Genomic DNA, 72089 nt, shown 5'->3' on the forward strand with positions numbered 1-72089 from the left:
CCCAACACCATGAATGGGAAGAATAAGGGTGAGCTGGTTTGAATGGAAGACCTACTTTACAGACGGATGATGTCTTGCGCTCTCTCTCTTTCTTATGGGGCTTATTGTCTGTCAAGGCCACTGGAGAGGAGATTGATTTTGGGATTAAACTCCAGGGCTGGCGGCATTAACCCGACAGATGAAGGAATATGCGCTTGTGTCTGTCTGAAGTCACGTCCATGTAAATGACTGTGCAAGAATTTGACTGCCATGTAAGCAGAGTGAAGCATGCAGCTTTGATAAAGTCGATATCAAACCACCAATTAAAATGTTTTGTCCCGATGGCCACTATGTGCGTGATGTAAAGAGTGAAGGCTTTGGGTGTCGACTAGGGGTTGGGGGACAAATATGTCCTTGTGAAAGTGGGGCATTAAATTAGGGTGTTTAAAACGTCAGAGAGATTAGATGTAGGCGGGGTCAGGGCACCAAATGATGAGGTTTTTGTTGCTCTGGGGCGATGCTGGCCTCTGATCCATGTGAATGAGAATAATGGCCATTTCAATCCCAACCAACAGCCATCATACTAAGGGAGACAGGCTTTGCTTCATCTGTCAGAGCAAATTTAAGACCTGGGAACATTGGTGTTTGTCTTTCAGTGGCCAGGGTTTGGGGCTAATGCTGTGTCAGCTTATCTTTTGAATGATGTAACCCTTTGGGTGGTACTTAAGATTTATAAATCTTTGTCTTATGTTCTTGTTTTTTTGGTTCCATCTCAAGCATGAAGTCTTGATTTTCTTGTTTCAGAATTAACAGACAAAAAGAATCCAAATACTAGAAAGATTTGTTTTAAAAGAAAATGTGAGTGGATGTAAAACTAGCTTCCAAGGTGTTGTTGTATGGTTGCTAGGGTGCTTTGAGTGGTGGCTAAGGTGTCCTGGGTGTTTTTTGTACATGAATATGTGTTTGGCAGGGAGTTGTGGGCGGTTTTGCGATGCTGCACAGCTGCAAGGGTGTATTGCGTGGTTTCTGTAGGTTACTATATGGTCACTAGGGTGTTCTGGGTGGTTTTTGCATGTTGCTATGTGCTATTTTTTATGGTGTTGGGGACTATTTTAGCATGTTACTATATGGTTGCTAGGGTGTTCTGGGTGGTTTTTGCATGTTGCTATGTGCTATTTTTTATGGTGTTGGGGACTATTTTAGCATGTTACTATATGGTTGCTAGGGTGTCTTGGGGGTTGCTAAGCCTTTACTAGGTGGTTGCCATGGAATTACGGATGGTTGCTAGGTGGTTGTTTACTGACTTAAGTAAAAAAAAAAAAAAAAACTCCTGCAAGTCTCATGATATTCAAGAAAAACTTGATTGTACACTTGGAAAAGTAAAAAATAAATATAAATAAATAAGTACTGCTCAATTGAGCCACACAGTTTGACAAATTATTCATGTTTGTGACACAAATGGCAGGGGACGTGTCATGCACCACAATGTAATAATGAAAAAACCCAACCCTAAGTATAAACAATAGTAATTATGCTTGTCTCAGCAAACATCCCTAACACAATAAAACCAGTGCCCCAGATTCTGATGGCAGTGTGCATGAGTATGCATTTTCTGGTGGTTCACTTCTGCAAAACTACCAGTTGTTAAACACGCAAGATAAATGATTCACACCTCAACTCTGTCACATGGCTGAGTAGCTGAGTCAGACCTGAAGGTCACATTTAAACACCCAAACCTAATAAAACCAGCTACCAGTTGTGACAGAGTGACAACAATTCCCGCGGGTGTTGAAATGTATCAATCCACAAAGAAATAAACACAAAACCAGTCAGTGAGATGATGGGAACAGAAAACCACTCACTCTGTGGTAACAAGAGAGCGTGAGAGACAGCTGTAAGGTGACAGGAACTACATAAACTACTTTTTCAACTTACATTAGCTCTGTTCCAAAACCAAGTAAGCTTTCTCGCTATCTGCTCCATACATGCAGTGACTCACTCATTAATGACTGCTTTGGAGTAGGCAGCACTTCCTTTTGCATATAAACAGGATTTTCAATAATTCCAATAGTTTTCCTTTAGCATATTGTTAAGCTAACAACGTGACATTTTAATAAGCATAAAAACACATAGCCTACAAATATGTTACAGGCTGCATAAGAGTTTGTAGTTAGCATGTTGCTAAGCTAAAAGTGTGATCCTGATTTGATGTCTTGCTGCCTTATTAGGCAATGACTCTGCAGGCAGCGTTTGCACACAAAGCTACCTCTTGAAACTAATTTTGGACAGACTTCTGAGGCAGGTTTAATGATCTACAAAAAAAAATAGAGAGAGTTTTGATAAAAAACTAAGCATGAAATTACTACAATACTATCTGCAGTTGATCTTTCACTAGAAATGACATCAAATATAAAAAAAGTTGGTCAAACCTACATTCACACAAAACCTGACCACCAACCGCTATTTTCAGATAATATCTTAATTTTTTAGCTCAACTGTCACTGAACTGAATGCACAGGATTGTGGGATATCAAAGGCCGAAAAGGATACATCTATGCTGCCTTCAAAAATCGATCAGATGAAGGCACCTGAGGAGACAGGAAGTGAAGCTTCGGACGTGCCTTAGGCATAAAAACACATAACGCACAAATGCAATGTATTTTTAGGCTTATTAAAGTGTCATGTAAGAGTTTGTTGTTGTAATAATGTGATACTTTAAACATAAAAATGTATTTTTATGTATTTTAGACTTATTAACACGTAAGAGTGAGAGTTTGTAGTTAGCATGTTGCTAAGCTAACAATGTGCTACTTTAAACATAAAATCACAGCACACATGCTCTTTTCTTTTTATAAAAACTGAGTTTGCAGCTAGCTAATTTTGCTAAGCTAATCACATGATACTTTATTATGCGTAAAAACACCTAGTATACAAATCTTAAGTGTAAAACTTTATCTTAAGTGTAAAAATACATAGCACCCATTAACATCAAACTCTACTTAATTTCAAGTAAAACTAAACTGCCACCTTCTTAGGCAGTTCATTAGGTTTTAAACAGCGATTGTGTCAGCCGTGTAGGTGTGATCACTGCCACTGTGTTTCTGTGATAAAATCTAATGCTTTGACTTACTCACCAGCTATACCATTAAAAACAAGTCCGTCACCATTCCTAGCCTCGATCGCTGATTAAAAGTCCCCACCTAAATGTGTTTGTCCTACTGTTAAAGGAAGTGATAGATGCATTCAACATTCACAACTTCCACAACATCCTAGCCTAAGGCAGTCATTAGATCCTTCGACCTGTCGCTCTCTCTTTAATCATCTCCTTTCCTTCCTTGTAATTTTCTGAGGAGGCCTCATGCTAACAGCTACGGCAACTTCTCACTGCTTCAAAGAGCCGAAGGCAGAAACCCGTTTACTCTTAGAAAGAGACCAGATGACAGAGAGACAGATGTCTCAACAGAGACAGGTGTCTGTGGCTGAGTGTCACGCAAATAATAACTGGTTATCTGGTTAAGACGGCAAACCACAACAGAGTGAGACAGATCGCACTGAGTGAAGGACCCCTCTTTAACACCAACCCCCTCTCTCTTTATCTTTCTGTCCCCCGTCCATTGTCACCAGCTGTCCCTCCTTGGTAACACAATGAGCTACAAAAGCCAAAGTGCAGTTGCGTGCTGCAGAGAGAGTGTGTAGTCGTGTCAGGAGGGTTTGGCATGCATATGGATGCACTTGCGTGAATAGAGGGTAAAAGGGACTGTATGTTGATTGCTTAGATGCAGGGAGGGGTCCAGTATACGACGCTATGATACTGTTTCTGAAGGGAAGGGTGAGGCTAGTTTAGCCATGATAACATGCAGGAAGTCCTTCTCCGTGTCTTGGAGGCTTCTGGACAAAACAAAGACCCCCTGAGGGACATTTGACCCAAACAAACAGGCTTCAGCAACCGAGGGCTCAAAAGTATTAGCAGGATTAATTATGAATCAATATTTGAAGAAAAGGTGCAAATTCTATTAGATTGTTTTCTTTAATGATTATATAAAAATCATTTAAAATAAAGGTGGTCCACTAACTTCTGTCATAAAAACTTGCAATTTATTAAGAATTATGTCAGGTATTCCTTTCACTAAATTATGAAAATATGTTGACATATCTTGATAGGAAATGCGAAAATACACAGTTTTTCTTTTTCTTTTTAAATAATCAACTTTTAAAGGATAATAGTTGGTTTTCTTTAATAACAATATCACAATTCATTGGCGTGTTTTTTCCTTCAGGTGCACAACTAACTTCTAACACGAAAACTGGCAATTTATTAATTGCTAATCAAAATGTTTTGACAGTTTATGACAAGACATACAAAAGTGCATAGCACACAAATATGCTGTGTTTTGTTGCTAGACATCGTGATGTTTCTAGCATAAAACAAGTATAAAAATACAAGTATTGTGTAAGAGTTTGTTGTTAGCATGTTGCTAAGCTAATAATAAGTATTATAACAAAGCACAAATATGCTATGTATTTGTAGACTAATTTTGGTATCAAATAAGAGTTTATAGTTAGCATGTAGTTAGCTTGTACACTGTAAAATTGTGACTATTTCAGATATTTCTTAATTTTTCTATTTGTTAATCAAAACATTTCACACAAGACAAGTTTACTTGGGAATATTGTTTAAACCGGTAATATTTTTACAGGCTTTTCCTGTGTTCCTGTGGCTTGGTGTCTTTTGTGATACTTTTCACCAACAATGGCAGTTCCTTAATGACCTCATCTTCCAAGAAGTGACATCAGCCCAAACGTCAGCGAGTATTAGCGATGGATTTCTATCAGTTCTGATGTTTCGTAGTTTGTCTTGCTTTAAATCATTCCATGCTGTTCAATAAAGTTCAGAAATTCATATAGGCCTAATGCCATCAAAAATTGTGATTAGCTACAGTGTTCAGATGTTACTGCATAACACGAATAACCTACGTATAACCTCATATGCTAAGGTGTTATTCAGCTAATTCCTGTAAATATTTCTCCCTCCCTGTTTACAGAGGTGGGTGAGGTTTTGAACATGATTAGACAAAAATCCATCAACACTCGATGAATAAAGGCCACACACAGCTGATTACACTTTAGACAAAGAAGGCCAGTTAAACAGCGCTAGCTTGTGCTAGTCTGCTAAGTAAATGCCTCTAGGGAGTCACTCACAGTTTACACTGATCACCATCATTACAGAACAACAGGGAAGCTAAGAGAATATTTGTAGTGGGGTTTTTATACTCAGAGGTCAGCTTTACAGTGTAAACACACGCCAACATGCGCATTCAAAACCCGAACGAGAAACACAGGGAGGGTCATCATCAGTAATTCACACTTAGCGGTGAAATGTAGCACCAAATGTGAGAAGACTCTGCGTCACTCTTAGTGCTGAGTATGGTATACAAGTTTCAGAAGCAACCGCATATCCTGTTTCATTTGACCAGCTATTACTTAAGACTGTGACTTACAGCTCGTACAGCAAATCGAATCTCGAATCTAGATTTCTAGAATGAAACAGCAATAGCAAGGTGACAGAATGGTGATTAAGTTCGGTGTAAATGAAATTCTGTCGAATGTGTACAAGAATTGACGAATAACGCAACTTTGCGATCACAAGGCAAGAAATTATGCATAGAAAACGGCCAATCGCAGTTCAGTATACAAATAGATGTAAACAGGAAGAGCAGTTGCAGTTTATATGCAGATATTCTCTGGTCTGCTGGAGCGCGGTCATGTGTTTTGGAGGAGGCGTGGCTTTGGAGAGTGATTTGCAGGGAGGGTGGGATCTTATGCTTTCAAACCTAGCTTGCTATTGCTAGCCTCTCCGAAACTGCCTACCCTACCTTTAACAAATACAGCCCATCTAGACTTAAAGTATCTACAAAACTAAGTTTAAATGAAGTGTGTACATTTAAAAGTTCTTGAAAAGGCCTGGAGCCACAATGCTACATTTTTTTGAATGATTGCTAAGATTTTAGCATATTGCTAAGAAGTTTTAGTTGGGTTGCTTACTATCGGTATGGTATTCTGATCAAATTAATTTAACCAATTTGTAGAGGTTACTAGTACAGCTTGTTTTTATTAATAAGGTAGTGCTTTAAGTTTTTAAGACGAATTAGGCTGAAATTTTGGGATTGTTTAGGATTTTTATGGTCATAGAGTTGACTACTTTAGCATTAGCTGACTTGCTAACCCTAAGTATACTCAATACTTATGTAATGTAAAGAAAAAGGATTTTAATAAAGTGCTAAAATGTCACTACTGAAATGTACAGTTGTATTGAGGCATTTTAAAACTCTTTTTGTCTCACACCTGTGATTTTGATGGAAGCAGCGGCTCGAAGCTAATTATCAAACGCTCACCCCCTAAAGTGAAGCTTTCCCTAGAGTGCCACAGATTGTTGGCATTTATTCTGAATGTCACAGAGTGAGCATGTAGGTGGAGAGACACCGTCAGTATGAAGACATCTGGGAGGAGCCTGCGATTATAGCAGTTCCATTTTGACAATATTAGCTACTTCTTCATCCGCAGTCTATTATCACAATTACATATTTATTTCCTCCAGGACCTGATGGCTTTGAGCACGAGAGCTCCTGGATTCCTCCGTGAAGAATTTCAAACATGTTGTTGGAGAATGTTTAAATGCTATTGTTGGGCCCCAGAGCTTCAGACTTGACTTCCACTTACAGTCACGGGTTATTGTTTCCAAACGTTGCCAGCCCAGTAAGAGGATACATTTTTAATCGGTTGTGGGAGTTGGAGCCGCGGGTCTTGTGAATGAGCGTGTTAAATATTTAAGCAGGTGGACGTGGTCTGGATGCCGGGAGCGGGGGATTGGCTGGTGCCTGTTGTCATGGCTCCCGGACACACTCGCGAGAATGACGACCCTAACGAGGTAGTCTGACCCCGGATAGCCTGCAGTGCAGGATGGTCATGTTGGCTTTAACTAAAGCGCTGATCCACTCATGGCTCCTCTTTAATTAAGGTCTCAAAGGGCTTTTTAAACGTGACTGATTGTAAAGAGCCATAGAAGTGCTGGGGGTTGTAAAATGCCATTAATAGCATCATACACATTTAAAACAAAGGAGTGAGAGGTTTGAGTGGGACTTGAGCAAAGGTCGCAACCTTTTTGGTCTTGTCCAAATACAAGGAATGCCCTCATACAGGGAGATCTCAGATCCATTTAGCTTTGAAAGACATTTAAATGTTACATAATACAACATCGCTGCTACCCAACAGAGAACAAGCGGTTCTGAATACTACACTTCAGTTCCTAAGCTTTATTCCTCAAAGAAAATAATCGTAATAATATTTCACAAAATTACTGTTTACATTTTATTTTTCATCAGCTAACTGCAGTTTGTTGAACATTAGAGACTTAAACCAACAAACAAGCATATAAAAACACAAAAAACTAACTTAAGAAAACCTGCAATAGTGTCTCAGTGAACTAAAATAACACTCAGACTAAAGGTGCAGTTCATGACTCACTGCTTCTGCAGACAACATCAAGGACTCGGTAACCTCGCTGATGTAATAGTTCAACTAAACAAGCCTTTTCAGCTCTGCTTGTCTCCCACAATGCCTTGCATCATCATCAGGTGTGTGAGTAGCAAGCACTGAAGGCCACGTTACCAATTTCTGTCCTTTTAGACGTAGAGCTCGCTGGCTTTCTTGTGCTTTCCACTTTCAAGTTTTCTGTGAACTTCACATCAAACGACTGAAGCCCTGTGCATGGCTTTGAAGTGCTGGGGAGAGCTGAGCTCTTGTGCCGGCACTGGGAAAAAGCTGCCTTGCTAAAAAAGTCAAAGACCGCAGGGAATGGACAGTGAACTCAAGCCTCTCCGCCCTCCCTGTGCTGCGAATGGTGTCTTTGAAACGTATTCCACTCTTCATAATGATGTTTTAGTGCTGCTGTCCGCCACCACTGAAGGCATGAGCATGTGTCAGGATTTGGACCTTTCAAGGTTTTGTTCAGCCAGAATCACTCATAACCTAAAAGATAGACTATATAGGCAGTGTGAATGGTCACTCATAAGAGGGTATTGAATATAACAGCTGCGGTCACACTATATTTTGAGCATGCAAATTTCTTCTGACACTGCAACGGATGACGAATAACATAACGCTATGTGGCGCCTTTATAAAAATCATAATTTCAACATATAACAAATAAATATAAAAATGTACAATCTACACTTTCCTGAAATGTTACAAACTTGTGGCTTTGAAGTTTATGTTCTTTGTATTCAGCTAGGCAGTGTGGTTTTATTATTGATTATGGCATTATAGTTTCTGTTAATATATTGAATTAGATTTATTTATTTTTCTATTTTCTGTCACTTTAGTTTTAGTTAATATTTAAGTAATTTTGTTGCGTGCTTTTGTCATTTGTATTAGTTTTACAAACTAAAAAAGCCAAAGTTCACCAAAACTGAAGCATCAAATTTTTTTTTTCCGCATGAACTCGCATTTCCAGTCTCCAGTCTCTGTATGCAAATGAATGGAATTCAATGGAACAAAAAAAAACTCAGTGACTGCTCCTTTAAACTGGGTGTGACAAAAAGTTTCACTGCTAATCAAACCAAAACCTGACATGTTGTCTGGGCTCTATAATGCTTAATAAAGTTAATGAGCCATAAAAAAGTCTTAAAATGTCTAAGTAAGGGACGATTGTGGACTAATTTCAGTTTGTAAGAGCCATATCACTGTGTTGCACACATAGCGTTGCATTATTTTTGTAGCTTAGCAATGCTTTGTATGTCTGGTAGTATGGCAGAATCCACAATTGCATATACACCTACTATATAACAGAAAAACAATATGTGATATTTCATATTGTTATTTCATAAGAGTTCCAGAATTACAGTACACACTTTACTATCCCATGAGTCCACAGGAGAGGACTTGTGAATGGCATGGAAGCGATGCAACCGACATCGTAGGTCACATGACACTGACAACACGACTGTAGTATGTCAGGATTACATTCATACTATATAAAACAAACTTTAATAGCAGTTACAAAGTAATTACTTATTCAATATATCAATATATAAAAGTCAATATATATTACTATTTGAATGTTCGTCCTACTCACTTTTAAGATGTTAGACCTCAGAAACTAGAGTAACCTTTGGTCAGGGTTTATTTGCTTACAAGAAAACTTGTAGGTCTATGTTTCTCTCAGTGTTAGTTGTTATATTACACGAACATTGTTTGAGGAAGGCACGGGCCCAGGTTGATGACGTCATTGTTTGGGGGGTTACGTCGTAGACGTGACAGCGAGCACGCGGCGGACACTAGGACCCGGGAATGCCGACTTGCTTTATCTCCTCATCCATTACATTGCCCTCATTTATTCAGTGGATCCAGTGAGCGCAGCGCAGCACAATAAGTCACATACAGTTTCATTTCCAGCCCTATTCAGCGCACGGGAACGAAAATGGTGAGGAGTGAGAGGCAACGAAGAGAGATGAAGGCCGAGGAGTTGTTTCTGGAGTCCGAAGCATCTCTAGATCAGCAAGATTTTGAGATGTCTACTTGCCCTTTCAATGACGTCTTCAGAGACTCTTCCGTGATAAACACTTTCCTGACAAATGTGCAGGTTTTACTGGAGGCTGCGCGTTACATCGAGAGCGCCGAGAGGAAGGATGGAAGTAAGTGAAATTAGCGTGCACTTCTGAGTGATTTCGACTCTTCTGCGTAATGCAGACAAACTGTTTCATTGTCGATAGACTCAGACAACAAAGGATCGAGTTCAACGAACAATCAGCCAAGTAACTAGACGAGGAACATGTGCAATGTGCCCCGATATGCGATGCACAGCCACGAAGCTTTTAAAGGATCAAGTTTCCAAAATGTAAAAGGAGACCTTTTTATATATATATTTTAACATTTTTAAAATGCACATGATGGAGAAACTTAAATTGCTTCATGGCTATTTTAACGGCACAAAGTCACATAACGCCACATTTCACATTTCTATGTTTCATTTCATGTGTCAGAGACACAAAAACAGGTCAATAATCCCCTCTGCAGCGCGCTATATGTCCCGAATCACAGGCTGACTGTCCCAAGCTGGCATGTACTGTCACACGGGGCAGTTCAGAGTCTGAGACATGCCAGGCTGCTTGCAACCTCCTCCTCTCGAGGAACATAAACAAGTATATAAATAAATAAATAATCAACATTTGCAATACACACGCTGACGTCACCTCTTACTGGGGTACACTGTAATTTGCACCCAAACCTATCCATTACGCACCTACGAGAAGAGAGTATGTATGATGATAAAACGATTATCGTATAAATAAAGGCATTTTATCATGTCAAGCTGTTTTTGTTTGAGCATTAAACTGTGTTTTGTCCAGGAAGGAAATCTATTTGGCACCCATGTTTTTTTTTTTTAAACTCATGTTAATGTATAAGACTGGTTGTGTATATTATTATGAAGAGAGGTTAATATAAAGCACTTCAGAAACAATAGATTTTTATCATGTTTTCGCCATTCGCTCTTAGTTTTCATTATTATTCATAGCGATTTAAAAGAAACCCGTGTCAAACCGGCTAAATCTGATTTTTTGTATGCAGACTGCATATATATCTACTTCTAAAGAGTTCTCCAAATTGCCTTCCTGTTTCTTAGGGGGTGTGTTCACATAACATCCACATGGAGCACTTTGCGCTGCTCTGATTGGTCAGTTTACTAGCTTACTAGGGCATCTGACCAATCACAGCGCTGCGGTGCGGTGATGTCATATGTTGCTGGGCCTGGTTTAAACCGCCTGGAAGCGAGGGATTGTGGGAGATGAAGTGCGCAGTATCAAAACGGGAAACAGAGCATTAAAACACTTTTTTTAATCGTTAACTATAACACATGTAACGCAAATTTTACTAAACACATTTCCGCTTGTTACATGACTACTTAATTAGCTTGGAGTGTACAGCTATGTAGGAAAACTGGGATTCTTAACGTTTGTTATTCATAAAAATAATGAATACAATAGTAAATTGTGTATATATATACATATATACATATATATATATATATATATATATATATATATATATATATATATATATATATTACTAGTCTAATTGACTATATATTGACTTAGTAGACTTATTCCTGTATAATGTACAATGAAACAGTCGCTAATAAACTACTATAAAAGATAGATTTAACTATCCAAGCAAGGTTATTATTTTAATATGTAATAGTGAATCAGCTTGTCCATTTCGAGTTAAAGGGCCAGTTGCGTGAAAGACTACATTTCCCATGATGCCCCGCGCGGAGGTCTCGATCCTCTCAGCTGTTAAAAACAGAAGGTAAACAAACTGGGGAGGAAGAAAGAGCGCAAGCAGCAGGGACTCCGCGGGCTGGGCTCTCGGGGACTCTTTTGTACCTGTTTCTATTCATTTTATACACTTTGTATCCGACTGTTTTCCTAAAGCACTTTTACTACTTTGATATTCAGGCACCGGATGTTTTATTTGAGTTTAATCTCCCGTAACATACCGCGAGTCTCGACGGTTCAGCAGAAATAGAAACAAAAACACACAAACGAGTGAATCGTCGGAGGATATTCAATGTCATCGTGATCCCAAATCAGAAACAGAAACGCGTCTAGATTTATCCAAACGATGACCGCTGTGCTGAATATCCAGAGGTTACTGGAAGCAGCCGAGTACATAGAGAGGAGAGAAAGAGGTACGCGGTATTGATATTTATAACATGCAAACTGTCCTCTCATGCAGCTCAAGGTGCGGATCGACTGTGTTTTGAAGCGCGTGAGGGTTTTAAAGGGACTTGGCTCGTTTCTGGCGAGCGATCAGATGTGTGACACATTTCTGCGGCGTCTTTTTCAGAGTCTGAACACGGATATGCCTCGACCTTTCCGTCTATTCAGCACTCCAGCTACCAGAGACAGAGGAAACTCCGAAATAAAAAGTGCAGCAACAATCTCAACAGGTAAGCACCCTATACTTCCACGACAGGGGGAAAAAAAACTGCTGGAGAAGAGCCAGAGAGAGACCACACTGCTGTGACATCTGTCACTGCTTACTAATGGCTTGAATAGCTAATTTTCTAGTCGCCTTTATGGATTGTTTTTGTAATGATAAAAGCAGTATAAACTTTTAAATGCATTATATGAGTAGAGCAAAGTCTATCAGATATATATGTTTAATGAATTAGGCAAGTCAGCGTTGAAAAGAAGGTGTATTGTTGTTATTTTCGTTGTTTTGGGGGAGGGGAGCTCTCATCAGCTGATTGTCAAACGGGACTGCTGCAGCGTTGAGGTTAGGGACCGTGTGAAAACTCACGTCCTGTTTTCGTCTTTGGGTTTCGTTTGCAGCGAAACTCTGCAGTGTCGATATTCTCGGTTTATTTGGACGCGTAGGCGGTTAATGTCTGCTAAACAGTCAGTATAAAAAAAAACAAACAAAAAAAAACAATCCAGTTTGCACTGTTGGTTCTCACGAGAGGAGTACTTTAATTTTCGCCCCTGTCCCTTGCACACACGGCTCTTATTTACAGCAACTGTTGTTTTCTGGCTGCCAAGGTGAACAGCCTGAGGCGTCTTTATTATATTAAATTTCCATGTTATTCTCCTTCTAAAACACGGTTTGGAAAATGATCGCCTGTCTTTTTCCGCTAAGTGTCGATTTCATAAAATAAACTAATCGAAAATACGATATCAGGCGTTTAATCTGTGTGTTTACAGGCGCTTTGTTAAATCACGAGAATGGTGCGCGCGGATATGATGCCAAACTATTTTATGTTGGTAGACAGTTCACTAGCTTTTGAGGTGGCCAAAAAATCATCCAGGTAGGCAGCTCACTGGGTTTTATGAAGCCCAGAATTGCCAGCTGGGTTAACAGTGTAATACCCTTGTGCAAATTTGCCATGGGTTTACTGCAAATGAAACCAAAAAACACGGTTATTATAGTTAAACCATGGTTTTGCTACACAAACCTTAGTTTAAACATGGTATTTGAAGTAAAGCTGTTGTTATACAAAATGTAATCAATCTGCAAAGGCAATGGTTCACTTCATGTTTACTATAATACAACCATGGATAATTTTCATAAGGGTAGGTTTATTCATGTTTAACATGCCATCTAGGTAGGTAACTTTTTTTTGTGTGTGTGGTGTCTAAAATGTCGTATGTTAAGGTAGTTCTCTAGGTTTCGAGATGCACAGAATCTCTGTTATTGTAGGCAATTTACCAGGTTTTGTTATGGCCAAAAAATGCCATCTAGTTACAGGTTTTACATTGACCAAAAATGCCATCTAGCTACAGAATTTGAGTTTATCAAAATGCCATCTAGCTACAGGTTTTATGTTGATAATAAATGCGATCTAGCTACAGGTTTTATGTTGTTGATAAATGCCGTCTAGCTACAGGTTTTATGTTGATAATAAATGCGATCTAGCTACAGGTTTTATGTTGTTGATAAATGCCGTCTAGCTACAGGTTTTATGTTGATGATAAATGCCGTCTAGCTACAGGTTTTATGTTGTTGATAAATGCCGTCTAGCTACAGGTTTTATGTTGATGATAAATGCCGTCTAGCTACAGGTTTTATGTTGATGATAAATGCCGTCTAGCTACAGGTTTTATGTTGATGATAAATGCCGTCTAGCTACAGGTTTTATGTTGATGATAAATGCCGTCTAGCTACAGGTTTTATATTGATGATAAATGCCGTCTAGCTACAGGTTTTAAGTTGACAATAAATGCCTTATAGCCACAGGTTTTAAATTGACCAAAAATGGTGTCTATCAACAGGTTTCGAGTTGACCAAAATGCCGTCTAGCTACAGAATTTGAGTTTATCAAAATGCCATCTAGCTACAGGTTTTGCATTGACCAAAAATGCCATTCAGGTGAGCAGCTCATAAGAGGGTTTTTTTCTTCTGACAGTGTGCGTGTGACTATGTTTAGTGTTGTGTGAGTTGTCTCCGTTTTGTTTCATTGCATTTCTAAGTAACAGACATCTTGATGACTGATCTCAGGTCTGTGTTACTGTACACAAAGCGAGCACTGATGGAGGGAATGTAAAGAAAACACTATCTGATCATCTGGCATGCCTGTGTGTGTCTCCTGAGGGGAGTTCATTCAGGCCGCTTCGGTTAAAATGGAGATGGTGGAAAGATTGTAGGGAAAAATACTTTTCCACATATGTTTAATAACATATGTGGGCAACCCAAGTTTTTGAGCATTAAAACACAAGATTTCCGCACTTATGCTGTGAATAATAACTACAGAATACACCGGTGTAATGAAAAATGTACTAGCAATTTTCTGCCAGTACATTATCAGTTACATTAACAAACATTTCCTTTAACCCTAAAACACAATGCAATGTGTAATTCAAACTACAGGTAAAAAAAAAAAACACTTGACAAATCAATTCATGGTCCCATTTGAATGGACTTTTCCTAGAGTGTATATCTTTTGACACTACTCATCCTGTCAAACAAAACTGTGTAAACACAGCCATACTGTTAGTTTTTTTCACCTGTTTTTTCCTCCCTCGCTCCATTCCTCCTCCCCCCTGAGCTTGCAAGCATCCTTCTGTGCAGAAGTGGCAATACCATAAGGTCAGCTACAGGATGTTTGAAAACACGGTCTTGGTATTAATAGTTACCAATAAAGGGAAGTGGTCACATGACCCACGGAGAATAGGCCCTCACTGCAGCCACATCTTTCTGCCCCTGCAACGGCATTGCCATGCACCGGTTTGGCCGGCCATTTAGAGCTTTGGAAAAGCTTTCAGCATGTTGCCACACAAAGAGCCTCTTAGGGGGACGGCTGATTCACTTTACATTATCAACATAACACTGACTCGTGCTCTCAGAGAGGGCGAGAGAGAGAGAGAGAGAAGCGCATCCACTGGCACTCACTCCTTGTATGTAGAGGAGAGCTCTCTCACGTGCTCGCATATAGGCTGGTCATTGTGCTCGCTTTCTCTGCTCTGCACACTTCATTTCTCGGTCTTTTCGTTGCAAACAAAGAGTTGCAGTGACATGTGGGTCATTTAGAGGAGCCTTTATAATTCCCTCTGGAGCCACTGGATTGGTTGTGGCTTGTTCAACCCCCCAATAAAGATTAATTAGTAAATCCATTGGAACCCTTAATGATGCATAGCCTTGTGCTTTATGAGCGGCCAGGCTTTTTTTCATGTACATTTTCTCTGATCTTACTATGAGAGCTGACGTTTAATTAAGGAGATAAGTGCTCAAGAAATGAGCTTATTCTTATGATGAGGGTTATGAAAAAACCTTGCACTTAATTTACCATAGGCTCACAAGCAGGTTGATGTTTGCTCATGTATTGCTTCTGCTTTGTTTTATAGGTCCACACACAATGAGCTAGAGAAAAACCGGTAAGTACGATTTATAAATTATTTTTTACCCTATTACAGTGTAATACTGAGAAAACTGGCAATGATAGGAAGTGTCACAAGCCAATATCACTTAACTTGCAACAACCACATAAGAACTTGGACATGTGCACTAAAAGTCATGACTACAAATAGTTAAGATTTTAAGAAAAACAACAACAACAAAAAAAGGTGGAAATTGGAAAGGAGTCCCAATATGTGAGCATTGCTTTAGTTTTTTGTTTAGTTTATTTTGGTTGAAAACAGTGATGTATTGCAGTCTTTTACTCACAATCAAAATTGGAAGTTGGTGCTTTGCAGTTTGGTTGCTGTATTTCCTGCATGTTTTTTTGTAGAGCATGGGCATGCAAGTATCAGTAAAAGCAATGTGAGGGAATAGCTGACATTTGTCATAGCAGGAAAAGACTTGCAGTCAACATTGTAAAGATCTGTAAACACTGTACACACTGTAAAGTTATGCAATGGTGGTCTTAAGTTATAAAAAGTTACAAAAACAAAATTAAGTATCATGAGGAATAATATTACAGTGCTTTGATGTATTATTTTCCCCTTCACCTCAAGTGTTGAAGCTACTTTTCAAAATTGCTAAAATTTGAAAAAATAAAAATGGCATTACAAGGGGCGAACAGGAAGTTTGAAACACAGGAGGATTGTCCTCAGCTTGTCCCTGGAGCAACAGGTAACTAAAAGTGAGAGTAAGAGGTGACCCAATTCTGCTAATATAAGGGCATTCCCACTCCTCAAGGCTCACCCGTCCCATGGTTCTGCACAACTACTGCAGCCTTAGTTTCAGATTACTACCCAGAGTCCAGGGAGACGACAGAAACCAGAGACACACTCATATGTCCTTTCTTTCACAATGTCTTTTGCATAATAGGAAGTCCACAGAATGAAACCAGTAATTACTGTAGGTGTACATTATTAGCAGAATACAAGTGTGATTTCTTTGAAATTCCCCAGACTCATGGGTGGTGTTTTTCTTTTAAATCACTACCCGTGTGTGGACTAACCATAATGCGCGAGTGTTTACAGATGATGGACTGTATGTTCTGGTCTCACGAGTACTTATCTGATAGGCATTAGACTCCAACCGTGCGGGGCCTGCTGTTTAGGCTCTGTGCACGCAAATACTGGAGGCTCCACTTCAAAGACTGAAAATAACTCTTGTCTAGACTAACAGGAACTCCTTTGTGACCCTCTATATGAAGACCTGGAGCTCTATTAACTTTTCTTAAGCACAGCCTAGTCATGGAGTGTCACATCTATTTGCTTGCCGGTCATTTCGGATGGGACATGGGTGAGACTTTTCCGGGGTTGAATCATTGGTGGACCAAAGCACACAGTTTTACTTGAGTAGTTTTAAATGCACCATATGTATGTGTGCATGCAAGTAGACTCATCTCCTCCCAGACCAGCTGGGTTTCTCAGATAATGTCTACAAATGTGAAGGGTTGTCAGTGCGCCGGCGTGGGGTTGTATGGGTTTGGTACAGATAAAGAGGACAGGGCTTGTTGGACAGCCTTTAGTGTCAGCACAAACAAATGTTACACAACACAATATGACGAAGGTACAGTCAGTAGCCACACCCAACACCAAACCATATTATTCCTAACTCCATATGAATTTTAGAGTTCTGGAAAATAGGACACCTTTTGTACCTAACATCCCTTCCAGCTCAAAGTTGTAATACACCCCTTTCAACCCCCAGTTGTGCCTTGAGTGGCCTGACTGGAACACAAGGGGACAGTTTCCTGCTCACCAAAGCCTTACTGCAGTTCCAGGTGGTAAGCGGTGACCATTTTGTGTCAGTTTCTGTTCGATGAAGATGTAAGAGAGCTCACAGCGTTTTTGCATGTGAGAAAGGAAGAGGAAGGAGATGAAAGCCGTGACCGCATTCCGGCCTCTCACAAACCACCACACATATAGAGATAACACACGTGTGTTCATGCAAGCATGCCGCCGTTTCATCTTATGATGCCTTTGAACATATGTGGTGAGCCTCAACATCCTGAACTTGGGTTTGGTTGCACAGTTCGGATGTCAGAATGGAAGATGTCGAATTAAAAGGAAATCACTGATTTCATTTCCAAGTATGGGCATGTGTTTGTTAATTATCGGGTATATATGAAAGCGAAGGTGTTTGGTTGTGTGTTAAGCACGTTGTCGTAGATGTGTGGGCCATGGTGTGTTTGACAGTCAGAATGCAAAGGCTCAGGAATAAAGCTGCCAAGCTGGCTTACTGAAAATAGACCAGAGGCCCTAAAAAAAAAAGATCTTTTCAGAACGTAGAGGAGCTCGGGCTGATTGGCTACAACACACTTACACTCACAATCATTAGGAATAAAGTGTGTTTAGAAGATACAATGTCATCCATTGCCAAAGTGTGTTCCTCAAGAACTCGCTGCCGATTACCTTCCATGTTGTCCTCCCTGTTTTCTACGGCAGTACAGAGAAAGCTGGAGTCAGAACATTCCGCTTCCCCTGGGAATTCCGGAAACCCCTGGAAGGGAAGCCAGTACTGGCTGTTCTCCTTGACCTGATGCCTTGTAAGCTTTTCTTGGCCAACAAAAGCAGCTTAGGAAGCGTGATCTTTGGTCAAGTAAGCAATGCAGACTTGCACACGTGCCAGGACATGTTTGCAATGCACGCATAGATGTACACTCATGCTATGGAAGGTTGACAAAGCTTTGGGTGTTTTGGATGAGTCAGGAAGGACACACACCCCTGTAGCAGTCTTTGGGCTATGTCTGAAGAGTATAGCAGAGGACATTTGAGATTCAGAGGCCACTAGTGCTCTGCATTGCCCCACATTTACTGTGCTCTGTAAAAGAACACCACGTTTCATTGCACAGAGAGACCCAATCTCACTTCAAATGTAACACGCATGGTTACTAGTGTATAAGGTTACAGAAACAACACACAAACAGACCCACATCCATGATGGCCTCATTAACCTTGCTATACATCCACACCCAATATTTTAAGACTCCTCCTTACTAGTGTAACCAAATTATTGAATCTAGATCTAGGAAGCACGTAACATTCCTTAATGATACAGTCAGTTGAGTGTCACCAGCAACACCCTTAAAACCTGATAATGAAATTTTGTATGGTTTTTTTTGTTTCTACATTGTGTCAAAATATGAGAGTTTGCAGGCCTGGCAAGGTTGCAACCAAAAATTCAAGATTGGCGCAAGGACCAGATATAATTGCTTAACGATTGGACATTGAAAAAACCCATCAACCACTGCGGTCGAAATATTGGGATGACATGTACTCTTCAATGTTTGTGGTGGTTACGGCCCTGAGGCCTATCACAGAGTGGCATATATTGAGTTATACTTGGCCTAGGGAATCATCATGGCAGGCGGGACAAAGCTATACTATCCAGCCATCCAGTCAAAGCCCCTGAAGATCGTCCAATCATAGCCAGCCACATTGATCTGCACCTATGTTCCTTTGCTTTGTGTGTCATGGCCTTTGATCTGATTACAGAAGTGTCCTATGGCTGTTTGCCCTTCCACCACCACTGTGTGTGTATTTTTTTGTGTGTTCGGATTAGGCGTCCTTCCAGGGAAGGAAAGTAAAGTGGATTGAGTGGATTTTCTGAGAGAGAGTGGTGTGATCCAAACATCTGGTGACGTTTCTGTTTTCTGATTTAGTGCCGTTTGTTTTTGGGATCACCTCACGTTTATTAGATTATCTGAATTGTCCACAACCTTCTAGCCAATTGAAAGAGAAAAGAGAGCCGTACAATAGAGAATCTGTGTTTTCCATGCACACAGCCATCTGCAGGAGCTTTAGGGTTGGGGGCAGCAATCACATGACCACACACACATAAACTCTATGGGCATGTGAGTGGGGTCTGCTGGTCTGGGCAGTGTGGAGCAGATTACAGCTCAGCACGTGTGAACTAATCCAAGAGTTACTGATGAGCCAGAGTGGGCCTTGCTCCACCACAGTTTGTATATGCTCCTTTATGTCCCTGTGGATTGTAGCCATTGCTCTGCCAGTAGTGCGTGTGTAGCCAGGGGTACAGCAAAGGTATATCCTCGGCCCGATATAGGTCTCAATCTGTGTCCCCCTACTATGGATGGGTCCCAACTTTTGACTACAACAATTGACTGTACAATTGGACAATAGACTACTTCATCCACATTTTTTTATTTGTTTGCCTGTAGGTTATTTATTTATTTATTTATATATATATATATATATATATGTTTTTAGGCATCCCACTATGAAAATTCCATTTAAGATGTGGATCAAGTTAAACGTAGTCCAAGTAGCCCATTTTATTACTTTATGCTCTGTTGATTTTAAACGAGACTAGTCAGTTGACTAGCTATATGCAGGCAACCCACGCACTGGTCGATTTTGAAAATATGTATTTTCCACATCCACCATGCTTTGTGTGTAGTACAGTAAGATGTCATTGGTTTGCCATGCATGGCTCAAAAGCTTCTTTGTTTGCAAGCATGTTTATGTAGAGTGCCATCATAGTTTCTGTCTGTACTCTCTTTCCATTGGTATCTTTCTCTTCCTCCTACCTCTTTATTCATCTCCCTTTCATTCCCTCGATCCTGACTACCCCCACCCTTTAACTTTACATCTGCAGCCATCTCTCCCTCCTTCTCCCTCCCTTATTCTCTGCCCATATTTGAAGGTTGCCTTCATTCCCAGTGTGAATGTATGTTGCTTTTAGGTTGGTACATCTCTCTAATGTCATGCTAGCATTGCTTTTCATCCAGTTTTTTGACAAGATTACATTAAAATGGAGGACTAGCCCCAATAATGACCTCCCATCTGTGTGTGTTTACGTGGTGGGGGAGGATACCGCTCTCGTTTAATCTGAGAGCTGTTCAAGAGCTCGGGACTGATACTGATATGATAGGGACACGTCTGTGCGCTCACCCAGAAATTACGTGGCCAAACCTTTAAATAAAACAAGCTGGTAACCCAGATGAAGCTGTCAGTCCTGCTGTATTGATCAGATCCCGAACTAGAGCTTGAGAACCCAGAGTCTGTTCTCGCTCTGTAATCTGTGTAGTGGTGTGCAATAACCCAGACGTGTGACACGACGCTTCACACGCATCATGTGAGGCAATGGAGAAAACAATACTACAGGGAATCTGTGAAAAACAAACAAACAAAAAAAATAACATGAATGCACATTATATATTTCAATTGTTTGTTTGATAATTAAATGTAATCCAACCAATTCACGATCATGACAGCCCTGACTATGAGCGTGAGTGTTTATTTTTATGAGTCATTTAAAGGAATTGTGAAGATGTCTTGTGATAATAAAATTCTTGCTCAGGGTGTAAAAGAGAGCAGGTCTGAACACGCTCAAACGTAAGAGGCACGTTTGATTTGAGTTATTATTAAACCGAGTTGTAGAGTTCTCTTAATGACTCATGCAGAGGAGTATAAAACTTGGCATCTTCTGCCAGTGCCAGATCTTGACCAGAAGAATAGACTCAATTTGCAGTGTTGAAGCACAGATTCTGCACTCCCGCAATTATCAAGGGTCATTCATTTACTCAGTTCCAAAAACAAATGCATTTTAAGGCATTATAGTTAACTTGTTTTAGTCACATTCTCCTTTGTGGAGAAGGCAATCCCAGAATGCAATAAAAAAAGTATCAATAAAAATTTTGATTTTACGCAATATTTCTGTGCCCAGTATTGCGCTGTTAGCTTAGCAGCATGCTAATGTCATCGGACTCCATTGGAATCAAGTTGAGTTTCCCTTGGCAGAGGGCTGTTTTTATTTGTCTATTTATGTTAAGTTTTTCAAATCAGCCACTTACGAGTTTCAAAGATTGTTTACTCTTAAAACAAAGGTTCCGAAAGTAATTTTTCACATGCCACAGAAAAAACATTTTTTAGTTCCCCAAAGAACTTTTCAGTGAATAATTAATAAAAAAAAACCTTCTTAGTGTTACGAATATTTTAAAAGTCTAAAAGAAAATTCCACTCCAAAGAATCTTTTGTGCTGTGGAAAGGTTCTTCATTGATGCCAATAAAGAACTCTTATTTTTAAGAGTGTAGCATGCCTCCTTAGAAGGCAGCTGCCTATGTAGGAATCACACTGCTTCTTTTGATTTTGCAGCAAAGCTAATGTGATAAAGTTCATCTGTGTTACATAACTTTACTGTGCATGCATTGTTGTTGACACCGCAAGTTATTCATAGTAACTGAAACACAACTTACTTAACCTAGACCTTTTTACATCTAGCTTTTGTCTCTGCGTGTTTTGTTTTCTCACGTTATGCAACTGATCTTTTTAGGTACCAAAGAAACTATTTAACTGTTTAATGCCTGATGTCATAATTGGGTCTTTTAAAGATGTTTTTTTTTCACTTAGGCTGGAGACGACAGACTTAGTGATTGTTCTTTGGCACGCTCTCTGTCTGCTGACTGAAACAAAGTCATATATCACGCCACACGCAGACGAAAGCAAACATTCACACATACATACTGCCTTCCCGGAAAACACTGCTTGAGTGTGTGACGTGACACTGTCATGTCTGGAGACAGATATATAGATAGCGTGAGAAGTATTTTAAAAATATTTGGGTTACATCTGATTGCCATGGTGAAGGGATTGTTGGGCAAAATGGGTGTAGACGAACTAGAGGCCTGGTGCAGTAATTTGTATGAGCTACAAGTAAGTCTAAAATACCAGTCTGCCCCCTATAGCCATTAATGCACCAGGTTGATCAATCAATGTCCACACACACCGAAGCAGACAGTGGAGCGTCTGCGACAGGCGTGTGTGTGTGTGTGTGTGTGTGTGTGTGAGAGAGATAGACAGTAATAACTGATAACAGTGCCCTCTCGGTGGTGCTCAGACAGCGCGATAAGGCTTGTGATAAATCTACCTTCATTGTCACAGGCCAGACAGCCTGTGTGTGTGTGTGAGAAAGAGAGCAGAATCTTCATTGCCTATAAGGTGAAATGCAAACAGAATTAAAGTTGAAAAGTCTCAATAACACAATTACAGACAGACGTGCTATATGCAAACACAAATACTTGTAAAATATAGACAGAGAGTCTGCTCATGTTTTAAAGACGGTGTCGCATGTCAGTGTTATTTTAGTGTCACTGATATACTATTATAGTTCTTGTTAATATTTTAAATGAGATATACACACAGGATACTTTTGCATCAGAAAGTGAACAATCACAACCTCTAGCACTTTGAGTAACTAGAATACAGTCTTGAAGTAGTCCGTGTCATGTGTGGGTGTGTGTGCATGGTTTGTGTTTAAGCTACAGAATTAGGTGTAGTCTAATATGTTGGTCAAATCACTCAGGTACAGATTCAGTAACAGCGAGTTCATTGCATTTTTTTTCTTTTAGGGCGTGTGTGTGGATGAGGCTGATGTTTCTGTTTGTCTTGTTTCAGGCGAGCCCATCTTCGTTTGTGTCTGGAGCGATTGAAGGGTCTCATCCCGCTGGGACCAGAGAGCAGCCGCCACACCACTCTGGGACTGTTAAACAAGGCCAAAGCACACATAAAGGTAAAAACACTGGAGAGGAGCTCCTAAATCAAGCCAGTGGTGTTAGAGCTGTGGCCTAGTGGTTTGCGCACATGCTCTGACACATTGAGCCTTGGTGCTTATGTGGGAAATTAGAGTTTGAATTTGACATGCCACATTTCATATCTCTGCTTGTGATGTCTTGTCCACTCTAAGCAAAAAGAATAAAAAAACCTAAGGTATCACTACATTTTTTTTTTAACACTAAGAAATTAACAGGTTTTTGAAAGAAGACGGTTCATTCACATGACATGAAGTCTGTATCAGTAGTTTGATTTATTGTATGTAAAATACTATTCACATTATTTACATCCGCACATTTAGACAGCCACAACACCTTACAAAAAACCCCCCAACAGCTTCCTTTAAGCAGAGCCACGTCCCTTAATGTGACAAATCAGTTTCTATCCCTTTGTAAAACAATGTCAAGAACCACAGACAGATACTGTCTATTGTTGAAAATATGTATCTGATAATAACCCGGTATTTTCAGTTTAGCTTTCATTCTAAAGTCCTACTGGTTTTCCCCCAATAACAGGTTAAGCTGTCCTGACCAGTTATGTGTGTGTGCACGTGTGTGTGTGTGTGTACGCATTAGTGGTTGTAGCTGGGGGTCATGCTGCATTGTTCTAGCGTAATGTATTTTAAGGTCACGTGTGCAGGGATTATTGATCTGAACTGGGTTCAGAACTGTAGTAAACAAATCCATCAGTCATATGAGGCTGTCAAAACGCACACCTCTTTAACTCACCCGTCCTGCTTGCAACATTTCCCAATCCTGAAGTGCTAAAACGAGACAAGATAATTTAAAGGTCTTGTAACGCTGAACATGTCTTTGCCTATGCATTAGCTGTAATAACCTTTGATTACAAGTGAATTCTTTTGCATGTGCCGTTAGTGATTTTATGTAATTATCCGTGAGTCACCGTTCTTTGTCTTCCCACAGAAACTGGAGGAAGCGGAGCGTAAGTCTCAGTATCAGTTGGAGAATTTGGAGCGAGAGCAGCGTCACCTCCAGAGGCGACTAGACCTGCTGCGGGGCGGCGGGGGCGTGCTGGAGGGCGAGAGGATACACACTGACAGCATAGGCTCCACCCTCTGCTCTGAGAGATCCGACCGCTCCGACTCAGACCAAGGTTTGAGCTTCATGTTAATCTTGTTATACATATATCTTAAGTATAAATATAAATCTGTCTACCTATTGCTCTATCATTCTGTCTTGTTATTGTTCTATGGTTATCCATCCATCTTTATAGATATCTATGTCTGTCTATCTGTTGTTCTATTTCTATCAATCTATCTGTCGCTCTAGCATCTATTGTTCCGTCTTTAATGCCAAGCTAGATATCAGTCACCTGTTCATGTGACATACACGATGCTGTAAACTTGTCGTCTGATTTTGTTTCTCTTTCTCTTTGTGAACACAGAAGAGATGGAGGTGGATGTGGAGAGCACAGAGTTCTCTCATGGAGAGCTGGACAGCATTAGCACAGCCAGCACCAGCGATCTGGACGACCACAGCAGTCTACAGAGCACTGCCAGCGATGAGGGCTACTCCTCCTGCAGCATCAAACTGGCCTTCAGCTCATAAAACGAGCTCCCCCTTTACACACACACACACACACACACACACACACACACACACACACACACACACACACACACACACTATCCCAGCCCTCGAAATGAGTCCTGCCTCCTAGCCAGCTTTCCCTCCTTGACCAATCAGAGACTCTTATTTAAGTCAGGTGACCAGAACACCGCCCGCCCTATAGAACGCCTGATGTTTTAAGTTTGTGAATGTATCTGAGAGAATATGAATGAGATGGAAACAATCTGTGATTGTGATTTAATTGGGTTATTAGATGTTTATATTCCTGAATAAGAGACTTTTCTGATAATTGTCATTATCTAAATCCCCTTTTTCCGAAAGGAAAGCTAAGATGTATAAAAATAGATGTTTAATTTTTAATCCAACCCCCTGATTGTTAATTCACTACATGAATGGGTCGTGAACTGGTCACTAGTGAAACATTCAACTAAACCCACCCAAATTGGATCACCTGACATGTGTAACTCCATATCAACACAAGAAACCCAAACCTGTTGATTTCCTTCCCATCTGATCTAATGGTTCTAACGTCGCTGCTCAACGGCGACGAGGACTGTCATTGGTGCTACGAGAAACAAACCAATAAAGCAGAAAGATCTACTGCATTCATCAAAGACAACAGAAAAACTACAATCCCATGGCTGTGGGAATTTTTGGTGCATTTAAACTGTGGAGCTACTTTCCACGCAGCAGCTAAAACCCAGCGATCTTGCACTCGACCGCATAGAGCCCTCCGTAGAACTGGCGCCACGTCAGAGAAATATCCACCCCCGTGTTCAACTAGATGTCTGTTCTGGCAGAAATCAGCAATAAACTCTTGTAGTCTGATCAACAAATTAGCACTCCTACTCCTGAGACACAACGCTTGTGTCAATCCAAAAGAGCAACGCCAACTTGCTCGTTTTTGTACATAAATACGATAATTTAATAAATTAAAGTTGAAAAAAAAAGCTAGTTACCCATGGGTAGAAATTGCCTCTGTTGCTTGTGTTTTGTGCATTTTAAATTATATTTTTGCAAAGATCTACTATCTTCCTCTTGAGAGTCTCTTGCGGTGGCATGGACAGTATTATTTGTTCATTATGCTGGATGAAACCTACGTAGTTTCAATTCTGTGGCTGCCCGAGGAATTTGACGACTTTTTAAAAAAACAACAAAAAAAACTAAACAACCAGAAGAAAACCAACACACTGAAGTACTTAAAATCGGACACACAAGAACGAGTGACCGCAGGCAGTGGTCTGTTAAAGACGTGCTAACTCTGAGTGGCTCTCTTTATTTATTCGATTTCATGTTCAGAATTGTATTTCTTTTAAAGCTGAAAGGCATTCCACTACTAGTACCGCGCGCTGTGGACGTGGAGTGAGCGGCGCATGCGCGTCAAAAAAAGGCACGAAGTGCTAAACTCTTCCTTCCCGCTGTAGTAGGCTATGTTAAACTCATTCATTTTTTCTTTTTTTTTTTATGTGTGTGTGTGTTAAATGAAGCATTCAGACTTAATTAACTTTCCTTAATTCGTATTTATTTTCTCCCCCGATCCGAAATCGGAGGAAAGGGTTAACTTATTTCGCTCGCCAGATCTTTGATGGCGTTCCCCTCCCTTTTAGATTATTCCCAAATCTCTTCTAAACCGTAAACTCACTCCGTCTGTGATTTATTATTTGTATTTTTATATTTTCTCCCTGATTGCAGAGCCGTGTTTTAAAGCCAAGTCTATTTTGTAAACGCTCCGCCAGCAGAAGAGCAGTCCGGACATCTGCTAGGTGTCCCGGTCCAGCATCAACCAAATGCTTCTGGCTGCTGAATGGCCCATATGTGCGGAGCAGTTGTACTCACCCCTGTTAAAGAGAGTTTTAGTAGTCGGATGTAAATTCATTGCATTTTGAACAAACTCTTTTGGTCGCGCGGACGAGCGGAGATATCACGGAGGCGTTTCACGCGCGTTGAACTGAACTCAGCGGTGCTTTATCAACACCTGGCCAAACTCTGTTGTCTCCTCACAAAGAGGACACGTTGCTTTTGTCTTTTATTGTCCCTCCTTTTCATTCTTATTGTTTTATGAATCTGCACTATTTAAAGCCGGGGCCCATACTGAGATGCCAGTGCTTTTTCGTTTTGTTTAATATTTTGAAGAGAATGGACCGTGTCCTGTTGAGGCCACTTAGCGATCCAGGCCTGGATTCAAGGACCCTCCAAGAGAAGTGGTGCTGGTCTGGGATCAGCGCTCCCGTGTTCTCTGTCAGTCGCTCCGGAGGAAAACAAAAATGCCGAACAGATCCTGAAACGGCATCTGTGTTATATCAAGAGACTCGGGGAAATAAAGGGTCTGTTAAAGGCGAAGCTTTTCCAGCCGGAAGGAACAGAGGTCCCGATGAACTTGTGGCCATTCTTTGTAAACATGCATTCTGATTCTAGCTGTGAGTTAAAATGCAATACTTACAATAAACACCAAGATTGTCAAAAATTTTCAGGAAATGCCTCATGTTTCTCTTCATTTTCTTCTTTGTTTATGTAAATAGTTTGAGGTTTTGTGTAAATTGAAAACAACGCAGCATCTGTGCAATATCATGGCCTTAAAAATCTCCAGTAGCCTATTGTTTGAGTTATTGTGTAGTGCTTCAATAAAATTTATGCATAATTTTATTTACACATACATAATTGTCCCCCCACCCCCCCACACACAGACACACAAAAACAAGTATTTTGAAAAAAATAAAGAGCCATTTTGTCTAGCAGTATGCATCTGCAGTTTTAAGTGACATGATATCAGAATTAAACTAATAATTTTTCGTTTGGCGCCATCTAGGGGTCTGACTTATTAACAAAATTGGCATTTCAACCACTGACACATATCTCTGTGCCATTTATATTCCCTCAGCAGAATCCCCCTTACCATGATGAGGTATATTTGAACAACATTCACACATCAGATCAGCCGTTTCCAGGCCCAGGGAAATGTGCTGCTGTGTGGAGACTTTAATGCAAAAAACTGGATCTGAACCCGATAACATAGATTAAGTTTACAAGAAATAGAACATTCAATAAATCAAAATCAGTTCTGGGATATGTGGAATAATCTGAGCACAACAAAAACCACAAGACCTACCAATACAAGATGGAAACATTTGGACACAACATTTTGAAAACTTATAAAAAGCAATCCCTTTAAAACAACTCATGACAATTATGATCTGATAAAACAAAATCTACAAACTTATGAAGACACAATTAAAAATAATCAAAATCCACTTGACTTCCCAATTACATTTAAAGAATTGACAAACAAACTCAAAAGCCAAAAATGTAAGAAATCTTGTGGTCCTGACAGCATTCTGAGTGAAAATGCTGAAACAGCACACCTGAGATTCAGACAGCTGTGCTCAAATTATTCAACACTGTACTTAGATTCAGGCTGCTTTCCTGACATCTGGAGCCGAGGACTCATTACCACTATCCGTAACCCCCTTTTCATAAGAGTGGGAGACAAAATTGGACCCTAATAATTTCAGAGGCATTTTGTGTGAGCAGTAATCTGGGGGGAAGTTATTTTAGCAGTATTTTGAACCATAGAATGGTAAAACTTCCTTAACGAGCACAATGTCCTGAGCCCGAGTCAGATTGGCTTCCTTCCAAATCATAGAACTACTGACCACATCTACACCCTACACACCCTAATCAATTAACAAAAAATATTTGCATGCTTTGTCGATTTAAAAAAAAGCATTTGATTATTTGGCACGACGGATTATATTATAAGCTTTTACAAAGTGGTGTAGGGGGGTAAGTTTTTTTTGACTATAAAATCAAACAACACTGTGCGATCCGAAATTGACAAGGAAAATATAGAATTCTTCACCCAGAAAAGAAGAGTGCGGCAGGGCAGTAGCACTGAGTCCAACGCTGTTCAACATTTACATTAATGAATTAGCGGTGCAGTTGGAACAGTCTACAGCCCTGGACTCTTTCTACAAGACAAGAACATCAAGCTTTTGCTGTACGCAGATGATCTGGTGCTGCTGTCGTCCACCCCACAGGGACTACAGCAGCACCTGGACCTGCTGGACAACTACTGTCAGGAACACAGATACCAGTTCAGTTCTAGTCTAGGCAGCACCGCCCTAGAACACACGCTGCAGTACACTTACCTCGGCTGATCCTCACTGCATCGGGGAGTTTCAGTTCGGCAGTGAACGAAGAGCTCGAAGAGCTCTATACGCAATCAAGAAAAAATTCCAAAACATTGAAGTACCGCTTCCAATTTGTTGTAAAATCTTTGATAGTGTGATTCAGCTGTATGGAAGTGAGGTTTGGGGTCCACTCAGTGATCAGAGCTACATTAGATGGGACAGACATCCAACAGAAGTCCTACACACAGAATTCTGCTAAATGATTCTAAAATTACAAAGAAAATTTGTCCGATTCGCATTGATTATTAATATGCATAAAAGATTCCTCAAATTCTGGATGCATCTTAAATCAAGTCCCACAGGATCGCTACATTTTAAAGTGCTACAAACCCCAAGAAACTGAACCCTGAAAAGAGTCCACTCAGTCAGATAATCAAATTATCAAACAATCTAAAATACATATCTGGAAAATTGGGATCAAGAAACTAAAACACAAAGTAAATACAATTCTATTGAACTCTAAAAGTACAAGTACAAGTACAGGCTCAGTGAGCACAGTCTAGCCATCGAGACGGGCAGACACAGAAAGAGCTGGTTACCCAGAGAGCAGAGAGTGTGTGCTCACTGTCAGACAGGAGAGATCGAGACAGAGACACACTTCCTCCTGCACTGTCAGAAATACATATCCATAAGAAACCTATACTTCAACAGATTCACCAATTTAATAAAGAACTTTACAGCCATTAGTGAAACGAACAAACAATGATACTATTAGGAGAGGGACACACACCAGCACTGGCTGCGAGATACGTGTGGATGTGCCACAGCCTGAGAGACAGCAGGTGAACGTGTGTGTGTGTGTGTGTGTGTGGTGTGTGTGTGTGTGTGTGTGTGTGTGTGGTGTGAGACCTCAGTGTGTCTGACCCTATTGTGCACCACAGTCATCCTTAATGTGTTTGTGTGTTTCTATGTAAGTTAAAGACTGTGGTATCAAATGTTCATAATTTGTTACAGTTTAATATTCTAAGATGTTATAATATTCAGTTCCATTACTGTACAGGCAGACAGATAGATGGTACATACTGTATACTGTAGAGTGACATAACGTGATGTTCATTTAATTATTGTTGTTATTACAGGCAGACATCATGCCAATAAAGCAATTTTGAATTGAATTGAATTATTATTTATTGTGCGCACACATAGAAACTGATGCTGCATTTTTGTTTTATTATAATCCAAATTATTCATTATTGTATCATTATAATCTGAATTTATAATACAATGTCAAAACAAACACTGATCAGAAAAAAATAAATAAATCTGTGCACCACACCAGTATGGATTTTAAATGGCATCTGTTATTTATCCTCTGCTGCCCTCTAGAGGTCATCAATGATAGATCAGAGTTGCTATCTGTTCTAGGTGCATTAGCATAGGCCTATCTGTAGTTATCCTATAGACCCCTTAATCGCCTACGTCACTGTGACGTCACCGCTCTAGCTGGAGGCAAAACATAAGTAAGAACTCATAGCAGGCGCGCTAAAAGTTTGAGGTTTTGACTTTAAAATGTCTCTTCTTTTTGTGTTTTTGGCTGCCAGAATAGAAGGAACAGCACTTTTGGTTCAAAACTTAAAGTTTCACCGGATCCCGGCCGACATTCCTTCACAGAAATCAAGAAGACAATTGTGGTTGAATGCAATACTAGACTAGACAGAGACGATCATAAATAATGCTTGTGTTTGCAGTGCACACACTCATATTAGGTAAAATAATCTATGGCATATGTACTGGTGTGTTGGTTTTATCTAGTACAAATCAGCAAGTTTATGTTTTATAGGTGAAAAGTCGCCAACCTTCAGCGCACTAGCTAGCTAAATGTTAAACAAAACATACAGCGATAGATGTGTGTGCCAACCTTTGAATGGTCTCTAAAATAATCCACATTGCTAATCATAGTTAGCCCAGCGATAGGTTACATTAGACAATAAGCCTTGACAATTCCCCAAACCACCCGAAAGTAATTCATATGTTGTCTAGGAAATATCCAAAACCTGGTTTAAAAATGTTTCCAATGAGAACAAGATACAATAACTACACCAGCTTAGCTAGCTAAAAAAAAAGTAAGTAAAAAGTTAAATAGGCTATTGTAATGTTATCCACTTCGTCATTATATTTTGGTCAGATACCAGTTTGGTCAGTGAACTGAGTGATCAACTGAATTAATTGATAAATGTATGCTAACTTCCACTTTTTTTATTAGTTTTTTTTTTGTCACGGTCCCCCGCAGAGTCAGTGGACTGTACATTATTCGGACAGCCTCCGAACCTTCTCTGCATCCATGTTTAATAAATCCCTCCTAAAACGTGCTAGGATTTCTTCTTACGCTTGTCAACACTTGCGTCCGCGCCCTCTTTTTGCCTCCAGCTAAAGCCCCGCCCACCCGGACACGTTGCAATGTTTACAAACTTTTAAGGGTATATATAAACCTGGGGGGTATTGCACAAAAGCAAGATAAGGGATTAAGCTGGGATTTTCCAGTTATCCTGGCTGAATTAGCCCTGACTCGGTTGTATGAAGGGAGGCTAAATTAATCTACATTAAGGTTACTATGGAGATTTACACTTTGCAGCTAGCCTGCGCCGGAGCAGGCTAACAACCAGGCTAAGATTAATCTTAGTGATTTATCTGTTAGGTCTACTGTCAATCCTTCTAGAAATTAATGTTTTACAGTCACTCCATGGTCTTTCTGCAAATGTTGCTATCATTTTAATTATCATGCATTAAAATACGGACATATACTGTCATTCATCTAAGTATCCTATTTTAGTGTGTTATGAAGACTGTTCATATTGCTGTTAGAGGTTTGATGAATGCATATATTATTGCAGTTGTTGAGATTATAAGAAATGGCTGATGAAGTTGCAAATGTGGTTTCATTTAAGTCCATGACGAGGTCAATATGTAGTGTATATATAGGCTTATTCTAAATAAAATGTTCCATTTGTTTTAGTCGCTCTTTCAACTCGAAATTAAGGAATATAAAAATATATTTTGAAAAATGTGTTCTACTCTTGAGGATGGCAACAACCTTATAAATATATTTTAGTTAAAATATTTTTATAAATATTTTTAAATATCCAAATCTGTATGTTGTCCAAAATGTGAGTTGTTTTCTTATGTTGAACATAAAAGAGGAAAAAAAAAAAATACTATGGAAGTCAGTAAGAACCACCAACTGTTGATTACCAGCAATCTTCAAAATATCTTCTTTACACAAAATTGACACGACACCTCAAGCCTTCTGGAGTCCAAGTGACACGATCGCATCATCAGCAGATCTGCTATATTCAACAGAACTTGTATTGATAGTTTTGACAGGACGTGCCAAGCCTAGATTTTAATAAAGAGAAGTCACCAGCGGATCATAGTCTGGTGGCTCCAGAAGTGTAGGTGTGTTACCATACACTGCAAGGTAAGGCAAAGTCAGACAGTCCACATAAGCAAAATCTAAATACTTGATTGTTTTCCATGTGCAGTAGTACGGCAGTAATGTACCTTGTATGAAGAGGCCAGTCTCTCTTGCTGGGCCGGCCAGTCAGTGGCTGTCCCTCACTGTGTCCCCTTCCATCACTGGCTTCCCTTTATTCAACTCCAGCTCCTCTGCTGTGGGTCAAGTCTTGGGTTGGAGGGCCACCCCCCGTGCCAGATATATGAGCCTTTTTTTTTCAATGCTAAAATCAACACAGACAATAAAAATATGGCAGCAGACACTATTCAACTTAATTAATTTGACTTTTTTTTTTTTTTTACACATCAAGTCACTTACCAGCCTGCAAAATGTTCCTGTACTTGCTGCCAGGTCCTTTTTTGGCCAGACACGCTTGTTCTTTAAGAAGGAGAGATACATAAGAGAGATAAAATAAATGATTAGATAGATAAAAACAGATCAAATTATCAGATTTACATCAAATCAATTAGATAGAAAACTGAAAACCTAAATAAAAATTGATAAAAGAGACATGAGATAGATTAAATAGACAGATAAAATGAACAAAATAGATCAAATACTGTAGATACACATAGTGGATAAGTGGGTAAGCCTGGCAGACAATAGCGGACCAACTGAATGCATAAGTAGTCCAAATAACCAGTGCTCCACTGAAGCCATCATAATTACAATTCAAGGAGTTATTTGTCATTTCCCTAAATTAACAGTTGGACACTTTGCCTTAAATGTGACCAGTGGACATGCATGTTACTCATGCAAGCACATGCATGATTAATTGCAAACACTTATACACTATGTGCATCTACAGTATTGATCTATTTTGCTCATTTTATCTGTCTATTTAATCTTTCGCATCTATCTCTTTTATCTATTTTTATTTAGTTTTTTTTTTTTCTATCTTATTGATTTGATCTAATCTATAAGCTGAAATAAAACTTTGTCTTCCCTTTTTACATATTATATGTTTCACCTCTTCATATGTTTTCCATTAGAAGCTGTTGCTCAGTTGGCGAGAAGTATGCCGCATGGGTTTTATCCATTTTGCATCATTGTTTCTGTGATCGATCCCGTGGTCTGTTTCAGAATGGCCGTGAACGTGCACTTATCCCAACTATCTACACTAGGCTTGACATAGCTGCACGCTCTCATCCTGGCTTAGCAAATGTGCAACAGACTAAGCCAGGATGTGCTGATTGAACTAGGTCAAGCCGCGCCTTTTCTGTTATCCTGGCTTTCTTAATTCTACTTTTGGGCAATACCCCTCTGAGAGGTGTTTCATAGGCATATAAATATCTAGACTCCCTCACTGGCTGCTCGACCGCACGTCAACGTCACCACCATATTGGAGTGGGCAGCTCTCCATAACCCTCACACCCGGGACAGAGGAAAACATACCTGACTCGTCGGCAGCTTGGGCACAATAATAAAAAACAGATCTCTGGGGTATTATCTTTTCACCGGTAAGACTCAACGGTTGTTTCTGGATGTTTTTTGGTCTTTTTTAGCTTTATGCTGACAGCTTAATTAGCCATCAGACTATTAATAGCCAGCGATATCGCAAGCTGTGAAAGCTGAGACTTTATAAGAAATCAAAGTTTAAATTAATTCTTTATTAAGTTTTAACTTATATTGCAATTTATATCATAAAACTAAGGATTAGGGACCGGAGCTAAAGCATCTCTCTTTAATTTCACTAACGTTATTTATTCACAAAGAGTAAGTTTATCATCACTTTGATTATAATGATTTCATAGCTTATCATAAAACTGTGGAACTGATCATCTATATATATATAATATATAGATATATATATATATATATATATATATATATATATATATATATATATATACATATATACATATATATATATATATATATAAAAAATTTTTTTTAGCCAATTGTAAATAGGACAAGGCAAGCCTTAAGGAAAGCTGAAGAAAGCTGTCCTCTGCATTTCCAAGAGAGAAAGACTATACTTCCACAGCCTAATGTTGTTTTTGTACTAGTTAAAACCCAGAATAGCCCTGAATGAATGACCCTGGTCTTATTCAAACTAGAGGCTGACATTTTTTCGTGAATCCCACGGGTCACGGGATTCCTGTGGGATTCCTGCAGGATGGGAGTCATCTTTGCTATTAATCACAGGATTTGGACGGTACAGGATAAATGGTTAACTGGGAGCAGACGGGAGCGGGAATCAACCAATAGCAAAGACGACAAAAAAAAGAAAAAAGTAAATGCACCATTTTGTAGTTTCCTTTTAATACGCCTACAATGTAACGCAATTAAAAAATAAACTACACGACCCAGCCGTCCCAGAAGCCATCAGTGCTTTTTGTCACGGCTTCCCGCCGGAATTCAAAGAGCAGTGATGGAGGGAGCTAACAGCCGCGGAGAAGTCGATGTGGCAAAAATGATTTACAGCGCAAAGTCAGAAGTAATGACATGAAATGTAGATGCACTTTTGTTCCTACACAGCAACATATAACTAAGATGGACTCATTATGCAAGAGCATAATTGATGAAAATCGTTAACATGTAATTATGTAATAAATATAAATGTAAACTATAAATGTATTGTTTACTCAACAATAAATGAGTAAAATGCAGCTTTATGTGCTGTTTGGGTTTATTAAACTATGTAGACATGGTGTGAACTATGTACTGTGTTTTTTCTTTTATTTGCTTGTCTTCCATTTTCTGGAGAAAATCTAGAAACGGGCCTCAGCAGCTGGTCTAAAACAGGATGGAGAGCAGATTAAATCAAATTCTATGTATTAACTAAACACTAATTGAAGAAAAAAATATATGGGAGCGGTACAGGAGCGGGAGTCAGTTTAAACAGGAGCGGGATGGGATGGGATTATTTTTTAAACTTTGGTCTGGGAGTGGGACGGGACAAGATTTCTTTCTATGGGAGGGGATGGGACAGGAGTGAAAATCCACTCCCGTGTCATCCTCTAATTCAAACCACTCGCTCTCTCTCTCTCTCGTACCTCTCTCTCTCTCTCTCTCTCTGTCTCTCTCTCCCTGGAATAGACTTCCAGGAGTATTTTTTATTTTAAACCCTTGTAAGGGTAATTTTTATAACGATATAATTTACATTTACATTTAGTCATTTAGCAGACGCTTTTATCCAAAGCGACTTACAAATGAGGACAATGGAAGAAATAAAAAACAAAAGAGCAATATTTTCTCAAAAGAAACAAACAATTTAATATAATTAATATAATTACCTTATTAAATGTTTCTGTCGGGGTTTTTTTTTTCAAATATTTGGAGGTGGATATTGCACACTGGTTGTGGAGTGCTTTGAGTGCACAGAAAAGATCTATATAAATGTAAGGAATTATTAATTATTATTATTTAAATATAACCAGTTTTCTTCAGTCAACAACAATACTATAGACTGCATTTAAATTATTTACACAGGCTGTTTAATGCTGATCATGTACTTTTTGTGTATTTAAACAAAAACTGCATAATGTTAATAGCCTAGAAATGAAAAACACAGGAACTCATTAGTGAGTCAAGCTGCAATATCATGACAAAATCATTGTTTATCATGCCCTTGATGTTGTAGTAATGATTATTAATTTTGATTAATAGAAAGTGTTTTTGAGGGGATCATCTCATATTCTGGTCTGTGTTAAACATAACTATACTTTGACATGTTGTTGTACAGCGTAAACTGCTCACACTCACACCCCAAACATTCAGATGTGTTAACATATATGGAAAAATAAACAACTGTTTCAGAATTTGTGTTTTCTGCATGAGTCTATGTAATCTGCATTCATTGTAGAACAAAATGTCAAGCCATCGTTAAGTTGTTTTACATGATTTTTCTCATTAATTTAATAAAATATAGGAAAATCTTGAGAGAAGCGGTGTAGAGAATTAGTCTTTATTAGTCAGGCTTTGTCATCACAACTAAAATCTCTATTCCCAGGGAAAGCTAGAACTGAAAACTGAAATAAAATGTGTTTCTTGAGCTGAGATTGATTCAGAAGATTTTTTATTATATATATATATATATATGTGTGTGTGTGTGTGTGTGTGTGTGTGTGTACATGTATATATTATACTTAAGGAGCTCATTAATTAATCACAATTTGGAATTCACGTCCACAATTTTTTGTGTTGTGTCATTAGTTGTGTCTTAATTTGTTTAATAATTATTACATATATACTATTATAAAACTACATTTCACGATTATTTATTTTACTTTATAATTTACTATTAATTTATTCTTCATTTTTGTCTATTCTGTATTATTCCACCCTTGATATTACATATTCTTCTTGCTATTATTCATCTATTGTTATTATGGTATTATACATACATGTACGTTGTGCTATTATAAATCTATTATATCACTTATGGTATTGTACTGTTGTACTCACTTTTTATATTATTCACTTTACTGCGAGGGTGTACAACATTTTTTAATAGTACATGTCACTTTTACTATAGGGGGGTTTACTGTGTGCGCTATATCAGTGCCTAATATATAACCACTGTAAACGAAGTTTTACTGGATCCATAAAGGCGTAAGTTGCATTTGTTATTGTTTGTTGTGGAGTAAAAAATAAAAAGCAAATTACCAGTGTGTTACTTTTTGATTTGTATTCGCTGGTTGTATTCAAATTTCTCAATGATGGTAAATTATTAGTGTTTTAAAGATGTAGGATTTCGGTTTTTTTCCCCCAGTATTTCAAAGGGAATGAGCTGTGTTCTGACCTGAAGCACAAGAAAAGCTCAAATGTTGGGGGTTGAACACAGAGAAAGCAAATAAAACAACTTAATTTCATTTAATGTACAAGCAAATTACATTACATGTATATGTCACAGTTATAGTACATTAACATTAGAATTGGAAACCGAAAAAAATCAACGAAATCAACAAGTGAGAAGTGGGAGCTTTCACAATTTCATACTAAAATTAATAATTTTCCAAGCCTAACTAAATAACTGGAGGCAGAGTTATTTTTATCGCAACTGCATGTAGATCACAAAACTCTGAAATCGGTTGATAAATGTAAACGTTATCGGTGTTTTATCCGAAAAAAAACCGCAGCTCCCCCGTTTACTTCCATTTATTTTTAAGGCAGTGTTGCCCTCACAACACATGGCGGACGCGTTTGACGTATCACAGCAACGGCTCAAAGGGGCCAATGAGGCGTCTAGGTATTTTATGTCTATGAGGTGTTTGAAATGATTTAATATTTATTAATAAACTTATTTAATGCGCTCAAAATGAACAGTTTCCATTGAAACAATGTTTAGTATCATGCTTGTAAGACGTGACATGAAACATGGTAACACCTAAAATCATGTTAAAATAGTGAGTTATAAAGTACAAAATATAACACACATATGCTACAACGGGGCGCATTTGATTTTATTTTCCTCTAAACCACCAGATGACATGTCTTTGCTAATTTGATCTTTTTTTTGTTGTTCGTTTTTTTTTTTTTTGTAGATTTAGATTTAACTAGCAAATGAGAATCGCTAAAATTATTAAATATGCCTATATATTTAAGACGAAGGTCTTGTTAATTATTTTTTAGTTTTGTTCAAGGTAATTAAAGCGACAGGTTTTAATAAAGATTGTGTAAAAAGTATGGTATTAAAAGCGCCCCTGCTGTATGCTGGGGCGAAAGGCACAATAATTAACATGATAAAAATAGCTGGTTAGCTTTTCCATTTGTTGACATGGATAGAAATCAGATGGTAAATATTATATATTAAGTTGGGTGTCTATCTTAGAGAAATCACCATATTAATAATGAAACAAAAAATACTGACATTAATTATACAATTTAATAAAATATGATTTATTGTTACTACTGTACTATCTATATCAAAGCACGGGAGCCCCTTCAATGCTTTTCAGAATCTTTACTTTTTTTAAAATAAATTTGTTTTCTGTATTTTTAAAATATTTTATATTAACATGTTTTAATGACAGTTGCCCATATTTATTGAACAAAAATGAATTCTTTTATCAAAATAAACAGAAAGTACAAAAGTTTTGCAAAAGTGATTAATTTGAACAAGTATTAACTTAGACATTATTCAAAACATATGACTTTACCTATAGTATTTGTATAAATATTAGTATATGACTTTTTTGTTTTTAGCAAAGGCTACATCATGTGGTTAAACTCAACTGAAACTTTCCACTCTTTTGCTCGCTTGACAGCCAATGACCAACAGGGTCTGTCACCTTTGTCTAGATTGGAGGTTTAACTTTGAACCAAGTGCGTTTTTTTTTTTTGTAGCTCGGTTCTGGGTTTTTCTTCACCTCAAATGCAGTTTATTCATGCCATCAGGTTTTCAAAGCACAAATGAACACATTTAAAACACTGTTTATTTAAATCTAAAGCATTTCTCAGAAATCATTCTCTTCTAAACCTCGTTCATCTGTTACTGACTGTAGAAGAGAGAAGCTGCTGCACACGGTGAGACAAGAGCTGCTGCCACTGAGATGCTTCAACAGAACCACTTCAGCAAACTGAGAGAGAAACCACGAGAGACATACAAAATATGACCATATATGAGCACATATTAATGATAAACTATAATCATAATCATACAAACCGATGACTGGATTTAGAAACAGCAGTGAATGTGTGAGATGATGGTAGTCTGTTCTCACCTGCAGTTCTTTCACGTCTCTCCTGATACTTTCTTTACATCCTCTGCTTGAGTTTGTGCAGCTCTTTATCAAACCTGAAACAGCAGTGAATTAAATGTTAAAACTGTACGACCAAAGAAATTATATCAATATATTATAAAGGAACCCATTTCAGCAAACAAACAAAAAAATCACATGGAAAGTGTTATAGTTGTGAGTGTGTAGTTTTGGTTTGAACATTAGGAAATATAATGTTATAACATTATATTACATGGGATATATAATGTAGCTTATATTATATTATTTAGGCACTCATAGGTTATAATTTGGACAGAATGTTACCCCCCCCCCCCCACAAAACTACGCCCCTGTAGTTGTAGATATACAGTTTGTGTCTTAGTAGTTACAGTAATATTGTACAGTAATACCTATCACACACCTATTACTGCAATGATGACAGAGGAAGTGAGCAGGACAGATGAGATGATGATGAAGATGATCAGATTTCTCCATGATTTTTGGGGTTGTGGAGCATCATGTGACTCTGTACATTTTAAATGTATTTTATTTTAAGAAAGAAAAAATAACAATACACATTGTTAGACCTGTAAAATGCAGTATGTATAACAATAAATATACAAATTAAACAAATATAAGTCACTTTCAATTATAACATTAAATATCAAAAAATTAAAAAAAAATGACTCACCAGTGATGTAGATTCTGGTGCCGTTGCTGAATTTTTGTGGTTCACTAGTTTTGACACAATAATAAACTCCTAATTCATCAGCGGTGATATTTCTGATGAACAGACGACTGTTAGTTTTCACTGAATATTTGTGTGTGAAGATGCTGTTTTCATATTCAGCTCCTTCATATGTGCTACTGTAAGTGCGTAAGATCAGCTCTGGAGGATCCGGTGATTTCTGTTTGTACCAGTAAATCTCCTCTATATCAAGATCACAGCTTATAATCACATAAGCTCCTAAAGTTACTGATGTGTTTGTTAGACTCTCTGTGGCTTGAGAAAACATCAACAGATCTGTGAGAGAAAGAAGTTATTGATGTTAATCTTAATAAATAACACAACTTTATCAAATATAATGTGATAAACTCACAGATCTGAAGCTGGATGATCTTCATCGTCTGATCCAGGTGAATATCTTCTATACTGTGATCATTCAAACATCTCTTACTGTGAGCGGAAACACTATGAAACCTCAAGCACACAAGAAGAGGAAGTCAGAGCTGGGCTCATGCTCACAGCATTTTACACAGTTTAACCTTTCTGAAAAACTTTCTGAAATTTGGTTTGTTTTCTGACAACTTTCAATTGGAAAATGTAAAACATTTTACACGAGTATTTAACCTGATTTAAAGGAAATAGGCCTACTGCGGTTGTGCAGCTGTTACTTACTGAGGTCGCTCTATTTTTCATGTCTGTTCACTGCAAACATCACACTTTCATGTCAATTCTGTTTGTTGCTGTCGTATGCCTCTAGTTTAAGCTCCGTTACATTATTTCTCAATCGTCTATTTTTTATTGTTGAAATCTATTTTATACACCATCATTTTCGTTTCTATAATGTGTGAATATATCCTCTATCGTATTCTACAACAAAACAATTAGAGCACCTTGTTATCACTAGTTTTATTTTTGATTTCCCGAGTCCGCTAGTAGCTTATAGCCCATTAGCATCACCAGGGTGGTTGTCGCTAAACCCGCGTGCATCGCTAATACTGTATTCACACATTACAATTGCTTTACTCACTGTTACTTGCTTTAATGGCGGATGTTTGTCTGCCTTTGAGTGCAGGTGACGACACGTTCGAGCTGCATTCGGTAAGTATGCAGTGCGCTACTAACAGTCCCACCACCTCTACCCCGTGCGTTTCTCTGCACAGGCCCGGTGCACCCAGGACGCGATCTGCCCATATGTCATTCACTCTGGCGCCGGGGACACCACGGACCCTGGGTGCATCCGTAGCGGAGGACGTGAGCCAGGCCCTGGGCGACAACCTCTCCCCCTCCGGTCTTCGAGATCTCCACACGGAACCCGCTTCTCTCTCCCTCCGCGAGACGGAACGCGACGCTGTGATCGTCGGAGACTCCATCTTCCGACACGTCCGTGCTACGTTAGCCGAAGGTAAAGTGCACACTGACTGTTTCCCTGGTGCTCGTGTTCTCGATGTTTCTGCGCAGATACCCGCGATCCTGAAGGCCGACGAGAGCCCCAGAGTGGTCGTGCTTCAGGCCGGGGTTAACGACACCACGCAGCGGCAGACGGAGACGCTGAAGAGGGACTTCAGGAGCCTGATCGAGACGGTTCGCAGCACGACGCCCGCGGCGACGATCATCGTGTCAGGACCGCTGCCCACGTATCGATGAGGACACGAAAGGTTCAGTAGACTTTTTGCTCTAAATGAATGGTTATTGTCATGGTGTAAAGAAAAGAAACTGCTCTTTGTTAATAATTGGAATCTTTTCTGGGAGTGTCCTAGGCTTTTTCGCGCTGATGGCCTGCACCCCAGCAGAGTCGGAGCGGATCTCCTCTCGGACAACATCTCCAGCTCCATATGACTAGTAAGCCAATTCTCAAATAACTGCTATGATGGCTTTTGTTCTACCCGCTTAAATGTTAGAAGTACTTCTGTTCCCCGAATAATGAGGTCAAAATCTAAATTTAATGTAGGATCTAGAAAAAAAAACTGATCGTGATTAAACCAGAAAAATGTAAAATAAATGAACAAAAACAATTTTTAAAGTTTGGGCTCATAAACATTAGATCACTCACACCCAAATCAGTTATTGTAAATGAAATGATCACAGATAATAGTTTTGATGTACTCTGCTTGACTGAAACCTGGCTAAAACCAAATGATTATATTGGTCTTAATGAGTCTACTCCACCAAACTACTGTTATAAACATGAGCCCCGTCAGATTGGTCATGGCAGCAGTGTTGTAACAATATGTAGTGATATTCTCAATGTTACTCAGAAAACAGGATACAGGTTTAAATCATTTGAAATACTTCTGCTTAATGTTACACTGTCAGATATGCAAAAGAAATCTATTGTATCTCTTTCTCTGGCTACTGTGTATAGACCACCAGGGCCATATACAGAATTTCTAAAAGAATTTGGAGATTTCCCCTCAGACCTGTTGGTTACAGCTGATAAAGCGCTAATTTTCGGAGATTTTAACATTCACGTTGATAATACAAATGATGCATTAGGACTTGCGTTTACTTTGGAGTAAAGCAAAATGTCACCGGGGCCCACTCATCGTTTTAATCATACAACAAAGATGATGGTATGTGATTCAGAAGATGGTAAGTCTGTGTTGAAATCCAATCAAGTATAGGAGTATGTGAGGCAATAGTGGTGGCACTAACTGTCCTTCTGGATGGTGGCATGGAGTCTTGGAGATGGCGCAGAGACTGAGCATCCTCTTACGTACCGGGAGACGTCTTGGGTCATATTAGGCTACCAGTATCGACTACAGAAGAGGGAGAGGCTTCTTCTCTCCTGGCCTGTATGTGACAATGAAGTCAAAGCGGGGTGAAGAAGAGAGCCCAGCGGGTATGCCTTGGGTTCAATCATTTGGCTTCTCAGAGATATTCAAGGTTGCGATGGTCTGTGATGACTTCAAATTGATGTTAGGCTCCCTACAGTCCATGTCCATTCTTTTAAATTAGTAGTGGAAGCATCGACTTCAACAACAAAGGGAAGTTCTGGGTTAGGATGTGCTAGGGTAGGAGCTATAAAAAAGGATTCTTTGAGATGGTGTAATGCCTTTGTGGCAGAGGGGTTCCAGCACAGTATTCAATGCACTGCCTCAAGCTGCCATCATTTTTGTTCATGAAGAAGAAGCTAGAGGTGGCGATGGATGAATTGATGAAGTTCTGTTTCAGAGCCTCCTCTATTTATTCCTCCATAGCCTTCTGTTCTATAATGGACAATGGATATATCTTCCCTTTAGGTAGGGTAGCCCCAGTCAATTGCACAATCCCATGGACAGTGAGGTGGTAATTCTTTGGCCAACTACTTACAGAACACATCCTGGAATGCCCAATATTCGTCAGGAATCTATTGTTTGGTAGATGAATGATGCCTGGGAGACTGACGGGATAGAGACTTCTGGACAGCCGATAAGCAGTTTTACCACATAGTACCACTCCACTTCTGAATCTCTCCAGTATTCCAATTCACCAATGGGGAGTGTTGTGACATCCAAGGGCATCCTAGGATTATGTCAGCATTGGAACCCTCCAGCACCATGATTGAGATGGGTTCATGAAGGAGACAGCCAATGCATCAACCTTGAAGGAGACAACCTTTTGTCTCTCGTGATAAATTATGGCAATGGATTTTGGTGGGATTTTGGCTATATTTATTTAAAGGAGGCGTATGCGTGTATCTTTACAGAAGCAGCAAAGAGAGGCGCTTCAGAAACGTGCGTGGCGCAGCTGGAATAAATCATAGACTGTATAAAAACATAAACACAAGCATTGAGTGGCCGCAATCAGCTTCAGTGACCATATCAGAGTGACACTGTACTGCAGATGTTTACAGTGTAAATTGCCTAAGCATTAATGGTAGGGAAAGACCCTTTATACTGGAGCATGGCCACTTATGAAGTGTTTTTTGGAGGTTATAGTACATTGAAGAATGATCGTATGACTTTTTACATACGTCATGTGACCTGTAAATGCGGAAAAAAGTGGGGTGGAGCCGAGGGCTCTAGCGAATGAGGCGGAGATCAGGAGATCCGCTGCAGAGCCAGAGCAACTGAGGTCCAAGGTGGAGCTGGAGGAAGGAAGGAGGCCAACGGAGCTGGTGTGCAGTTCAACCTCCAGATCAGATTCCCAGTCAATAAGATCCTCCTCCTCATTTTGGCTCTTTTGGTGTTCCATAGTCAGCTCTCCCTCAGCCGCAGTGCAGGGGGCAGAGCTCCTCTACGCACACACACCGTTCGCAGTTCTCTCCCTTGTGGTGGGCACTTTAGCTCTCACACCTGGTCTGACGGATTGGGCTCTTGCTCTCCGTCAGCTGTGGGCTCGGGCATGCGCTCCGTGTGTCAAGGAGATGGTGGGCTGGCCCTCTGGGTTGGGGAGTGGCACTGGTGATTAATCCTTGGGAGCTGGCGGGGAACGGAGATCCATTTCTCGCCAGTGTCCACTCTGGAAAGGCAGTGAATTCTGCTCAGGGCCATCTATGGACGACGACGATCACGTCGTCCAGATAAGTGGTGAGTTGGGCCTCAGCCAGAAACAGTCTGGTATGACCCTTGAGAGAATTTTCCCTTTGCTCCAGCAGGAGGAGGAGGAATTCGGGGTGAAGGAGGGGATCCATAAGGGCTGCTCTATGGAAACAAAAACACTGATAGAAAAAAACACGGAAACAAAGAGGAGGGGAGACACGCAAATTAACCTGTTTTTGGTCGCATCTTCTGTCACACTACGCTGCCGGAAGGAACATGAAGCCGAGGATAATCAAAATAGTCTTTATTAATCCAACACAGGGGTAAATCCGACATGGAAAACAGGAGGAAGACACACACATGGAACTCGTTTTTAAAGGCAGGATAAATGGGGAAGAATGAGACACACCTGGGATCAAATTACCACAATCAAATGGAAGACAAAACTGGGTCACAGGGGCAAAAAAACACACACAGACTAGTCCATAATCCTGACATGTACATTGTGTTTAATGTATAAAATCAGGAGTATAGGAGAGACTGGGGCTGGTTGTCACTCATTTTACTCCAATAAAAATGACAAAGTGATTATAAAGTCTGTTTTCTTTATGCAAAAATACATTAAAGTCTTGATTATCTAACATTTCCACTGTTATTAGTTAGGTTAAAATATAAACTTCAGGAGTTTATGACCCTATGAAATCAATTAAACATTAAACATCATTGTCAGATTTAGTTATTAATGATCTTTTGTTCATATCGATGTGTAATTGCAAAGTCAGTCAGGATTTTGCATGTAAACGTGTGTTTGCAAAATGGTTCTTTGGAAACTACCTGGCATAAGTAATTTACATTTTTATTATAATTATTTATTACATTATATGTTTTTTATTTTAATAATATATGTTGAGACAATTTGTTTTCAGCAAAAACCATGTGGTTTAACTCAACTGAAGTGTTAAACCAAAAAGCAGAAACCTTTTTCCGCTGGTTGGGTCACTTGACAGCCAATGACAATCAGGGTCACTGACCTTTGTCTAGAGTGGAGATTTGAACTGAGTGCAGTGTTTCTCCAAAACCTTTATACATCAATGTATAATTTCTCACAGTGCTCTAAGGCCATGTCCACACATACACGGGTATTTTTTATAAACAACAAAATCTCCGTCTACATGAAAATATAAAAGCATGCTATGAAGCACTGTCAAGAACATGCTAAGCCAACTGGTGTAATCTCATATAATCTCATATAATCTCAACCGTAAAACCATGTTGGCCAATCAGAAGCCTGAAAAAGTTTCCAGTAGGCAGAGATAAGAGCTCATGCTCTGATGTCACAAGCCAAAACCTCTGGTTTTGCTGTCTACATGATAACACTGAAAGCAGAGTTTTTGAAAATGTAAAAAATGTTCAGTTTCAGTGACCTGGTGCTGCGTTTGCGTGTGGATGAATGGACAAACCGCGTAGGATAAGCTGAGGTTTTGAAAATACCCGTGTTCGTGTGGAAATGGCCTAAACCTCACATGGAAACAGCAGCATTGCAGTTTGTCTGCTTTATCTCTAGATCTACACAGTTAGTGTCAAAGACTGTTCATGCACATAAATTATTAATTAAATGTATATTAAATTTTCTTTAATTTTGTCAATTTATCATTATGGAAAATTTGAAAGATTTTTATTCCAAAAATGGAAAAACAAGGAAAGGCTCAAATGATGTTCAGTTCAAAACATCAAGTGAGCAGTAGGCTATTTCTTTCTGTTTCCTGTTGCAGCGATTTCCAGTTGTTAAATATTTACAGCTCACATCTAAATTGAATAGTTATAACAGGGTTTGTATAAATACCCCTGTGTTTATCAGTCTTGTGTCTGGGCTTAATTTACTTATTTTATTTTTTCTTGTAGAGTGAAAATTTGGAAAAAGTGGTTGTCAACAAAAGTTCTGCTTTATTTTACGAAGACAATTTATTAAAGGCATCAGGCTTTTAAACACATGCACTGATCTACTGATCATTTAACATGAAAATCAAAAGAAACACTATTTATTGACTTAATCAATGTGATGACATCACAGATCTTTGGATGAAGCTTTATTAATTTTAATGTTTTATCACCATTGTATCTTTGCATTATAGAAGCTTTAGTACAACAGCTCTGCTGCCCTCAGCAGGCCATTCATGATAGTCATACAGACTCCTTGGATTTTAAGGTCTATTTCCATATATCTTCACAGCTATCTATACCTAACATTTTTTATTAGCATTCTTCAAAACTGTGTGAAAACTGATGTGATGTGTGCTGAAATAGTTTCATAACACTTTAAGATTAATCATTAAGCTACAGTTCTGTTTTCTACTAAAGACAGATGAAATTCTAAATGTTTTCTAAATTTCTAAATGTTTTTTTTTTATTTAATAACAGATCAAAAACATTATTTTATGAATTAATGGAATATATGTGTATGACTGTATTTAATATTATGTTATGCAAAAAATGAATAAATGGTTAGCATAAATTTAAGTGTTTGGCCTTTATAAAAGTAATTCATAGATAGAGACAAAATCCTGAAGATTCACAACTCACAAACTTGTTTCAAGCTTTGATCTATGAATCAAAGATCTCCATGTGAGTCATTTTCATTTGTCATTATATGTATTCATCCAAACTCTCAATAGCCTGCTCTTTTGAGTATCGGCTCCATTCATATGAAATCTCATTCCACATGTGGAATGTTTTCTCAAAGTGATTTTCCAGATCTTTCTGAAATCTGTACACAAACCACTTCCAGTACGGCAGCTCAGAGAAATCAGGAGTGATGTTCCACTCTGCATAAACATTTCCTGCTTTTCTGTACTCTCTGCACAGAAACCACTGACCTGTATAGAACATTTTACTAGTTCTCACTAATGTTGTGCAAAAATCTGCACTGAGACATTCTGTTTCATCATAACAGCTACCAGTGAGTCCATCGACTCGATGGAAAGGAACACTGTGATCACCAGAATGGTTTTCTACAGTGTTGGTGCAGGTGGCTGCACAGAACGGACACTGAATCCAACAGCACTGACAGAGATGATCAATCAGAATCTCATCTGGTCTGTCTTTATGTTCCAGATTTTCTGGAAATGTCTCTGTGCTGAATTTTTGCTGTATTTCAGATGACACTGAACCAAGTAGTTTGCTTATCACATCTTCTAGGAGCTTGAAATTATCAACACCTTCATGACTCACTCCACTGAGGTCCTTTACAGAGAATATAAGCACATCTGAGAGCTGCCGTGCGAAATCATTCAGCCACTTCTGAACATCTCCGCCGGTCGTGTTGACCAGTGTAGTCGCTCTATGAGCCGCTTCCATGATCTTCTGCTGCAGAAGTTTAATGTTCTCCTCCATTTTGGGCCGAACGCTGACTTCAAACTTATCAGTGATGTACTGATTGACTTCATCTCTGATGAAACTCTTTAAGTGGTCTCTGGGACTGTAAATGTAGTTAATGTATTTATCAAAATCTTCCTGTTCTGCCAGAGTCTTGAGGATGTGTTTCTCTATTTTAGATCTGTTTCCATTTAGTGATTCACAGTTTGTTTTAATTTCATTAGTCAAATCTCTGGCAGTATCTTTGTAGACACTCTTCTGAATGGGCTCTTTCAGTTTCTGACAGATGATCTCCCCAAAAATAGCAGCTGATGTTGCACCTTGACAGTATTTCTGGAAAATACTATAGTACTCTTTGCTCTTCTTTTCAAAGTATAAAACAGGATCATTGGCTTCCCTGAACTTTCTGTGTTGGTCAGTAATTACCTTGTTTTCTTTCTTACAGATGGAAATGACCAAATCCATGTAAAATTCCTTAATGAACACATAGTTCCTGGAACCTTGCTCATAATCTACTACTCTTGCTTTGATATAATCTGCAAGTTCTTGAGTGTAGGTTTTGTTGTAACCCATCTTTGAAATGTTATATGACATGATCATTTTGTCTGCGTGTTGAGCAATGTCATTGACTAAGGATCTAATTTGGGATTCAACCTCAAACTTCAGTTTAGCTGATCTGACGGTATGTTCCTGTAACTCCTCTGAGAGTTTCTGTACATAATCTGAATAACGTGACACAGAGAAAATATCCCTGCTCTTCTTCCAGTCATTTACAGGGACACTTTCATAGTTACTAAGGAGTTGTTTCATGTCATTTAATACATCGATGTTTTTGATTTGGGGAGTTTCTCTGGTAATCTTCTTAACACACTCTTTCCAAAAGTAATCAAACTCTTTTTTCAGGATAGTTTCATCATTGGCCTTGTCTTTGAGTTTAGTGCAAGTTCTTTGCTCTTTTCCAAGAGAGTATTTTTCGGCGGTCCTCTGAGCATCAATCCTTTTCTTCATATCTCGCTGCTGAAGAATTTCATTTAATTTCCTATTTGTCTCTCTCACAATGTTTTCCTGAAGCTCTTTGGTTTTGATATAAAATGATGATTTCCACTGTACCAGTATATCTTTATCTTTGTCTTTCTCAAAGAATTCTGACATAGATTTGTCTACTTCTCTGCATTTCACATTTAATTTTCCTTGAAGATCACTTTCTGAAACCTCATCAATTGTTTCATTTTCTATGTTGATGTAGAGTTTGTTCTCTATATCCAGCATGGTTCTGCGGAGACTCCAGGACCACTTGCTGTATTCGGTCTCCAGTTTTCGGTATGTTGCAATTTCCAGAGCATTTTTGAAGCTGAACACAAATCGTTCATTCAGTAGAGCCTCCCAGAGATCATTTATGCGACCTTTTAGGTGTGTCAACTGTAAGCCATCGGATTTTGAGGCATGATTAAAAAATGTTTTCTTCAGCTCTTGGATGTTTTCACAATATGATGGGTTTGGTGGTGCCATTGGTGGACTGCCCTCCCACAGCTGTGCAAAATATTTCACATCCTTCTGTATGTCAAAAGTAATAACATCATTGAAACATTCTGCATCACAGACTTCATCTTTAGCAGCGAGTTTTGTCATTTCATCCAGCGTCGCCTGCAACCGTCTCCTTCCCTCCATGTTTCTCTCTCCGGCTGTGACTTCTGAAACGTTCTGATGAACAAACATGCAGCTGGGATTCAGTCTGACCTTCTTCATCCTCATAAAGGCCTGAACAACGATCTGAAGAATATCCTGCAGCTCTGATGGGCTTTCTCCAAAGATATTAATCAATGTTAGATTACCAAGACCAACAACAAATGTGGCCATTTCATTGTCCTGATGTCTTGTTGACCTCCCAGACAGTTCTAGAGCACGAAGTCCCTCAGTATCAACAACCAGAATGTAGTCAAACTTAAGCTGTTTTTTCATCTCCTCTGAAACTCTGACCAGCTGCATGAAAGCTCCTCTGGTGCATCTGCCAGCACTGACAGCAAACTGGAGTCCAAACATGGCATTCAGCATAGTGGATTTCCCAGAGCTCTGAATCCCTAAAACTGACAACACAAAGACTCTCTGGTCTCCCAGTTTCTTGATGAGTTCATGTAAAACAGCAGTGACCCAGACCACAGGAACATAAGCAGCATCTCCATCCATCAGCTCCAGTGGAAATCCAGAGATCATCATCTCTGCTGCAAGACTCGCGAGAGAAGAAAAATCACACGGCAGGCCTTCCTTGTTCTTATTCACTGATTTACACGATTCATAGATCTGACCGATCTCCCTCAGGATGTGCTCCAAGCCAAAGGTTGCAGCTTGAAGTTCTTTTGATATCCTCACAAGTTCTGTGTGTTCATCATTTGTTTGTTGCTCAGCTCTGATTTTTGACCATTTTTCATTATATTCAAAATGTAGAGCAGATAGGTCAGCAGAGGTGTATTCATCCAGGAGGATTGTGAGCCATTTAAGAAAAAATATCTTTTCATTTGGAGACTGTGAATTCATTTCTGTAATAAACAACTTCATAAACTCACCAATGTCCAACACATGCTGCTGTTCACGGATTGTCTTCATTTCTTGTTTCTGTTTTATTTCTGTGTCTATTTCATTTCCCTGAGATCGATGTAGTTCTTTGTTCTTTTCACACCACTGATGCCACAGCTTCCCCTGACAGGGCAGAAATGATTCTTTGATTTCTGTCAGTTTTTTTTCCTTCAGTAAACCCATCATCTGCTGGGCTGCTTCTTTTCCTCTTCTGCAGTCGTTGTCATAATCCTCATCTACTCTAATACCAGACTGTTTGGACACATTTTCAAGAATGAAAGTAGGAGATGATCCTGATGATGAGAACGAGAGGCAATCTTTTATAGCTTGTACAAGTTCTTCAGATACATCTGACTGATTTCTGGTATTTAGTCCAATTTTGTATTTTCCTTTTTTTTTCATTGCACTTAGTGTAGATTCATCCTCTGTAAAAAGACAAATAAGTGGTTTTCTGCCCCTGTACAGGTTTTGCATCTGTGCTGCACTCTTGTCATTTTTGTCAAGTTGTGGTAGAATAACAACATTGACTGAGGCCATTTCAGTGAGGATCTGCAGCTGTTTCTTGTTGTCTTCTGCATCACCATGTAGATTACAGAACGCAATACATTGATCAAATTTATCTGTGTCTGTCCCAGAGGGACAGTACCAGGTGATCTCCACCACTCCATCCATCAGTACTCTTGTTTTGCTGCTGCCTGGGCAGTTCCTGTGGAAGAACGTGTTGTGTCTCTCATTGATCAAACTGTTAATCAGCTGAGATTTGGATGAGGACAATGAGCCAAACCTGAAGAAAGACACCATAGGTGTTTCTGCCTTCCAGACTGGTTGAATTTTACTGATGATTTCATTGTTGGTATCTTTCATCTTCCAGCTCTTGTTGATTTGTCTAAATGTCCAGAGAGGAAATTCAATCTCTTGTGCAAATGGATCAGGAACAAGAAGAGGCAGAGCGTACTGACACTGAGACAGTTTAGTCACCAGGAGCTGCTTTAGGAAACTATCAGCACAATGAAACACAGCCATTTGAATATCCATCGGATGAATAGCATTACTTCTGTTTGTTTCTTCAGGAACCGAAGATTCAGCTTGGAAAATATCAGCATCATCCTCATCCTCATCATCAAATAAGTCATTCTTTCTTTGTTGTCCATCATGATGAGTGTCTATAATTTTAATGTTTTTTGCTCTGTAGTTCATCGTCAGTAGTTTTTGTAGGAAAGTCTGAATCACGTCCTTCTCAGCACAAGACTCATGGGACTGCAATGAATGTGTCGTCAGCTGAAGAACATCTGCAGCTCTTAATTTAGAGGAGTGCCTTTTATCAAGATGAAGTCTGTGAAATAGATGCTCTATTTCTTCCCTCCTTCCATTTCCATTTTGATCCAATCTTGCTCCATCTATCGAACACTTCTGTACTATTTCCTGTGAAAAATACAGCCAAATTAAAAGCAGTTAACTCGAAATATAATTTACAATTTATAAAAATAAAGACAGAGTTTTGTTGACAAGAAACTTTAATGTCACCTATGCTTGTTAAGAAACAAAGTGTGCACAAGATTACTTGTCCTTGGAATTTACATGACTTAAAATGTTCAAAATCATATATTCAGTATTAATATGTAAGTACTTTATAAAGACAGCATGTCTAGAATGGTCGATGTGTTAATGTGACAACGGTACCCAAGAAGACTCTCTGAAGTACATTTACCAGCAATTAAATAACTCCAGAACCATAAAATGTAAAGTGAAACTATATGATAAGGAACCACTTAGATAAAGAATACTTCTTTTAGCTGTGTGTCTTCATTCATTGAATTCTTTCTAACTTCCTGCTCATGTTCTATTTTTACATTACACTCACCACTTACCATACGTGTCTCTCTTGTCTCTGTTGTTAAGGTATAGTCCATACTCTTTCCAATAATTGTGGGTTGATCTTGTGACAAAACAGAAAAGGTGAGAGAAATATTAAAATGGCACTAAACATTTGTTTAATACTAATAATCTCACATGCGCAATCTCATTTAAGTGTACATTTTTAACTTAAAAAATTTAGCCTGGTATGTAACCCACTTACGTACACCAAAAACATATCGGAGTCTATAATACTGTGGTATCAGTTCCCTATCATTACAGTTCACTCACATTGTGTTAACTTAACGCTATGGGGAAACTCCATTCCTCTGAAATACTGAAGACTGATTTGATAACATTTGTGTAGCTGCATGAAAAAATGACATTTTAGCCCACCAAAATGGATGGGACCTTCAAGCAAGCATTGCTTCTCCCCTACAGCCATCCAGCAAAGCTTAAGAGCAACTTCCACCCTATTAGAGCATTTAGCACTAGTGTGGCACATGCAGGGCACCCCTGCATGCCTCAGACAAGCACAGTGAGTGAGTTGCTAGCCTGGGCCGCATGCCACTCTAAAGCAGCACTCATCCAGAAGTTCTGCTCCCACTGAGAGAGCATGAGTCTCACCTTGTTGCGCTCAAGGATGACTTTCTTTCACAAAAGTTTCCTTCCTCCCAGGAGCCTCGGAAGAAGAAACAGCAGAGTCAGAGGGCTGAGCAGATGGACCTGAGTGAGCTCACGTTAGCACCGGTCCTGCGTGACAGTCTGAAGATTCTCAGATGCTCTTGTCTCTTGAGGATCAGCTCCCCTCGTCAGGAGCGAGCAGTCTGGTTTCTTTTGGAGAATATTGCTGATGACTGCATGTAATTGGCAGCTTCTGATGTTTTCTCAAAACATCTATTATCACATCTTCTAGAAGCTTGAAATGATCAACACTATCTTGACTCACTCCACTGAAGTCATTAACAGAGAATATCAGTAAATCTGAGAGCTGAAGTGTGAAATGATTTAGCCTCATATGAACATCTTTGCTGGTCATGCTGTTCATATGAGGAGGATTTTGCTGATGACTCCATGTCATTGGCAGCTTATTATGGTCAGAAGCTCAATGAGGACCCCTGCCCCTTCCACTCAGAGAACCAGGTGATGTCAGGCCTCAGGCACTTGAAACCGCTTCCAGGTGAAGCAGCCATTCAGGATGTTGACTTTGAAACAGTTCCTCTTGCTGGTTTGCAGGATTACATTTATATCCAGATAGCTACTCTTCACAGACCGTTCTTGAGATTCACATTTGAATGAGTGGCTTACCAATATACAGTCCTGCCATTCAGACGGTCTCTGGCATGGTGCATGAAGGTGCATGGATGCAGGCCCCGTTAAAAGGGAATGAGTGTCATGAACTACCTTGACAACTGGTTAGTCTTGGCATAGTTGAAGCATGAGCTCTGTGCCCGCAGATCTCTGCTCTTCAGGCACTTGTAGTGCCTAGGTCTCAGGATCAATTCGACTGAGAGCTCTCAGTCTCCCAGCCAGAGAATAGTTTTCCTGGGATTAGTTCTCAATTTGGCCCAGATGTGGTCCTAGCCCACATTCAGCAGCTTGCAGTGTAATTGAAAGTAGGGTTCTCTCTCCGCCACTGGACATTCCAGAGGATGCCAGGCCTAATGGCAGCCACCTCCCGTGTGGTTCCGATGGGCCTGCTCCACATGTGACCTCTTCATTACTGGCTGAATGCCTATGTCCTCTCCTACGCTTGGCATTTGTGTCGCCTCCACCTCAAGGTGACCCAGGGCTGTGGCCCCTTGGAAGGCCCCTGTATCAGACAGGTACTCAGCTGGGACTGGTCTCCAAAAGGAAGGTTGTGAAGTCACAACAGATACGTCCAACTGTGCGAGCACTGTGCACTGGTCCACCCTGGAGCAACAACAACATATCCACTACCTGCCAACTCTAAAGAAGAACCATGTCCTGGTCCATTCAGCAATATGACACTGGTGGCCTGCATAAACCTCCAAGGTGGTCTCAGGTTGTGGTCTTTATAAGAGTTGGTGAGGTGCCTCCTCATATGGGCACAGAAAAACCTGCACTCTCTGAAGACATTGCACATGCCGGGCAGGTTGAACCATGGAGCAGACATATTGTCCTGGGGTGGCGTGACTCCAGGGTAATGGAGTCTACACCCCAAATGTTTCAAATGATCTGGGATGTCTTCGGAAAGGCAGAGGTCAACCTCTTTTCCTCAGAAGACAATTCTCATTGCAAAATATATTTCTCAGTGGTATGGGACGCGTTAGCCCATGGATAGCCCAGTGCATGCCTGTATGCCCTTCCTCTGATCGCTCTGCTTCCTCAGGTCAGTCTGTCTTCACTGACTGGAGTGCAGTCCGTAAGTAAGACTCTTTGTGACATTACCTCCGTATTGTCCTTCCTACATGAGCTGCTTATGCCTCAATGGGCTTACACTGGAGTAAGGGCCACTCTACCAGCGGTATGGCCTCCTTCTGGGTTTGGTCCGATGGATTTTCTTTTGGTGATATATGTGCAGCAGCCGGCTAGTCTTCACTGTCTAACTTTGCTAGGTTTTATAACCTTAACATCCCTGCTCTTCAGGCACAGATTTTTTTCCACATAACCAACCTATGTCCCTGCAGGAGTTAAAGCTTGTTTGAGGCCATTTTTGCCCTGAGAACTCCTCCCTTTCATTAGCTCACTCAACCCTTAGGGCCCTCACCCCTGATTGCCCAAAGGCTGGGTCCACAGTACAGCTTTTCCATTCTACATCTGTGGAATGGCGCTATAAGATTTCCTTCAACATAGTGTTAAGTTAACATAATGTGAGTAAATCACATCGATAGGGAAATGGTTACTTATGTAACTTTTTTTTCTTGACATAACGGGAACAAGCATTGTGCAGCTGGCTGTGCTACACTGTTATTCCCCAGTCGAAAGATTCTGATGAAATGACATTCAGCACTGACTTATATAGACAGACAGCCCCACCCATTTTTGGCACGCTAAAATGCCATTTGTTCGTACAGCTACACAAACAAATGTTATCAAATTAGGCTTCAGTATTTCTAAGAAATTGAGTTTCCCCATAGCGTTTAATGCAATGCTCATTCCAGTTATCTCAGGGAACCAAGGTTAAGTTAGTAACCGGAATGATTCTGTGTCACATCAACAAGCTCAGGCGAGGGAGCATAGGATCCAGCTGAAAGAAGTTTTTTAGAAAATAACAAAAGACAAAGCCAACTCAGAAATCAGAACAGAAGCAACAGAAATGAAACAACTGACAAAACACCCATAAAGGGATAACACCAGTCAATGAACACAAGAAACACAAAGCCTTGTATACACAGGGCTAAACAAGCCTAACTAGACACCGCTGGAAACAATGAGACTAACAAAGGAGGAAATAGGAACTATAAACTAGGCAAAATAAAAGTCCACAAAACCAAAAAAAAAGAACAATGAACAGAGGACAACATGTAACATTCTAAGCTTTATGTCTTTTGTGTATTTAAAGCCTTTTCCCTATGACTAGGTCTAGCTTTTGTGGGATTACAAATTTTAGTTTTTGTTTGATGTTTTTTTTATGTTTGTTTGTTATTTTGTTGAATGTGTTGTATTGTGATTGTGATAGGTTAAATAGGTAGGAGCTTGAACATGTGGGATTGCGAATGTAGAGATTGAATAAAGGTTTTTTTTTTGCAAGTCTCCAATCTTCCTAGGCATGCTGTTGCTTACAAGGCTTTAGGTCATTTGATGTAAACTAGGGTTGGTTGAGTTCACAGTTGGGGGTACCCCTGGGTGAAAGACTAATATGGATAGGACTGCCAACTGAATGCCTATAAATTACAAAGTATGCCTGCCTTAGTCAGACTTATCACCACATACTGTAGCACCAGAGTCTCCTGGTCTTTGCTTGTGAGTTTCCTACACTGTTGCGAGAAAAAAAAAAAAAAAAAAAAAACTTGTTTAATTTGAAAATAAGCCTAAATTAAATGTTTAGTATAAACAAACTTGTGTCATAGGTTCATTTTATCTCGTTGGACAGTGTTAGTCAGCTTCTGCAGTGGAGTAGGTTGTAGAGGTCTACTTTGTAATAATACACAATATGTTACAAATACAATTGGTGAATCATTAATGGAAGTGTTTTAGTCATGGGTAAATAAATATTTCAGAGAATCAACATAACATCAATGAAACCAAATCTGTGTTCTTACCACTTTGACATGTCCTATTTTGCACATCTTCTCTCTCACTTAACGCTGTGTTGTATTTGTAGCACTGGCACCTATTATCAATAAACAGTTGCTCAATCCTGTTCATAAGGTCTCTCATCTCTGATTGGTTGTTCATGTTCTTTCTGCAGGTGTGGTATCTTCTGCCACATTTCTCAATCAGTCGCTCCAGAGCAGAGTTTTTCTTCAGGTCATCGATTATAGAGTCAGACTCTTCCTCGCTCTCATAGGTGAAGAGAATCATCACAAATGGAAGAACTCTGTCACCAAATACTCTCTGAAGCCACTCAATACCCATCTTATCAGAATCTGTTAACTGGCCCAGTCGCACAACAAAGATGAAGGCGATGATTTCATTTTCATTTACTAGTTGGCCACTGAGAGCATCCAGGTCAACTGCAGTCTCATGCAAGCCAATTAGGTTGATCATTGACACGTGATGTCCTGATTTTTTCATCTGAACAGGAACAGTCCTGGATACTGTTGCATTTCCCATATTTGGTTGTATTTCTCCAAGAAGAAAATTGTCATGTTGGAACTGGACTGCAGCAGAGTTTCCAAATAACACAATGGTCAGACTGCGATCTAGAATAACACAAAATAACCATTCTTAGATTCATCAGTAAACTACAACACGTGAACATTTTTCATTCAGGAATGCGAAAAATCTGATATTTTTGTTTTCTTACCCATACTGCTGATTATCAAAAAGTTCAGGTGATCCACGCTTTTATTCTAGAAGCTGTTCATTATTCTGAAAAAGATGCATTATCATATTCTTTTCATTAGAATATGTAAGTGCACAAGAGCATGTGTATATAACATATAACATAAGTCCAGCCTTCTAGACAACTCACTTTATATTTAGCTTGTGTTCACCATGTGAGTGATGTATGAGTGTATCAAGTCCATAACTCTAGAGACTTGAACTATTCCTGTTTATATAGGTGTAGATCCAGTCTAACAGGATTAACAGAAACATATTCTGTATAAGAACACCTGACCAACCATGTGAGTTATTTGAAGCCATGTCTATGTAACTTCCTGCTTGTTGAAACAAACGATTAATTATACTGTGTTGATCTTTAAGTGAAAGTAAAAGTGAGGCTTATACTGACACTTTTTGCCACTCTGTGGGTATAACTGAAGTGACTCACCCCTACTGTGACGTTATGGTGCATACCCTCTATTGGATCAGTATCAGTATTGGCTGTATTATGAGTTTTTGGTATTTTGTTATATTTGAATTCGTTGCTTTTTACACAGCCTACAGACACAGTATTCCAAAGGCTATTTTGATATTTGTACCAATTGTCTGTGTCATGTAATACTCTGTCAGACTCCCATTATTGTGTGCATTGTGAAATGCTGCTCTACTGTATCTTTACAGTAATATCCTTGTAAATTTAATATTCTACTCTATCCCTGTCATGGCAAATAAGGTGCTTCTCCTTCTGACTTATTAATTTGAGTAAAAATGTGTTTTCTTTACCAAGAAAGTGGCAAGATGAAAACCACTTTCACATAGCTTTAGGTTATAATAACATTAAAAATTAAAAGATTTTGATTTTCAAAGATTTATATAAAAAAAATGATTATTTTTCCTCCAAATACAATTAATACATTGAATGAATATAATAGTTATTTTTCATATTGAAGCTGTTGAAAATACACAACAAAGTAAGTTGATCCACATATGACAGCCTCTGAACTTGGTCAGTACTAATCTTATTAATAGCTTAGTTTTTTTCCACGCCACAGAAACCACCACAGGTTTATCAATGCTGTCAAAATTATTCATTTATTTTTAGAGCTGCACGATAAATGTGATGATCATGCGCATCTTGTCAGTAAAGCCGGTTTTGTGATTAGTAGTAAATCTCCAGTATATCTCCATCACGGAGCGGCATTTAATACACAGAGCCTTAGATCACTGACAAGCTATGCAGCTAGCTTGTAAATTACTGTTTACAGTGCATGGAATGGTGTGCTGTGATTGGTTGAGCAGCATCTAATTTCTGGATGAACTCCATACCTTTAAAGTGACAGACACATCCGTGCTTCTAAAGGTATAGGTCTATTGTTTTATTAAAATTTGTTCTTTTTGTATATTTATTGTATGTATCATATATATTATATACTTGAACATGTTCCTCCTTGATTATTTGTGTCCTTGGTGTTTTTTTTTTTTTTAGGCATGAGTGGGTGTCCCTTATTTTGCCTTGCTGAACATGGCAACACTATGTGAGAAGCTGAGTATAAATGTTGTTTCCTTCACCTCATATCATTCTTTTTGTTTAAAAAGTTGACCAGTCAGACGTCTAGATTGCAAGATCTTATTATTGGTCAAATAATTAATCTGAACTGTTACTGTATTATCTTTGAACTTTGCAACTAGCTCAGTGAAACTGCACCAAATGGTGGAAAAACGAAAAGAGAGGGAGAGTAAAGTCAAAGAAAAGAGCATAAAGCCGCTAACAAAGATAAAGAACAAAGATGATGAAGTGCACATTTGTGGCACTGATGTTCAAACAATGCACCCATACTGTATGTTGTCCAAGGTGCAACAATTCCTTTACCGGATTGTGCCCCAAGCACCCCTTATCCAAAGAAAAATAAAAGTGAGCTGTCACTCTCTGTAATTCAAGAAACATTGTACGATGCATAAATGAAAGAATCAACGGGTTAGAGGAGCTCTTAAAGGGATAGTCCACCCAAAAATTACAATTCTGTCATTAATAATTAACCCTCATGTCGTTCCAAACCCAAAAGACGAATGACTGAATTAATGACAGAATTTTCATTTTTGGGGGAATATACCTTTAAGGGCAAAAATGGCGAGCATTGGAGCTTAGAAGCAAATGACAGAATTCCTCTTCATTGAAGTAAAATTGAAATAAAAGATGTCAAAGATTACATGAAAAATATGAAAAAGCACATAAAGCTTATCCATGAGAACAGTGACGCACATGGTAAGAAAATGTCAGACATCGATTCCAGGCTTAATGCAGCAGAAGGATACAAAAAAAGATGGAATCTGAGATTGCATGGTGTGGTGGAGCGGGCAGGTGAAGACATAAAGGTACAAGCCTCTTCCAGAGCTCACCAGCAAAATATAACAAGAGGCAGATATAGTACACCATCTTGGAAGGAAATTTGAAGGAAATGCCACAAGAGGGAGAGAGAGTGGCACAACTAAGGCCGTAAGTGGAGGTTGCTTGGCAGGTAGGAAAGTAGGCTTAATCTGTTGGTGTACAAGCCTTTGTGGATGGAAAGGAAATATCTCCCTAAAGAAGCATTCTATGATGGTGACAAGTGCAGTCGTCATTTGTTTTATTACATTTAAAACAAAAATTTCAGTTTACGAACAGTATTGATCTTCATTTGTTAATTTTAATTTAGGCCTAATTGCTATGTTGCATAGTATAGTTTTCAAAGCTCTTGACTGTATTTTTAAGGTCGATTTGAGTTGTAGTTATACTTTAGAGGTTTTTTTATTTATTTTTTTTTTTTTTTTGGTAAGCCTAAATTATTGTTAATATAGCACATTGGTATCTTTGTCAGTTTTATCTTTAAATGTCAGGGTTTTTTTCCGCAATTTGTTGAAAGAGAAAGTATTTTTTGTTTGTTTGTATGTTTGTTTTGCAGGAAATTTAAATGACTTATTACAATTAAGAAACGTATGCATCTTTGTCAGATTTTAATTTTTGGAAAAGTCGGGGAGATTTATGGATGTCATATGGGAGTGATCGTGCAGCCAGTTGCAAAATTGAAATGTACATTTAAAGGGAAAATAATTCAACTAAAATACATGATTTTAGCCAATGGGTTGATACCGGTAATGGAAATAATGCTCACCTGTGAATTATGGTATAATTAGTGAATTTTAAAATTTTTTTTCAAAATGGACCTTTTTTGTCAGCTGTGTTTAGAGAAGCTATACAGCAAGGTTATTTACCCAATTCACTGAGACGAGATTTGATAACTTTATTACCAAGCCCAATAAGGATATATTATTTTTTTACAAAATTGGCATCCGATTACACTTATTATTAATGATGCAAACATTTTTGCACATATATTCGCAGAACAATTAAAGACGATTCTTGATCCCATAAATGATAAATGTCGATCAGGATTTATGAAAGGGTGACACATTTCTAATAATATTAAGCTAATTTTATTTACTACAACAAATTTAATAATTATGTATGGGGAATACCATATACACAAACAAAAATGGACTAATAATAAACCTAAATGATCTAAGAAATATGTACAGAATTTTTGAATTCTTTACTTATGGAAATTTCTTGTAAGTTATGACCTGTAGTTTTCCCCCCTTCTTTCTTTTTTTCTGTTTGTTTCTTTGATGCTATTATGAATGTACAGTATTTGATAATATTTGAAATCGCTGTTATCCTCTCTCTCTCTCTATATATATATATATTGTATATGGATTTTCTGCGCGAGGGCGCCCTCTGGCGTCCAGTATAAATTAAACAGACATTACATGTGTTTAGCGCTCAGTAATTTGTGAATAAATAGAAGACGAAAAAATAAACATGATAATCCATGTTTTCTCCAGTGTACTATTTTTTTTAAATCAAATTATTACATTTATATAGCCTATCTAATTATATATCTATTTTTCTTAGTTAATTTGTTTAGATTTTAGTAAGGCTAAATCTAATTATAAATAGCAAATTGCAATTTTATCCAGAAAAACAGCAAATAGACTTTTCCCCCAAATCGTGCAGCCCTAGTGATCAGGTCTTGTATCACCCTGAAGGGGTTTATTTTGCTGTACCAACTGGTTTGATGTACATGATCCCGCTTACTACATACTTGCCACATTATAAAATATCTGCGCACAAAATTCGCTCATGCGAAGTGCAAAGCTTCCACAAAGAAATACAGTTCTTAGCAAGCGTATGGACTTAACTTACCCAGACGAGCCTGTGTTTTTACTGTAGGGGGATCAATTCACTGGATGGTGCGATAAGAATCAAGTATTACAGAGAGCTGTGTAATAAACTATAAGTTATAAAGCAATTGAGAACCTGATATCTCCGTCCTGAATTCGAGGTCTAGTTCTTATTTCCTTATTGTGTCATAACACAATAACAGAAAGTGAAAATGTTTGTTATCCTTTGCGATTTTTCACAATTTCACTAATCACCGCATACCTAAAAGACTACAATTTCTGTTGATACATTTGTAATATTTAACTATATTAAACAGACAGTACATGCGACTGCTGTTATTTGGTTCAAGTCTTAATTGCGGAGATTTAAACACATAGGTCTATAGGTCTTAACATAATAAAATTCACCAAATGTTGGCTCTTTATTACCTGATGAATGTTGAATTTTCTGAACATTGTGAGTAATGCCAATTTATCTAAATTATGGCGACTTTGAATAAAACTGTCAGTACAATAATTAACCTGACAAGAAAATGATTTCTTCTAATGGCGGTTAAGTAACTTAAAAAATACAGTTCTAGAGTATAATTTAATGTTTAGGGGGCAAAGTGTAAAAGGATTAAGGGGTTTTTTTTTTTTTTTATTTTGTTCTTCTTTTTGAGTGTGTCTCGCGGAATTAAAAAAAAACGGTTTTCTCGCTGTGCGTCGCATGCGTTCTTCGCTCTACTTCCGTTCTTGTGCACTAGCGACCTGTCATCAGTCGCTGCTTAAGTGGGCGAGGCTCGGATGTAAGGGCAGGTGAGGCAAAGCCCCACCAAAATATTCACCCAAAACAGACCTCTATTTAAACTGAATAAATAATAGCTAATCTGTAAATGTGTTCAGCATTCTGCAACAAATATTTTTCGGACTTTCTTGACAATTTTAAGCCATGAAGTGCAGGATATATTCAAATTCGTCGCAAGCTTCGCCAGGCACGTAAAATGATACTAACAAGTGGGGCAGTCGTGCCGGTGTCCTCCCGAACTCAACAGCGCCCCGCAAATTTACAATGTGAATCTGTGGTGAAAAGTGGAACCGCAGCACGCTGAGCCATTTTTGCAGTTTTATATTGTTGTGCCCCTCCCCCAAATATTCGGGATGTAAAAATAAATAAATAAATAAAATAATAGGGGTCTACTATGGGGGTCAAAATAGAACTTTAATAAAACATAACATTAAATAAATAAATAGTAATTAAACTGTATTATTAACAATTAGCTCTACAGCAAAAAAACTAAAAAAAAACAAACAAAACAAAACTTACATTTACACACATTAAATAAAACATTTGAATAGATTAAATATCATCAAAGTAAACAATAAGAAATTGAATCAAAAATCAAAGGCAGCGGCTATTTGGTGAGTGAGTTACAATAATTAGTGAATAGTTGCATAGAAAAATTATTTTGCCGAAGGCACCGTCCTTTGTCCAAATTCTGGAAGGCCAATTACGTGAGGGGCCATAATATGCTGGGTTATATAAACGATAATGTTCAGTTTTACCTGATGGCCACAATAGGTAATGCTATGCAAAGGACGCGATAAGCCAATTATGTGAATAAAGCGATGAAAGACTATGATTGGCCAATTATGAGAAGGGAAGTATTTGTTTGAAGTCTGAAGCCAAAGATTTAGTAGAAAAATGAATGAAACTACCACCAGTAGATAGCGAAGAGAAACATGTAATACTTTATGACGGAGGGCGGCATAAATATAAATATTTATAAACAGACTGTTCGCCAATAGGCCAATTAACACAAAGACAACTCTAGTCATGTAACATAAAAGCCACGATAGATCGGTTATTTGGAGGGTTATGATAGGCCGAGATTCATGAACAATAATAATCAGACTTACCAGATAACCACAATGAGCAGAGTTATGTGAAGGGTCACGTTAGGCCATTTTATGAGAATGCTGTGACAGGCTGTGTAATGTGAAGGTCACAATAGGCAGAGTTTCATAAACAATAATAGTGAGACTAGTTTGATGACCACGAGCAAAGTTATGTGAAGTGTGACGATAGGCTGTATAATGCACAGGCTTAGATAGGCCATGTTATACAGAGGCTGCGATAGGCTACGTGATATGAAGGCCGCGATAAGCCAAGTCGGACCAAAGCCAATAGATTTGAGGAAACAGAATGAAACCACCATCAGAAGACGCAAAGATAAACATGCCTTGTGATTATTGCTTAAAGATGCCTACTGAGCAGTAAGCCAGATCTTACCTAGATCTCAAGTGGGAGAATGACAATGTGTGCATCAGAGACTGCATTAGTAGTAACACCATTCCAAAAGAATAACCTGTGTAAAGATGAGGTGAGAGCCACGGTTATCTGCATCTGCAGCCATGGGATTCTAAAGGACTGCATTGTGATGAAATGGCCATAAGATTAGTAAAGTGATAGAATGTAGAAGCTAAATTTTAACAGAAAGGCTCAGAAAAGCATAAACACCTTTCTCAACTTGAAAAAGAAAATTTAAGGACATTAATGTTAACTTCAATTTTTAATGTAACTTTAATGTTAAGACCAAAGAGAGAAAATGTGTCTGTTTTCATTCATACTCTTTCAGAGGACATTTGTGCAGAAATGGACAGCAACTGTCAGTGAGGACCACTTGCAGAAACGGGCTACACAAGACACAAAGTCGTAAAACTTAGGCCTACCCCATTCCAGGAGAGGTATCCACACAACAACTGAAGTAACAGACACAAACATGAGATTAAGACAAATATCTTAACGGTGTGCTAGACATAAGATATTTTCACAAAAAGGTGCAAGTATCAGTCTTTATCAGAGTAAAATATTACATAGTCCTATAATAATAATAAATGCTCATGATGTCACATAAAATAGTTGTTTCAAACACTGAATGTTATTGAGTGAATCTGAGTAAAACAAGTCATTAAATAATCTCTTTTGCTGGAAAACAGGTATTTAAATACTGTATACTGAAAATGTATTATGGTCGTGTTTCTATTAAATGCACATTAAAGGTGGCAAATGAGCTTGCAAAGATGGATCGTGCAGCATTATGCGTCATGCACTCTGATCTCAGCAGGCCTACTATTTTACAAATAATTATTTAATTAGATTTTTTTTTTTTTTTTTCGCACCAAGCCAAATCACAGCATATGTCAGACCTGTTAGTATGAATGAATGACCGGGCATTGGAGTCTTCCTGAAAGAATCTCCACTGACGCTTTCATTTCTGAGTGAACAAGTTCATTCCCTACATTTGTTCACTACTTTTTACAGACAACTGATGTACACTTGCTGAAGCACTATTCCCATAATCTAATGCGGAGAGGACTGACGAGCCAAAGAGTACATAGAAGCCCAAGAGGCGAAACTCAATAGAATGCTCCATAGAATAATATGTGCCAGTAGCGCTTGACCAACTTATAATAACACATTTAAAGTATATATATATATATAAATAAATATATATATATATATATATATAAAATATTTATTTTTTTCTCTAATATAATATAAATGTATATATATGACGAAGATTTTACTGACAGCTCCAGCTCTCTGATGCACAGTGTATACGTCAGCATTGAAATTCGCTCACTTCATTTCTTTCACCCCTTTCTGATATAGTACACACAACAGCCATACACTATATAGTGATTAGTAAATGAGTGATACTTAAAAAAAAAAAAATGATATGGAAAACAATCAGACATACCCTCGGAATGAATGGTGGAAGCATTAAGAGATTAGACCATTATACCGGGCTAACAAACAGTGTAATAAAATTATACCTCAGGTATCCAGCATTAGTTTCGACAACATTGCACTGCAACTTCAAAGGAGGCAAGACAAAGTGCAAAATACGCATACTATGGATCCAAATGATCTGTCTTTAAACCACATCAATTACGTACATTTTATTTGTGCCTGATCTGCATGAGTTGATGCGAAGCAAAGACACAACTTTGATAGGTATTTTCTTTTATGGGAAATACTTCATGAAAGATCTTCTCTCGGAACATAATTGTCTCTTGCCCAGCTTGATTGCTCTGCTCGCCATTTCAGTGTGGAGACTTTCTTTTTGATCTCTCTCTTCATTCTTGTCTGATGATTTTCAGTGTAGTTGTGAAGGTGTTCAGGTGTCTTGACTACCAATGTTCCTCTATACAGCTCCACCATGGCACACGTGCCTGTCCAGTCTCTTGGCAGTGAAGTGTAGACAACGTGTCCGCATAACCAATACCAGTCTTCCAGCACACCAGTTCCTTCATCATCTGGTATATGAGTCGCGCCACATGCTATATAGCATCTCCTTCATTCAGGTGCATGAAGGTTGGTGAGATAGTGTCTGCTCACCAGCGATTGTGGTAAGTAATGATTTGGAAATGTGGTGTTAAGCAGACAACCCATGCACATACTTCTGGTCTCGTCACTTGTCAATTTGATATTGTAGATTTCACTGCAGTGGCCAGATGGTATGTTCCCTAAGTAGTCTTGTCCCTCGCTGCTCTGGAAGCATGTTAAATTCACAAGTGTCTCTTTTACAGTAGCAACTCGTCCAGCCATTCTTTTGAGGGTTCTGACTGTCGTCTGTAGCGTATCAGGCCTGAACCAGAAAAATTAAAGATTCGATCGTGAGCATGGTTGAAACAAGAGAAGCCGAATTCCTCGGAAAGGCAACAGGATATTGTAAATCAACTCCTAGCACCACAGTCTGAAGCTAGATAACCAACCAGCTCTTTCACAGAACAGCTTTCAACATTAACACCATTAGAACAATTATTGACAATTTTCAATTCGAAGAAGAGATTGTCTAATTTGGGGCAAGTAATCAAAGAGATGCACAGCGTTACCATCACATGTAAAACCCATGAAAGTAATCATGATCACAAGCTCTTTGGATTGACTTCCCCCACCTCGAAGGAAACCAGACTGAAATTCCTAAGGAGACCTGTTAACCTCTCTGGTCTTCCACAGAATAGCACAGAGAATGCCTTCCAATGCCTATATGCACCAAAAGGAACTCAAAAAATACTTCTAAATGGATATCAGTCCATTGCTTAACTCCATATCATACATGTAACCCACACATTTGATTATAATGTTTCTAATCACTTATTGTGTTTGTCTTTTTAAATAACTCTTAAATAGCTTAAGGGATCATATTCATGTTTAGTATGTATGTGTTCGAATCTTCTTGCTTGAAATGTTTCTGACCATCAGTTATTTGTCAAATGTATCATATTCTTGTTATAGGAATTATGTCCAAATTATACCCTGCAAGAGCGGGAAAATTCGGACCACATGCTTGATAAGATAACATATGATTTATGAATAGGTGGGACAAACATCGCAACACCCCGAGAAAAGACAATATCTAATTGGTCAAGACAACATTTGAGGTGTGGCCAAAATGCCAGTTTAAATACTCAGGACACCATCAAATTTTGGCTTTTAGCCTTTGCTTTTTAGCTTTTAGCTTGCGTTTAGCGTTTGCTATCAGTCATGCCGGCTTTTAGCCTTTGCTTTTAGTTATGCTTTGTCATCACTTTTAGCATTCTTCGAGCGCCCTTCCAGCGTGCTTCGGCCTGCACGCCTGCTACTTAGCCACGATGAGAAGAAACACCACCTAGTCTCGTCAAACTTTACTTCTATTCCTTTTACTTTAGTTTCTTTTCTTTTCCGTTTGAGAGTTCGTGTTCTGAGTTAATTTTGTAACGCCGTGTCTCCGAGTCTGACCTCGCGTGCCCGTCTGAAACTTCAACCAGCCCATAACTCCGCATCTTCAGCCTACGCCCAACCGCGGGCTTCCCAAGACGTCACTTCAACGACTACTGAACTTCCACCCAATCAGCAACCTCGGGAAACCCCCTTTTCAGTGACAACAAAGGGAACCCCGTTGCACAGGCATCACAAGTAACGTTCCTCCAGACTCTGATCTGTACTGGTGTTATCCAATATAATTTTAACCTAATTGATGAACTCAATGCGAGGGTTAATTAAGTGACTGATGGTTGTTCATGTCTATGCAATTTCACGTATTGCTGTAAACTTGGGATTTCACATTTTCATTCTCTTAAACTCATTCTTCCCTAACTTTCTATCTTCCTGCAACTTGTGTGAATGTGTGAGTGTGTTGTGCTTATGTGTTAGATTAGTTTATATGTCTTAGATTTATCTAATAAAGCCTTATTCATATTGAAAAGAGAAGTATCTTGTGTTTTTGTGCTTACAAGTTAATGTCTTTAAACTGCCGATCTTGTTACTGTGCTAATTAATAGTGTTTTCACTATACTTTGGATATTAATATCCAGCGCAGATTTGATGTTAAACGGCTCGTTCAGTGAATCGCTGGCCAGTACAGTGATCAGCTGTGAAACAGTGATTCTGTTCAAATTCCCTTTAAAATCTTAAATGATTCCCTTTGAGCTAAATTGACCTGTTTCCCTTACACGTCCATTCACCTTCTTCTTCCACAATCCATAGGTCATCTTCATCAGGCATGTTAGCGGCTGCGACTGCAATTCTTGTCAGGTCTTTTATTACCTCTGGATCTGGATCTTGGTATGGCCACCAATCCCCTCCTGTCATGCTGTGCGGAAGTTGAGCAAACACATAGCAGTCGCTCATTCCATTTACCCTGGCAGTGTGGTTAATTAATCTCCACCACATATTGTTTGCATACGAATGTGGAGGATCAGGGTGGTCAAGCCAATGCTCATCTCCTGTCTTTACTTCTCTGACTTGTCTCAGGACGGTTTGATTGATTGGATCAATGTTGTAGTTCACCGATAATGTCGCTGATGGTATTGTTGTCATCATTCTTGGAATGGTCATTCAGATATATTCGAATAGGCAACACTAGGTTAACAGTGAGCAGTATTAGAAGGATGAGGCCTACTGCCATCCCCCACAAACTTCATCAGTCTCTGACCAGCCCTTTGGTGGTCTCATTTTCCTGCTCAATTCGTGGCATACCATCTTGTCAAGTACTGCATTGTGACTCCACGAAGTTTGGTTGGTGCTACTAAAATCTGTCGTGTTTCTCTATCCAGCAGTGGTCTCAGGTGTGGTTTGCAGTATGCTAATGCAACTGTCTGTCCTTCAGGCTGATATAAGGCTTTGCAGCTGGTGGTTGTGAACACAGACAACACAGCACTATCTTCCTCTATTATCAGGTGAATCTGTCTGCTGCGGTCGTACCCCACTACTCTCTGATATCGATAGTCTGTGATTGGGGTTAATGGATGTCTGGCATTCCACCACACTGACCCTGATCCAAGCAATACTTGTTCCTCTACGGTGATGTGTAAAACTTGTCTCCTTGTTGCCATTTGTTGGCCTGCACTGACCTCAGATCACTCCCACACAGTGATGTTGCTGCATGTTCAGCTCCCATACACCACTGTATGTTTGTTCGCCGCAGTCAGTCAGACGTCCCCCTTGGCAAGCGGCAGCTGGTCAATCACATTACTGGTTTGTGGCGCCCTCTGGTGGTGCTGGAACCTTCCTGCAGTGGTTTGCGTGTACCCACGTAGCTCTCTCTGCCACTTTCACTGCAGTGTGTGTTATCAGCAGGACCTGTAACGGACCATTCCACCACTTAGATTTCTAATGCTTTCTCCTCAAGTCCTTGATTACCACAAAATTGCCAGGCCTGATATCATGCAAGACTCCTTCAGCTGGCTTGGACAGAGATATCTGAGAGAGAACAAGAGACAAATTTAGACAGTAGTTTAGCATGTCATCCTCACACAAGGCTGTAGAGGGCAGTAGTCATGGTTCTGGCCCTACTCCAATGGATGTTGGGCTGCCAAACAGAATTTCGAATGGACACAGGTAATACTTTGTTCTTTTTCTCATTCTCATGTACATTAACACATTAGGGAGTGCTTTTACTCAAGACAATCCTGTCTGCTCACAACACTTCAATAATTAGTTTTTTAATGTTTTGTTAGCTCGTTCCACGCAACCTAAACTTTCCGGATGGTATGAAGTATGTTTACATATGTCTATACCCAAAAATTGTCCCAATTGAGTGATGGCCTCGTTTGCAAAGGGTGTGCCATTATCACTACTAATTTTCCTTGGTATTCCCCATCGGGGAATAATTTCAGACAAAAATACTTTTGCAATGACACTGGCATTTCTGTTTGGATGTGGGGAAAGCCTCCACCCACTTTGAGAAAATGTCAGTTATAACCAAACAAAATCTTTTCCCTTTGCATGTTGTCAATTCAATGAAATCGAACATTATGTGATCAACTGGTTGATTTGGAATCGGGTGTGCCTGTTGAGGCATCATTTGCCCTCTGCCGACATTGTTTGTGGCACAAATCAGGCATGCTTTACATGATTTATCTGTCCGCAAAGGAAGTGAATCCCTTTGTGAACCAATATTGATTTAACAAATCAAACATTCCTCCCTTACTCACATGACTGAGGCCATGTACAAGTTTTGTATAGTGTGGGAAAAAGTGTTTTGGCAGACATGGCTTGTCTTCAGTACTCAGCCAGAGGTTGTTTTTCAGTTTGCACTCGGCCTTCACCCATTGTTTCTTCTCCTCTGCTGTCACAATAGCCTGCATAGCTGTAAGAGAATCAGAAGGGAGTGTGAATGAGTCATTGTTAACTGTTACACATGTCAAAGAAGGCTCTGTTCTCATAGCTGCATCCTTTGCAGCTGTATCAGCTTGCTTGTTACCTAAAGACACAAAATCATCACTTTTGGAATGTGCAGTGCATTTGCAGATAGCAATTGACTTTGGTAGCAAAATTGCTTCTAACAATGCTGCTATTATATCTTGGTTTAGAACAGGCTTACCATCACATTAGAAATTTCCTGTGTTTCCACAATGCCCCAAAATCATGACAAACCCCAAAAGAGTAACGAGAATCTGTGTAGATGGTAATTGTTTCCCATTTAGCAATTTTGCAAGCCTCCGTCAATGCTACTAATTCAGCCGCTTGCACAGAGCAATGTGCGGGGAGCGCTCCAGATGTTATTGTTGCATATGTAGTGGTTATGGCATAACCTACTCTCTTCTGGCCAGTTTTTGCATCTCTAGATGCTGAATCGTCAACAAATAGGATTAAGTCAGCATTTTCTAAAGGGGTTTATTTTAGATCTGGTCTTGGTGTACAGACCTGTTCCAATGTGGCAACACAATCATGTTCTTCCCCATCCTGCTCCGTCGGGAGCAGTGTAGCTGGATTAAGCACTGTGCATCTTTTTATTGTGATGTTTGGCATTTCTAACAGAATTGCATTGCACCTGAGCCTTCTGGCAGTTGACAAATGGGATGTCTTCTGTTTCAACAGGATCATAGAAACAGTGTGTGGCATGAGTAAAGTCACATCTGAGTACCCCACAATTTCCCTTAAAGCTAAAATAGCTTTTTCTGCAGAGGCAACAGCTCTCAGGCATTTTGGAAAACCGGCCGCTACTGGATCAAACTTACTTGAAAAATAGGCCACAGGCCTCAATTTTCCTCCATGATCCTGTAACAGAACAGAAGTCATGAACCCATTTTTCTCATCAACAGTTTTGTTTTGAACATTTGGAGCTCAAGCTGGAATTGCTTCATTCATAGCCTACAGATCTTGCACAAAACGCCACTCTGTTGGTTGGCCTTTATCCCTTATCTTTTTGACAGGGAAGATAGGTGTATGCACAGGAGAATTCTGCTTTGTCGCTTTTAGTGATTCAAAAACTGGTGTTATTCCTTTAATAACCTCTTTTTTTAAAGAATATTGAGGCTTACAGGGTCTGTAATCAGACTTTGGAGTGATTTGAATAGGTTCACAATTTTTAATTAGCCCCACATCAAATTGAGAAAAAGCCCAAAGTTTTTCAGGGACTTCTTCGATTGCTGGGTAAGTCTCTACTTCCTCTGTAGCGAGAAAGCAGTGATCTGTCATTGTGTCATCAATCATACAGACTGTGCGTACAGATTTAACAGCAGGCCCATGCAAACACATTCGGTATGCACACAGCGTTAGACTGTATTCAGCATTTTCCTCTCCTGTCTCCATCCAATTCACATGAAAAATACACGTCTTTACAAATAAACCAGTATCTTCATGTGGAAGATAATCAACAATATCAAAAAACATTTGCTGTTCATTTCTTAAATAAACAGTAGTAGCAATCTGGTTTCTGTCCAGACTAAATATTTAAGGTCTATTGTGTCTATACATGAAAACTATTTCTGTTCAAATGTTTCATTTTATTCCAAATGATACATGTGCTGAGCAATGTAATTCAGAGAATTGCATGATTTTAGAATTAGGTGAAACTCTGTCCTTTGCAGCATTGACAAGTATTTCACATAATTCATCATCTTTCAGTTTCCACTGGTAAATATACAACTGCGATTGTTGAACTGTAACTATAGTACTGGGCCACTTGAATTCCGTCTGGGCTAGACAATAGAGAAATACCCAGCTTGAACATTAAATCTCTCCCTAATAAATTTTGAAGGCAGCTTTCTGACAGTAGAAAACAGTGCTTAAAACTTACGCCATTCTCATCCTCTCATCTCAATGGAACAGTGAAATTTTCTCTGACAGTGTGACCAGATGCAGAGGTGGACTAAACAAAATTCCCACTTAATTTTGGAATTGGATCTAGTTCATCCATTCTAATTAGCGAGTTGTAAGCTCTGCTCTCCGCTAAGAAAATCATTTTAACTCCTTTCACCCATAATTTAATCTGTGGCATTTGTTTATAAGCTAAATCTTTCAAATGGCTATATGTGCCTATGTTCTTGTTAAGAGAATATTTGTCATTTTCTAATCTTTCAATGTGATAATACATTAAAACAAGCATTTTTTTCTTCGTTGCTATGAGCGGAAACATGAGCAAGCATATTTTCTTCCTTGCAGTTAGCTGGGTTAGACATAGGGCTGTGCGATATGGACAAAAAAACCTATCACGATTTTTTGATAAATTTTGCGATTTCGATTTTAATCACGATTTTGACACACACAGACATGCTTTAAGTCATAAATGCATTC

General features: G+C 39.0%; 2 protein-coding genes across 6 annotated transcripts; one reads left to right on the plus strand and one right to left on the minus strand.

Annotated features, from left to right (window-relative positions):
- The first annotated feature begins 9356 nt into the window (after nt 1-9356).
- On the plus strand, nt 9357-27054 carry LOC109098583 (max-interacting protein 1). 4 transcript variants are annotated; one of them, XM_042712113.1, is made up of 7 exons: nt 9357-9668; nt 11881-11983; nt 15375-15404; nt 22840-22954; nt 23919-24108; nt 24400-24578; nt 24614-27054. In XM_042712113.1, the coding sequence occupies exons 1-6, from the start codon at nt 9455-9457 to the stop codon at nt 24561-24563; spliced, it is 816 nt and encodes a 271-aa protein (XP_042568047.1). In that variant the 5' UTR covers nt 9357-9454; the 3' UTR covers nt 24564-24578; nt 24614-27054. The 4 variants fall into 4 exon arrangements, with proteins under 4 accessions (XP_042568047.1, XP_042568048.1, XP_018967730.1 ...); XM_042712114.1 differs by having other exon boundaries at nt 24618-27054; XM_019112185.2 differs by having other exon boundaries at nt 24400-27054.
- Nucleotides 27055-46642: 19588 nt separating this feature from the next.
- On the minus strand, nt 46643-61642 carry LOC109099431 (interferon-induced very large GTPase 1-like). 2 transcript variants are annotated; one of them, XM_042712039.1, is made up of 5 exons: nt 61065-61642; nt 56805-56869; nt 56098-56700; nt 51886-51953; nt 46643-51439 (listed from the first exon to the last, which is right to left on the minus strand). In XM_042712039.1, exons 2-5 carry the CDS (start codon nt 56806-56808, stop codon nt 46718-46720), a joined length of 5397 nt encoding a protein of 1798 aa, XP_042567973.1. In that variant the 5' UTR covers nt 56809-56869; nt 61065-61642; the 3' UTR covers nt 46643-46717. The 2 variants fall into 2 exon arrangements, with proteins under 2 accessions (XP_042567973.1, XP_042567972.1); XM_042712038.1 differs by lacking the exon at nt 61065-61642 and having other exon boundaries at nt 56805-56962.
- Between the last annotated feature and the right edge of the window lie 10447 nt (nt 61643-72089).

Source organism: Cyprinus carpio, chromosome A22 (genome assembly GCF_018340385.1).
Source record: "Cyprinus carpio isolate SPL01 chromosome A22, ASM1834038v1, whole genome shotgun sequence".
Classification (NCBI taxonomy): domain Eukaryota; kingdom Metazoa; phylum Chordata; class Actinopteri; order Cypriniformes; family Cyprinidae; genus Cyprinus; species Cyprinus carpio.

Coding starts and splice junctions, on each gene's coding strand:
- LOC109099431 (XM_042712039.1), bottom strand. Junction 51,954..56,097: donor AAATAGGACATGTCAAAGTG/GTAAGAACACAG, acceptor TTTTGTCACAAG/ATCAACCCACAATTATTGGA. Junction 51,440..51,885: donor AGACAAGAGAGACACGTATG/GTAAGTGGTGAG, acceptor TATTTTTCACAG/GAAATAGTACAGAAGTGTTC.
- LOC109098583 (XM_019112185.2), top strand. CDS start 9,455: ATGGTGAGGAGTGAGAGGCAACGAAGAGAGATGAAGGCCGAGGAGTTG. Junction 11,984..15,374: donor TGCAGCAACAATCTCAACAG/GTAAGCACCCTA, acceptor TTTGTTTTATAG/GTCCACACACAATGAGCTAG. Junction 22,955..23,918: donor AGGCCAAAGCACACATAAAG/GTAAAAACACTG, acceptor GTCTTCCCACAG/AAACTGGAGGAAGCGGAGCG.